The sequence below is a fragment of the Microcebus murinus genome, chromosome 11, assembly GCF_040939455.1.
Source record: "Microcebus murinus isolate Inina chromosome 11, M.murinus_Inina_mat1.0, whole genome shotgun sequence".
NCBI lineage: Eukaryota > Metazoa > Chordata > Mammalia > Primates > Cheirogaleidae > Microcebus > Microcebus murinus.
Genome location: NC_134114.1, coordinates 83,956,664 through 84,028,752, shown reverse-complemented (window position 1 = coordinate 84,028,752; position 72,089 = coordinate 83,956,664). Strand labels below are relative to the sequence as shown.

At 40.6% G+C, this 72,089-nt stretch overlaps 1 protein-coding gene across 2 annotated transcripts; it reads left to right on the top strand.

Annotated features, from left to right (window-relative positions):
• Positions 1 to 33,227: 33,227 nt before the first annotated feature.
• Positions 33,228 to 61,695, top strand: NREP (neuronal regeneration related protein). Of its 2 annotated transcripts, none has more exons than XM_076008267.1 (5): positions 33,228 to 33,424; positions 33,615 to 33,658; positions 34,966 to 35,026; positions 55,668 to 55,745; positions 60,502 to 61,695. In XM_076008267.1, exons 3-5 carry the CDS (start codon positions 35,024 to 35,026, stop codon positions 60,625 to 60,627), a joined length of 207 nt encoding a protein of 68 aa, XP_075864382.1. In that variant the 5' UTR covers positions 33,228 to 33,424; positions 33,615 to 33,658; positions 34,966 to 35,023; the 3' UTR covers positions 60,628 to 61,695. The 2 variants fall into 2 exon arrangements, with proteins under 2 accessions (XP_075864382.1, XP_012619221.1); XM_012763767.3 differs by having other exon boundaries at positions 33,228 to 33,482.
• The last annotated feature ends 10,394 nt before the right edge of the window (positions 61,696 to 72,089 follow it).

Sequence of the window (72,089 nt, the reverse complement as noted above, 5' to 3'; positions counted from 1 at the left end):
TAGGAATGAATTTAACAAACAGTCTAATATCTAAACACTGAAAACTGGAAGAACATCCAAGATGGCTGACTATAAGTAGCCTGCACTTGCTGCTCTCAAAGAGAAGATCAAAGGTTGCAGGTAGAGGTTCACCTGCGGATGGACCATCTCAGAGAGAGCATTGTGAATTATCAGAGAAGCACTGGCCATGGTTATACCACTTGCTTTTGTGGATAGGAACTTGTCTAGCCCCTGGCCCAAGCTTCCATCAGTGGCCTGGACACCAATCCACTGATCCAAATGAATATCCTGCAGCACCAGCTTGCACTGCAACAACCACAGGGGAACAGGATGATGCAAGACAACAGTTGCATTACAGGTTGTCAGCACATCTGCCCTTTTCCTGCTGGGTCAGTCCTCCAGAGCAGGCCACAAGAGCACTATCTAGGGACCTCTCCTCCTTCTCACTAAGTAGGAAAGTTCCCAGCAAAGGAGAACAGGTACACCACCAACCTATCAGCCCTGATTTGAGAGAAGAGGTTTCCAATGAGAAGAAACCATCAAAAGAATTCTGGCAACATGAGCGAACTAGTTTGACGGCCCTCAAAGGATCATAATAGAGCCACAGCAATGGACTCCAACCAAAAGGAAACTGTTGAAATGTCACGAATGAAATTCAGAATAGAGAAGGCAAACAAGATCAATAGGTTTGAAGAGAAAGTTGAAAACCAACACAAAGAAATAAAAAAAATTTAGAAAATGAATGAAAAACTCACTAAAGAAATAGACAACATAAGAAAGGATATAAAACTTAAAGAAATGAAAGGGTAATTTAGGGAATTACAAAATACAACAGAAAGCTGTTGGTCAAAGATGCAGAAAAAAAGACTAAAGAAAAAAAAACAGTCACTCAGAGAAATATGGAGCTATGTAAAACAAGCCAATATATTAATTATCAGTATCCCAAAAGAAGAAGAAGAAAAAGCAATAAGCATGGAAAACCTATTCAAGGGAATTATTGAGATGAAGTTCCCTGGTATCACTAGAACTTCATATATCAGGTATAAGATAGTCATCAAACACCAGGAACATTCATTGCAAATAGGACGTCTCTCAGACACATAGTCATCTACATGGTCAAAGTCAAAATTAAGGAGAAAATTCTACAAGCTACAAGATGAAAACAACAACTAACCTACAAAGGAAAACCCATCAGACTAACAACAGACTTCTCCTCAGCAGAGACCTTACAAGCCAGCAGGATTGGGACCCCATTTTTAGTCTTCTTAAACAGAACAACTGCCAGTGAAGAATTTTGTATCCTGCAAAACTAAGTTTCATAAGTAATGGAGAAATAAAAACTTTTACAGACAAGCAAACACTAAGGGAATTTGTCACTACTAGATCTGCCCTACATGAAATGCTCAAAAGTCCATTGTACGTTGAACAGCACGATAGATATCAACCAGTATAAAAACACCCAAAAGATAAAGCTCACAGCTTTTATGAAACAATACCACAAGAGGGAAAACAGAACAATAAGGTATCATCCAATATGATGACCAGAGCACACTAATGTTATTTATAAAATGTACATATAGATGTATGCCCTTTGTCTGATATATGTGTTGCAGACATTTCTCCCAGTCTTTTTCTTTTCGGTGGTTATTTATATTAATAGATAGGGGTAGAGGCGTGGAAGCCTTACAAAGTGTCACGGGAAACTTTTAAGGGTTGATAAAAATGTTTGTCATCTTGATTTTATGGGAACATACATATGTCAAAGCTGATCAAATTATATATTTTAAGTATGTTTAGTGTACTTCAATTGTTCCATAAGGGAGTTGAAAAATTTTTAAATATGAAAAAATTTGACTTGACAATTTTTCGCCTTTATTCTACTCCCTGACTTTCAAAATCAATTTGTTAGGTTCTGTGAAAAAAATCTGTTGGAATCTGTACACATTGAGACATCGCTTGGGCAAAATTGATTTCACCTTCAGCAGACATCTTAACTCCTTTATTTTGTTGCAATCCAGCTGGCTGATAAGTTAAGGATAACAAAAACAACTGGAGTGGAATATTGAGCCAAATAATCTAGTGTACGTTTCCCCCAATGTATAGAAAGTATAAGGTAATCTTGGGAAGTTTTTAATCCTTTAAGGAAATTAAAATTTCAAATTGCAAAACTTAATAAAGCAGGAATTTACACAGGGCACCTGGGTTGCCTCAGGGAGTTAGTACATCTTCTTTGCTCCATTTCTGATGGCTGGAGTCTACACAGAGATTTTTAGTAGAGGTACAGTGACCAACTATGTAGCTGAGTCTACTGAGAATGTCCCCTGTAGCGTGGAGGTTGTTTCTTGCTGATACCGTGGAACAATGAGACCTACTTACCATGAGTTCACCCGAAGCCTGAAAAAAGTCTGTTAAAAAACACCATGTGGTTCTTTGTTGTCCCATACCCACTTACTTGAATTTTCTACTTGTGTATTTTATGGGAAATTTCTGGGTTTTCTCTGTTTTACTCATGAAAATATTATTTTTAGAGTTAATTTAGAACTATCAGATGCCCAGAGAAGCTATTTTCAACTCTATTTTACAGAAGAGTCAAACGTTTCATACAGTTAAGTATAAATGAAATCAAATACTCAAAATGTAAGAGTCTAATTTGAAACACAGATTCTCCAAGTTAAGAATATATTCCAGGGTTTGGCAGAGTATAACGATCACATCTCTAAGGTTTGCCATTTATACTCCAACACATGCATAAATGCACCAGCATCTTTTTAGGTTGATAACTATTATAACAAATTGCTTTAGGTTAGGACATTTTGAGTGGGTTCAATTTTATGGTGGATTTACTAGTCATGTTGGTAAGCTGACAATCCCATATCCTACAGAACTTTCTGTCCTCTCCACGTGGAGATTCTAAGAACAGTAGCCATGGAAAGAGGAATGCAGAATTTAGTGATATGGATTAGCATGTTAGAGTAAATATTTGGAATATTACAATAATTACAGCTACCATTTATTTAAGCCATTACCTAGTATTAGGTACTATGCTAAGCACATTATGAATAACATTTATAGAATGCTTATTTTGTGCCAGACACAAAGCTAAAGATTTTACATGCATTTTCTCTGTTAAAACTTACAATTATAAGTATGATTAGCCTCATTTCACAAAGGAAGAAACTGAGGCGAAAAACAGTAAACTTCTAGTCACATGGCTAGTAATAGCTGAATCTAAAGGAATTAATTCTCTACTGTATCAAGTCACTTGTTTTCTCCTCGGCTAACCTTGAGGTCTGCCTTTTTATTCTTAAAAGATGAACCAACTCCTCTTCCATCCCTCCCTGGCCCTGACAGCCTTTGTCTTTTAGGCTACAGAAATCTTGAAGTGGAAAGAATACTTGAGATCTAAAAAGTGCTGTGAAAACAGTTATGACCCAATTCTTTAAGCTTCAGATAGAATTAGAACAAATTTTATCAAAACAAATCCTCTTGCTTTTTTCGGGGGATCCTGGGAGTGATGATGTATTATTTATCTATTGTAGCATACCAAATTATTCCAAAATTTGGTGGCTTAAAATCATAATTATTTCTTATTTCCCATGGTTTCTTGGAGTCAGGAATTCAGTTAGGACACAGTGGAGATGGCCTGGCTACGCTGCATGATGAGTGGTATTTAAGCTGGAAAACGCCAAGACTGGGAACTGGAATCACCAGAAGGCTGCTTGCCCGCATTTCTAGTGGCTAATGCTGGCCAGGGGCTTGGCTGGGGCCGTGGGTCGGAACATACACATGTGGCCTTTGAGTGTCGCATGGGCTTCCTCACATAACGGTAGCCTTGTTCCAGGGAAGGGATCCTGAAACAGGAGCCAGATGGAAGTCACACTGCCTTTTTCCACCTAGCCTCAGAAACCATGCAGGATCACTTCCGCCCAATTATATTGGTTGAAACACTCACAAAGATGCACCAGGTTCAAGAAGAAGGAAAACAGATTCCATTTCAGGATGGAAATCTGTCACTATCACATGGGAAAGGGAGCACGCGGGAGAAGCCTTAGACATTGGTGTGGCTTTTGCAATGTAAAGGTTGCTACAAGAGGCAACAGTGAGGAATTTAACAGTTTTCCAAGTTATCTTCGACTCTTAGATCTTGCTTTTGCTAAGTTCGTTTCATTAATGAATTCGCTAGCTGTTCTTCAAGTTATCTCCCTATTCACTACCGCACAAAACTGGATTTGAAATCCTCCAGCCTTCTTCCATGATTGACACACACAGTGAAATGCACCCTCCACCAAACAAATGCTCACAAATAAAAACACTCATTAAAGTCTTTTTCTGGGTAGCCGCCTTGACTGTGGTTTGCAGCAACAGATGGGATATATGTTGTAGCCGAACAAATAACTTAAAAGAAAATATTGGAAACCCCTAATTTGAAAACCTTTATGGACTCTTTCCTATGTTCCAGGGCTTTCCTCTCTCCCTTTTTTTTTTTTCTCTCTCCCTTTTTCTCTCTTTTCTTATCTGTCTCTTATCTCTCAGGAGCAAAAACTTTAAACTTTTATAGGGAAATTATTGTTTCCTTATAAGAAGTAATTCACTTTAGCTCTGCTGAATCTTCCTATGCCACACTTAGTACATCGACTCTTTTCACATTCAAAGTCCCACTAATGCATTCTGCTAAACCACAAGCCATTTAAATCTGAGCCTCACCCTCTTTCCCTACTCTATGTCTTTCTGCAAGGAAAAAGAGCAGTGATGAGATTTATTCCTTTAGTTACATGAATTATGTCCTGTTCCCACTCCTATCTTCTCCACGGAAAAAGCAGAAGTTGCTACGTCCAGTTGTGGTTTTTAAATGACGTTTCCCCCTTTTGCTAGCGTGCATTGGATGGCAGCCAGCACTATCCTCTTAAGTTTTCCATCCCTGATTTCCAAAACATTCAGGGAAAGCCTCAGCCTCAGACATTACAAATATGCCTAAGAACAGAACATCTGAGGCAGAAATCACCATTCAGTCAAGAGAGCCCTCAAGTACCCATTGACGTCTAAACCTAATGGGAAAGCCATCCTTCTGTGCTCTGTCCTGTTGTACAGTTCTGGGTCTGATTAGATTCTGTTTCCAAAGCCCATCCTTAAATACTATAAGCTTTTAGAAATAGATTAACCCAGGAGAGGCCTTCATGAAAACATCTAAATACAAAAGAAATGCTCTCTGAATAGTCCCTAAGTAGCTAGATTGACGTGGAAACTATAATACAAATTCCAGCTACATTCTCCACGGTCACGTCCTCACGACTGCTCTCAGCCTCTTCTTGGAGAGCCTGCCCTAAGCCTCCCCACCCGGTTTCCACAGCACCACTGGGTGGAAGCATGCCATGTGATGCCACATACTTGTGACAGCTCAAATTAATCCAGATTGCTTTGCTAGGACGATGAGATAGGACTAAAAGACAGTAACTAAAATCGTCTTAGCAAAGCAGAGCAAACCTCTTGGCAGAGACAGAAGCACAGAGTAGGTACGGCAAGATGTGGTAGGATGCAAAGTGGCCTCCGAAAGCTGGAGAAAGAAACACAGTTCCTAAAAGCTATCTAGGTGCTGCTTTCAGGCCCTTAGGAGGCCTGGGTACTCCTTTGCTTCTGGGCTTGCAGAGATAGCCCAGCCACAGAGCAATAAGTTTATTTTATTGCTTCAGCTAGTTTGCAACCAAATGAACAGAAATTATTCTATGCGAGACATGAGAAAGAAAATGGAAAGATACTTTATTTTCATTATAGTTAATTTATTTACTAGTTTTTTGGTATATATTGTAAGTAGTGAAGAATTACATATCAATGAGTTTCAAGAAAGTGTAATTGATGTTGTATGATATTCTAGGGCCATTAAAAGAATAAAGCATACTTTAGTGCTGAATGAAATGTCATGGTGAACTTCTTCTCCTACGTATCCAAAGAACTTTCTCAAGCAATCAAATACTGTCGAAGTGTTTCTGAAGATATTTTGCATGCGTAACCTCTGGATAGTGAACTTTGTTTGAGAGGGCTCCATAGCAGGGCTTTGCAAGATGTTAAAGAATATGCATGCTACTTGTCAATTTTCTGAAGAAATCTCTATCTGTTCTTTAGGCTATTACAGCAGAACAAACCAGCAAACAAACGAAAAAAAAAAAAAAAAGCCTGAAAAGCATTTCTAAAAAGTGCGTGCTGGTTTCAAGAAATGCAGTGAAATCCATTAGCAAATTAAGAAATGTGATGGATTGTTGGAAAACTCTAAATCACAATTAAATAAATCAGCAGTTTGATTCTGTGTAAAGCTGCATGTGTAATTCTTTCTGTAAGGAACTCATATCACTGACTGACCATGAGGTATGGAATGCAAAATAAAGACATGGTTTTCTTAGGTAAAAGGTAGTAGACTCTCCCACACTCACTAACTGTTAAGCAAGTTACTGGAACCCATTGAGCCTCTGTTTCCTCATTTGTAACACAGGGATAACACCGTTATTTATTTCAACAGGATGTTTTGAGGATTTAGCAGTATAATGTACATAAAACACATGCATTGATGTTTTCAATAAATCTTAAACTACTTACAGCAGTAGCTGTTGTTACCTTTATTATTACAAATGCATCTGCAAATTCCAGGGCAATTATTCCGGTATGTGCAAAATCCGGTGTACTGGCTGGAGAGTGGCAAGCCACTTGCCTCTACTCAACGAGACCACTTTCATTTCCGATGTGCGCACGCCTGTGGGCGTGCACGTTACACTGCTCTGTACTAAATCCTGTGGTTTCTGCCGTCAGGTGTCAGCTTATTCGGCTTTCTTTAGTTTGTTCCACTCAAAGATGCTGTTTTGTTATTTTGCTGTCTAATCTTTCAAATTACCAGCAAAACAATCAAATTCCCGGACCTCCTCTACCCTACTTATTCCAATCATCCACCTGTTTCATGTGAGCCCTTCCCACAGGTAGTCAGATGACAAGTGGACTAGTCAGGGAAAAGTGGCGGGACCTGCTAGTAGAATATCACTGGAAACTGGCCATAGTTTAACTATGCCCATGATACATTTCCCTTTTTTCTCCACACCTACAATTTCTGGACCTGTGCCAGTCCGAAACCGTGTACTTTGCTTTCATAATAAAAATTTTGCTTTTTCTTTCTTAGAGCACTCGAAGTTACATGAGCAGCATTTTGGACTTAAAAATTGAGCTCAAAACAGTCTTGTTGCTAAATACCACAAGCATACGTGTCATGGCTAGTGTAGGACTATACTGGAGCACTGTCGTATTTACTCCTAAGCTTCTCGTCTCTTACACTCCACCGTACCACTTAGAGAGACATTAGTGTGTGTTTACATGCAAACAGACAGAACTCAAATTCTACTATAGGTCATACAGTAAAAAGTGAGCTACCAACTTCCCTCTCCAGAGATGACTACTGATAGTTTCTTGTGGCAAATATAAACTTACAACACACACACACACACACACACACACACACACACAAATGCAACACACATTCTCAGGTAGGTTTCCTTGAGAGAATTAAGCTCTATGCCCTAAGGCATCCATCGTATGTAATAAATTAACTTTTCTCCTAGGCATCAGGAACGGCATTAATTATGTACTATCCATGGGAGAATTGAGGGAACTCTCGAATAACGTTCTGTGTGCTGTGGTTCAAATGAAGAACTCTGGTTGAGAAATACTTTCACCTAACAATCCAGCTCACAGCTTATGTACATGGGTACACATACAGCTGTTTTCTCCTCCTCTTCTTCCTGCTCCTCTCCCTCTTCCTTCTCCCCCCTTCCTCGTCTACCTACTCCTACTCCTCCTTTTTCCTTATTCTTCATTTTTACTTTCATCGAGATATAACATAAATTAGAAAGTGTATAAGGTGCATCAATCTTTAGTCCACCACATGATACGTTTTATATATTTATCTACCCCTGTAATCACCATTCAGATCATGATGTAGAACATTCCATCACTCCAGAAATTTCCCTCATGCCCCACAGGCAACCACTGGTTACTGTCGTCTATCATCACAATTAGTTTTGCCTGTTTGGGAACTTCATATAAATGAAACCATATTAGAATCTTCCTTCCCTCAACATGTCAGAGTGATTTTCCATGTTGGTGTGTAAACTGATGTTTCCATCAGTTTATTCTTTTTGTTGCTGAGTATTATTCCATTATATGAATAGACCACTATTTATTTATTTATTCATTCATTCTGCTGTTGATGGACATATGGAATGTTTCCAATTTAGGGCTATTTTGAATAAAGCTGCTATAAACAGAAATTGTGCATGTCTTTTGGTGGACAGATGCACTCATTTCTCTCGAATATGTACCTAGGAGCATCCTAGGTCATGAGGCAAGGATATGTTTAGCTTTAGTAAATGTTGCCGGACAGTTCTTCACAATAGTTGTTCCACTTTTGCTCATTCTTTTTAACAGCTGCACGGCATTATATGGATTTTTCCATGACTTATTTAAACTGGCCCACTGTTAATATAATAAAAAGGTAACTTGCTTCCAAACATTTGCTTGGAACAAAGTATGTTCCAAATATTAGCCTTTTACATAAATCATTTTGTACACATACAAGTTTATCTAGAGGAAAAAGTATAAGAAATGAATTTGCGCCAAAATAAAAAAAATAAAAATAAAAATAAAAAAAAAAAAGAAATGAATTTGCAGGACTCAAACATATGTGCATTAGTAAGTTTAGTAGATAGAACCAAATTGCTCTCCAAAGTGTCTCAACTAATGCATACTCCTTACTGGAAACATTTGAGGCTATTTTAGCTCATACTTACAGATGCAATAAATCATCAAATGTTTTGAACTTGCTCATCTGATAGGTATAAATTACGGTTTTTGTAGTTTTGATTTGAAAGTCTCTTATTATAAGTGATAGCATCTTTTCATAAGTTTAAAGGCATTCACAGTTCCTTTTTTGTGACCCTCTCTTTTAATGTCTTTTACCCATTATTCTATTAGTTTGTTGATCTTTTATTAATTGAGGGGAGCTTATTTTATGTTGAAGAAATTAGTTCATTATCTTTGATATGAGTCAGAAATATTTTCACCCAAGTTGTTGTTTGTCTTCTGCTTCTGTTAATAGTTGAGAGAATAAATTGGAATACTTCTTTTTACATCGGATTTCCAAAGCATGTTTTATGAAGCCCTTGTCTTCTTCCACCACCCACAAGATGTGTCTTAATTTTTATTAATGAATAAAAATAATTTATACTCCAACTATACTCTCTGAATTATTAAAAATAGTCTTGCTCTAATGCACACTCCAGAGAATTGAAAGGAAGCCTGCATCTATAAAAGCAACTGGCAGACACACAACATAAATATGGCTGCTATGTGGACAATTTTCTCAAGAAAGCAAAAGGCAGTTTGCATTCTTAGCAAGATTTTGTGTTAGGATCATGTGCTCAGCTTTGAAAAGCATTTATACGTGGTGATTGGTGTCTCCTACTACCCGAGGGCAAACCTCAAGTCACAGAGAGATTATCAGGCACTTAACACTGCTCCCCAAATATAACACTTGGTCAATTTGAAGTATTTCATAAAATGCCCTTAAAATGAGGATTGGTACAGAAAGGGACCTAAGGTATTATTCTAAATAGCGCTTATCTCTGATATGCTTAAAAGTATTAGTATTAATGCTGAGTGGGGTGGCATACACCTGTACTTCCAGCTACTTGGGAGGCTGACATGGGAGGATTGCTTGAGCCCAAGAGTTTGAGGCTGCAGTGAGCTATGATAGCACAACTGTACTCTAGCTTGGGCAACAGAGCCAGACCCTGTCCCCGGAAAAAAAAAAGCAAAATCAAGACCAAAAATCCCAAACTATTAGTGTTATTCTTCAGGAAGATTTCACCTCACATCATCATATCTTTTACTCACTTTCTCTCCCGTTAGAATCTTTGCAGCCATGGATATATTTATTATTTGTTTCAGCTTTGTATTGCTGTCATACCAAATTACCACAAATTTAGCAGTTAAAACAACACCCATATTTTTTCTTGTAGTTCTGCAGGTTAGAAGTTCAAGGCACTATGGCTCAGCTGGAGCTTCCATTTAGAGTCTTATGAGGCAGAAATAGGGTGTAAGCAGGGCTGCATTCCTTTCTGGAGGCTTTGGCAGTGAATCCACTTCCAAGCTCATTCAGGTTGTTGGCAGAATTCAGTTCCCTGCTGTCCCGGCCCCCGGGACCTTCTGTTACTCGTGGGGTCAAGGGGGACCGTGCCTGAAAGAGATGGGCAGGAGAAAGGAACGAGACCAAGCAAAGGGTTGTCAAGGTCTGCTTTACTTGGATTCTTTGTAGGTTTTATAAGCATACAGAAACAAGGAAGTAGAAACAGAAAAATAGAGTGGGGTGACGATGAGTCTTGGGTCTGGGCTAATCAGCCCCAATCAGCGTCTTATCAGTATCGAAGCTGTTTGTGACTGATTACTCAACCCCAACCTGGCAGGTGGTCGGGAACAATTGCAGTTAGCACACCCTGGAGCATTCCGTGGTCAACACGTCATGGAATGCATTCTTCTCGGAGCTATAGCTGGAATTTTCCAGGGCGAAACCCGTGCGTAGGACGAGTCATAGGGGAGTTGAGGGTCTTTAAGGGTCCTTGCCTCCAACATCTCCCCTTCTCTTTATTAATATGAGGGAGATTTATATAGGTTGGTGGAGAGCCTGTCTTAGGCTACGCGATGGGCTTCTGCGACCAACACCCCAAATATAAGATTGGGCAATTAACGTAAAGGTGAGGCCTCTGTCTTAGGCTATGTAGGTGGCATCCAGCTCCGGCACTTCTGATTATGAAGTGTGCCCCCGGGCATGGACCTACAATATTCCCGTCATGGAGTCACCTCACCGTCGGCGGGGGTGTGCATCTGGTACACGGCATCGCGATAATCCCGTCATGGGCGTCTCCACAGCCTTTGGAACCAACTGCGTTCCATGTCTGAGGCAAGGTCTGAGAAATTTAGACCATCAGTGGGTGTATTGGGAGACTCTCCATGGAGGTCTTCTCTGGAGCCTCTTTGTTCTAGCCGTTGGTAAAACACGGAGACCGATTTTTGTGTGGCTGTGTCTACCTGTGACTTGACAAAATCAGTTAGTTTTTTGAATGCCCAAGGCCCAAAGGTGAGGAGTAACAGAAAACCTGCAAACGGCCCTAAGACACTGGGAAGCAATGTGGATAGCCAGGGGGATGTGGAAAACCAATTTTGATACCACGCTTCACTCTGTTCTCTCCGTTTTTTTCTATCTTCTAGGCTTTGTCTAACCCTTTCAATCCTATCTTCTACCAGACCTGTTTTGTCTGCGTAAAAGCAACATTCTTCTTTAAGTGCTGCGCACAAACCTCCCTCTTGGAGGAACACTAAGTCTAGGCCTCTTCTATTTTGCAACACTACCTCAGAAAGTGAAGCGAGGGATTCTTTGAGATATTTTAGGCCCTGCTGTAGCTCTCAGAGATTGTTATCGATGGCAGCAGAGAGCTGCAGGTATTGCTGGTTGGAGGTGACTAGAGAGGCTATGCCTGTTCCAGCCCCTGTGGCACCAAGGCCTTGAACAACTGCGAGTGTTATGGCCGTGATGGGCTCTCTCTTTTCTCGGGGCATTGTGGTGCCGCGCTCCAAAAATTTGAGCAATTCGTGAGCAGGACGTATAGTGAGTCTGGGGAAGAGCATGACTAACACACAATATTCTCTATGCTCAAGAAACGTTGCAGTGACTACATACGGGGTAAGGCCAGAAGAGCAAGCAAAATAAGAGGTGTTAGATGCCTGAATATACTGAAAGGTGGAGTCGACAGTAATTGACTGATTGCATATTTTCTTTAAGGGCATGGGGGGAAGCATTCTTGGGCTAAAAAGGCAAAGGCCTAGGCCTGTGACTTGGCTGAGTGTCAGGCCATCATGAGTCTCTAGGCCCCATCTGAGTTCGCTGGTGTCTGATAGAGGAACTGAATTAGTTTATCAGGGGGGTAATGATTATCTAGTTTGCCCTGGAAAGACGTACAGTTAATTGCCCAGTCATCATCATTTTGTATTAGCCACCGAATTTGAGAAGCATTGTAAGGGAGTATTATGATATCTGGATCCTTTCCAAAGAGCTTAAGGGAGTTTTCTCTCCCCAAGCAAATAATTTTAGCTACTAAGTAAGGGTAGGTGGGAAGAACTTTAGGGGGGGAAGCCGACAGGTGAACCCAAAAAAGGGGCTTGCCCTGCCAGAAGAGTCCCGTGGGTGAAAAGGGGGTAGGGAGGACAATGAAGTACAAGGGGGAATCGGGGGAGAAGTAGCCAATGGCCTGGGCATTTATGGCCTGCTCGACCAAATTAAGCGCTTGCTGCCCTTCTTTAGTTAGGGAGCATGGAGAGGTTGGATTGGCATCTCCCTGCAGGATGTCAAATAGGGGTTTTAACTGTCCCGTGGTGAGTTTCAAATATGGGCGAAGCCAATTAATGTCGCCTAGAAGGCGCTGAAAATCATTAAGGCATTGAAGAGAGTCCTTTCTGATCTGTACCTTTTGAGAGAGGACTTTATTGGGGAACAATTCAAAGCCTAGGAACAGGTGAGGGGGGAAGACCTGAATTTTTTCAGGGGACAGGCAGAGGCCTCGAGCTTGTAAGGCCGAGACAACCTGCATGGTAACTTGATGTAAGGTTGCCTCGTTGGCCCCAGTGAGAAGAATGTCATCCATATAATGAATTATATATAGCTGAGGATGTTGAATTCTAAAAGAATCAATTGTCTGAGCCACATATTTTTGGCAAAGGGTAGGGCTGTTGGCCATGCCTTGAGGCAATACTCGCCATTGGAAGTACGGGGAGGGTCCTATACAGTTTACTACCGGGAGACTGAAAGGGAAGCGTTTGTAGTCATCTGGGTGCAATGGTATGGAGAAAAAGCAGTCTTTTAGGTCAATGACTATCTTATAGTAGCCTTTGGGGATAGCTACGGGCGAAGGCAAACCAGGCTGGAGTGCCCCCATGGGAACCATTGTTTGGTTAACAGCCCGTAAGTCTTGTAGCAGCCGCCACTTGCCAGTCTTTTTTTGAATGACGAAAATGGGGGTGTTCCATGGTGAAGTAGAGGGCTCTATGTGTCCTGCAGCTAATTGTTCCTGCACCAATGCTGTAGCTGCGGCTAGCTTGTTAGATGGGAGGGGCCACTGATCGATCCAGACAGGTGAGTCACTTTTCCAAGTGATTTTATCTGCCTGAAGTGCAGGGGGATCAATAGCCCTTATGAAAAATGGTCTTTGAACCCTAGTCCTGATCTGTCCTACTTAGGGAGGGTGGTTAAGGGTGCTGTTAGTCCCTGACCCTTTTTGCCTAAACCCTGTCCTGGGAGGAATCCCTGTTTAAGCATTTGGCTGGTTACAACTTCATTGGGGCTGCACATAATGACATTCATTTGTGCAAGGATATCACGCCCCCATAAGTTAACAGGTAGGCTCGGGACTACAAAGGGTGAGTGGTACCTCTGTTTCCCTCAGAGTCTTCCCATGTCAAAATTTTTGAGCTCTGGAGAGTCTCTTTAGACTGTCCTATACCTTGTAAGTGGGTAAGGGAGGGCTGCAGTGGCCATGAATTGGGCCAGGCGTCTTGGGCAATAACCATGGAATCGGCGCCTGAATCAAGAAGGCCTTCAAAAAGTTTACCATCTAATTTTAGCCACAGGGTGGGCCGTTCTTTGGTGATAGCTTGGACCCAATAGAGATCAGAAGAGCCAGGGCAAGAAGCACCTCGGTTAGAGGCGATGGCTGGGAAGGATGTATTAAGGGGCAAGGGTAATGCCTGAGCTAAGCACTGTCCCTTATAGACATACACAGGGCCTGCAAGCGTACTGGCTAAGATGTTAATTTCCTCGGTAAAGTCACTATCTACTATGGAGGGGTGGACTATGAGCCCCGCAAGAGTGGAGGAGGCTCGGCCCAGAATAAAAAAGAACATATTAGGGGGGGGGGATCCAAAGGAGCCAGTGGGCAAAATCTGAACACCATCCTCAGGTCTTAATATTGTGTCAGAGGAGGCACACAAGTCCACTCCTGCGCTCCCTGTGGTTGCTCGGAGGAGTCTAAAGTCTGAGGGCTCTCTTGTCGGCTGTTCCCTGAGGCCGACTGAAATTGAATAGGACGGGGGGGGCCCCGGGGCTGGCCCCTCAGGCCGTTTCCCGAAAGGGGGGGCAAGGGCTTTCCAAGGACATCGGTCTTGGAGCGGCATTGATTGGCCCAATGCTTTCCCCTCTTACAGCGAGGACAGAGGGAGGGGGGCTGGGCTGGCCTGCCTGGCGGCTCACTGAGGTTAGGGGCAGCAGAGGAGACGGCTAGGGGCACTGCCTCGCAAAGTGCCCTGGTTGACCGCATTTAAAGCAGTCCCTCTGTGCCGCGGTCCCTTGGATGGCGGCCCCAACCGCAAGCTGCACGGCCTGCGATACCTTATGGGTAAAGGGGTCAACATCATTACACATTCTAATCATGTCATTAAGGTCTTTATTTTTGAGTTTACCCCTGAGGATGGCCCTGCAAGTGCTGTTGGCATTTTCATAGGCCAATTGTTTAATAAGCCTATTATTCTCATCTTCGTGTCCGAGGGTTCGTTCAGCAGACTCTAAAAGCCTGCCCACAAATTCACTAAAACCCTCTTGAGCTCCCTGGGTGATTTTTGTCAGGGGAGTAAGAACAGATCCCGTAGAGGGAAGTGTTCGCCAGGCGCCGAAGGCGGCTGCGGCGGTCTGGGACAAAAGCCCAATTGGGAGTCTCCTTTGGCGCTGTTCAGTGGCAAATCTCCCCTGTCCGCTAAGCTTTTCAAGGGTCCAAGATGCAGAATTGGGGTTTTTTAAATTATTAGCAGCCGTGGTCTGACAGCGGTCGAGAAAGTCGGCCTTCCAAGAGAGGAACTGCCCGCGAGAAAGGACCGCCTGTACTAGTTTGATCCACTCTCCGGGGAGCAGGTAGCCACCCCCTGAGGCTGCCTCCAGGAGGGAATAGGTAAAGGGTGCATTGGGCCCATACGCCCTAACAGCAGAATTCAATTCTTTTAAGGTTTTAAACTTTAGTCTGTGAAATTCAGTGGGCTCTGCAGGGCACCCCGGGACTGTCTCCTCCGGGGGGTCATCACTTTCACTTTCCCTTTCTTTCTCTTCTGTATTCTCGTCATCTGAATCTTGGGGCGGGGACTGGCTAGAAGAAGGGGTGGCAAAGTCTCCTTGCCTATTAGACCAGGTAACTACCGGGAATGCTAGGGCTTTATGGGAGGACTTTAAGGATTTTTTATCTAAGGTGGCATGCAACTGGGCCGTCTCATGACGTGGGTGGCTAATGAAGACAGACTCTTTAAGCGTATCTTGGAGAGAGGAAAAGTCTTTGGAAAGCTGGGCAAACTCTTTTTGAAGTTGTAAGACATCCTTTAATTGCGTAACACTTTGACTTAAGTCTTCTTTGGCATGCAAAAGTAAGGGCATTGTAAGGGGAGGCATTAACGAAGGTGCGCAAATCTGGGGCCCGTAAGGAGGAGGTTTATGGGGTGCCACGGTAGGAGGCAGCCATTTGGGGTCATGATATCGGGCCGCCTCCTCCTCGAGGGTTGCCTCTTCTGCGGGGTCGAGGGACTCTCGGAGGAGTTGTTTCTTGAATACCGGGTAATTAAATGCATGAGGGGCTGTACCCTTGGGTAAGGGAGGGTAGAGGGTCTTGGTGTCTGGCCTACTAATAGGGGGCTCATCCCTAGATGTCTGGAGCTCAGCCGAGGGGGCCTGAGGGGGCATATTAATACAAACCGAGGGGCAAGGGGAAAGGCATGTTAGTCCCTCAGGATCATTAGGAGAAGCTGGCCCTTCGGCCGTCTTTAAAGACGTTCTCGAAGCGGACCGCGACACGGGTCGGAGGCAGAATTCTGCTACTGAGAGCAGCTGCTTTTTATTGGGGTCTGAATCTGCTCCCTCAACAATATCTCTGATTAGTCCCCAGTACGAGAAAACGGATACAGGGACGGCATCTGGGCCTTGATTCAGAAGTAAATTGTTTAAATCTCTGCCTACCTTTTGCCACTTGCGTGGGTGAATTTCAGGTCCACCAACAATAAACCAAGGACAAGCACGATCAATGAACACAAAAAACTTTACTAGGTCCTTTTTCTTAACTCTAATTCCTCTCTCTCTGAGCGAGGCCTTGAGATCCTTGATAAAAACGGCCTCTTTAGACAAAGAATGGCCCATCTCGATGGGATGACAATGTAAAAAATCTACTCACCAGACCGTCGATTCTGTGAGCGGCAGAAAGGAGGTCTCTTCAGGGATTCTCCGGAGAACTATCTGTAAACCGCATGCATCCGACAAAAGTCCGTACCTGGAGCCCCACGTTGGGCGCCACTTGTCCCGGCCCGCGGGACCTTCTGTTACTCGTGGGGTCAAGGGGGACCGTGCCTGAAAGAGATGGGCAGGAGAAAGGAACAAGACCAAGCAAAGGGTTGTCAAGGTCTGCTTTACTTGGATTCTTTGTAGGTTTTATAAGCATACAGAAACAAGGAAGTAGAAACAGAAAAATAGAGTGGGGTGACGATGAGGCTTGGGTCTGGGCTAATCAGCCCCAATCAGCGTCTTATCGGTATTGAAGCTGTTTGTGACTGATTACTCAACCCCAACCTGGCAGGTGGTCGGGAACAATTGCAGTTAGCACACCCTGGAGCATTCCATGGTCAGCACGTCATGGACTGCATTTTTCTCGGAGCTATAGCTGGAATTTTCCAGGGCGAAGCCCGTGCGTAGGACGAGTCATAGGGGAGTTGAGGGTCTTTGAAGGTCCTTGCCTCCAACACCCTGCGGTTATAAGGCCGAGGGCCCCCCATTTAATTGCTGGCTGTCAGCCAGGAGTCTCTCTGAGCTCCTTAAGGCCACCTGCATTGCTGGCCATATTGTTCCCTCCATCTTCAAACCCACGAGGAGGCATTGATTCGGTTCCACACTTTGAATCTCTCTGAATTCCCCTTTCTGTGGCATTTCTCTTCGCTGCAGCTGAAGGGAATTTCTCCGCTTTTAGGGCCTGTGTGTGATTAGGTAGGCACAACTGGGTAATCCAAGATAATCATTCTATTTTAAGGTCTGTAACCTTAATTATATTTGCAAAGTCCTTTTTACCATGTAAGGTAACATATTCAGAGCTTATAGAGGTAGAACAGGGACATCTTTGGGCAGCCATTATCCTGCCTACCATATTATTATTTTTCTTTTTCCTTCCCTCCCTCCCTCCCTTCCTTCCTTCCTCTCCCCCCCCCCCCACTTCTCTCTCTCATCTCTGTCTTTATCTATCTCTCTCTCTCTCTTGCCCACAGCACCTAGCACAATGCTGGACATGAAATGCAAGGAAAACTAAATAAATACTAATTAATTGAATGATGTTTTTAGAGTTTTTTTCTTGAGGCTTTGGTGTAAATTCTGGGAATACATACTGAATTAAGAATTTGTCAGGTGGTTTATAAATTCCCAGGAGATCAGAGTAGAATAATTCAAGGGTAAGCTTGCTCTGCGCCACCTCTTCCCTGCAGCCTGGGTTGAAGGGTCCGCCTGATCCAGGAGTTAGGTTCTGTGTCTCCTGGTCTAAGCTAAACCACTGGGGGTGCCCTAAGCACCTCAAGATTGCTGTGCAATGGAGGGATACAGAGACAGAACTCTGAGATAACACAGGACCCACCTTGAACTTGACAGTGTTTTTCAAAATAATGGGAAGGAAGGTACTCTATGGAAGGCATTATATTTTTGAACAGAGAACTATCCCATTGTGGTAAAGAAAGAACTCTAGATGGTTGCAAATCTTATTTTTGGTCCTAGGACCTTTTTTGTAGAGAGTAAAGAGACATCTTTGCATGAAAATTTTGATTACAATCTACCAAGAGGAAAATTCTTGTTGATCCTTGTTACACAACTGAAAATAACAGATTCCCAACCCTTCCCAACATATTTCATTAAAGATCCTCATTGTTAAATATTCTCATTGAAATAAACAGTCATCTCCAAATATATGGAGAAGAGATTTTGACCATTAATTTGGTTCCCATTTTTTTGGTTTAAGTGAAGCAAAAGCACTTTGTTACCACTATTTTCTTGGAGTGGTCAAGGACCAATTAGTAACCTCCAAATACTATTTATTATTGTTTATTTCAGTATTTATGAGAATTTTTATGTATGTTTATAATTCTGTCTGCCTCTTAGGCTGTATCTTCCTTGAGCAAAGGATTCATCTTTAATCCAAAAACATAGTATAGTGCTGGGCAGACAATAGCTTCTTAGGAAAAAAAACTAAAACTAAAAAATGCTCACAGACTTCAATGAAACTTACATGCACTGCAACTTGCACACTCTACTGCTTGTTGGGACCCATAACCAGAGACACATAGATGACACATGAACACACTTAACAATCGAAGAAAGTATGTTTACGTTATAGTAAAATTCTGAAATTATCAATACTACGTTGACTTTAGTTCAGTACAGATAAACACAGAACCTAAAATAGCCCATTTGAATATCATCATTTTGCTCTTTAAGAGAAACTAGGCATCAGTAACCATTAGTAACAAGATAACACTACCTAATCCAAAGCTGTCATGCTATGAAACACAGCATCAAATGATATTCAACTCCCATAATACGCAATAAAGAAAATTCATGAAAAGAAACATTTCAGGAAAATGACACCTTTCAGGTGTGGAGTCAAAAATGATCCCAGGTGTGTTCTTCACGAGAAACATACTGCTTGTCCTGGTGGAAGGCTATGATTATAGTTCCCATGAATGACCAGAGACATCCAGATTGGTGTGTTTGGGGAGGGGCTGGACCGGAGGACTTGATTCTGCAGCACTGAGCCCGTACACCCATTCCTCTCAGCAGGGCTAAACTGAGTATGCTTCTCAAGTGAATAAAGTTATTCCCCAAACCAAACTATGATCTTCCTACTGCAGCTGATCTTCCAGACTTTCAGAGACTGGAATATTTCTTGGATAAAAATGTAATTGCCTTTTTTTAAAACAAAAGGTTTATATATTAATGATGAAAATCTCAAAATAGTTTCTATGAATTTAGTAAAACAAAGATTGACAAAAATGACACAAAATAATTGTATTTCAAAACTATTGAAGAATGAGAAAAACAAAAACAAAAAACACAAAAACCTCCATTCTGTCACCTCTGCTTATTTATTAGGAGTGCAAAAGCGAGCCCTTGGCCAAATAAACTGTGATTGAGATAAGAATTTTGCAATCCACAGCTCAAGGGCAACTATAGAATTGCATTTAAGTTGTACAAGACCTCCCTTGTAAATTTTCACTTAGTAATTACATTTCAAGCTCTAGAATTATAAGATTTCACAGTGTTAGAAGTGGAGGGCTTTGGAAAACCTTCTAGTCTGGCCCCCTGTTTTACAGATTATTTCAATTTCATTTCTCCTAAAACTTCTCCTAATGAAAGAATTTCACAGTGGCATTCATAACAACTGGTCTGCTAAGTGACTTTAACAGATGTTTTAAAAAAATCATTCCGTAATCACAATTGGTTTGCTTTAATTCCTTAACTGAGGCTGAAGTCATAAAGAATGTTCTTAGGAACTTTACTAATAGTATAATTTTGGTTTGCATTAGGATAGGAAAATAATACATGTTTCTAATTAAACCATATGAGACACAAGGAAATGCTACATTTTGATGGCACAATAAAATCTTGCTTCTAAATATTGCATTGGTGTATATATTTATATATTTATTAAATTGTTTATGTATATATCTAAAAGACTATGAACCTCTGGTCAGACTGTCCAGCTTTCAAATCCTGTGTCATTTATTAACTGTGTGTGTTCTCATGCGGAGTATTTACTCAGCATAGCCAGATCTGTTAAAATGAGTTAAAGAATGCCTAATTCCAAAAAATTGTCAAGTTTAAGAGAGAGTACACAGGTGAATGTGCTTAATACAGTGCTTCTTAATACATCCCTGTTCAATAGCTGCTCTTTCCATTCTTCTCTTCCACCACTCATATATCTTTACCTACCATACGAAACATTCTGTATCATTTTATTACTTCCAAATGAAGTATCAATGTGATTCTCCTAACTACTATAAGAAAAAATTATAAAAGATATTAAAGTGGACGAGAAGAATGTAAGTTTGAACATTTCATCCTTCAGGTGAAAACAAAATTTCTATACTGAATGTTTGTTTCCTGGGAGAGAGAAAGTTTCTGTACATGAACTTTGGAAAACATTTTGAAAGAACTCATTCCAATCAAGCTAGAGCTTCTTCCTCTCTTGCTTGCTCTGGGAGGGGAAATTAGGAATGACTCATTATTTTTTCTTCCTGAAGTCTAGTCAAGTCAATATCAACTTAATTTCAACTTTGCTACTAAATCAAGCTTGAGTTTGGTGTGGTTAAGGATTAAGAAAACTAATTCTATCACCTCAAATAAATTCTAAAGTTAAGAAACTGCCTTTACAACCCAAAGAGAGAAATTATAGTTTCCTTTTGTAATTCTGCACAAATTCTGTGTATCTTTAAAATTGAATGTTGATTTAACTTATTAAATCAACAAAACTTCAATATCTTCAACAAATCTAGCCATTATAAACTTTTCTTAAAAAAGAAAGACATGAATTCTTTTGTGTTTATACAATAAAATATTAAGAAGATATTTTACCTACTTTGGGACAGATTTTGTGACAGACATTAGGGATATAAAAATCAAAAATATCCACAAAATGCTTTCCAGTGATAGGTAAGCCAGCACAAGCCTTAAAATAAAGATGATGTGTGCTAAAGTAGAAAAATCTCTGACTTTCTGATCTTACCTGTATTGCTCTATCCTCTTGCTCACTATACTTCAGTCACAGTCACGTTATCTCAATCACACTCTTCTTATCCCTTGAACATCCTCTGGGATTCATGCCTGAGTAACTAGGTACTTACTTTCTCCCTTTGATAGGAATACTCATTCCCTATATCTTTCAACTATTGGTTTCTCATTATTTAGGTCTTAGCTCAAGGGTTCACTCAAAGAGGCCTTCCCTGAATACCCTTCTCCCACCCTGTCCCCCCATCCCTCCGGTGATCTTTGCCACATTACTTACCTTTAAAAAATTTTTTTTCTTTATCTGAAAATGCCTTGCTTACTAATTTGTTCACTTGTGTCTTGCATTTGTGATTGTAATTGTGGAATTAAGTTCCAGGAGGACAGTACCTGGGTCTGTCTTGTCCTCTGCTCTAACTCCAGTGCCTAGAACTTTGTCTTGCACACGTTAAGCAGATGTTCAATTAGTATTTATTGACGATGAATGAATGGTGCCATAGGGAGTAACTAGGGCCATCAGGGAAACTATGTATAGGAGATAATGCTTGAAGTCAGGCTTAAAAAATCCCCAAGATACAGAATTAACACAAATTGGGGACCAGCGGAAGAGGGAGTTAAGGAAGGTTTCCACCTTGACTGCTGAGGACCTGGCGGTGGGATCATTTGCATAAACAGAGAACAGATTATAGTCCCAGCTATCCAAGAGAGACAACTTCAGATTTGGAGAATGTGGGTTTGTGATGCTTGTGGGTCCTTCAGGTAGGGATGGGCCATGAACACTTAGACAAAAGGAAAAGTGTCTGTGTTGGAGAGAGAGAGATGTCTGCTACTTTTCACCTTGTAAAGCCACTCATGAGAGTTGCCAGTGAACCAAACCTATGCATAGATTCTTTAGGAACTACTTCACAAGTAAGTTTTTTTTTGTAGGGGGAGGGTAATTTGCAGCATATTTTGTGAAAATTACCGAAAATGGACCGCAGATAGATTTTAAAAAATAAAGCTAGATTTTTAAAAAGCTGAAATCCAATTTATCTCATTACTTGTTTCATAAAAATCTTCTTTCGTCTATATTGCAGAAATACAGTTCTGCTAACCCCAGTTCAGGCTAACTCAAGTTGAAATCAAAATTCTTCACTGCTTGGATTCCTGCAGATGTGTTTATATGTCACCAGTTGAGGCCTTTCATATGTGTCTTTAAATCCCTAGGGTGGGAGGAATGTTAAAGTAAATCACAACTTATAGAAAGTGGACAAAAAGAATTCAGGCAGGACATTTAAAACCACAAAACTGTAAAAAGTAAATTTGTTGACAGAAGGAATGAAGACGTTTCTGAACTTAGCCACCAATGAAGAATGACCACTCATATGCTTTATGGCAAAAAATAAATTTGCTCTCCTTTCCAAGTCCTTCCAAGGAAAATTCACTTATCTACCCCTTTCCTGGGCCTTTGGCTCTTCCTCCCTAGCAGAACTGGAAGGAAGCCCAGCTTCATGGAGGAGAAACCAGTGGAATGACAATTTGAACCTGAGGTTGTAAGGATGAAGCAGCAGCACTCTAGGGGGATAAAAAGAGGAAGAAGGGAGAGACAAAGGGTTAAGAAGGCCTAGTAGAGGGAGGGAGACCCAAGAAAAAAGACTTTCAGATGTCCATTTGAAGTGGGCTCAGTGTGTGGAAAGCAGTTTATAGTGGATGATGAAGAATTACTTTGCACTACCCTCTACATTGGTGTTCTTGATTGTCTAACTGTAATCTCTTTCTCTCTCATGAGTAGCGAAGACTTTTTACCCTTTCAACTCTTCAGGGCATAGTTAAGAGATTATAGTTGGATGTTTTAAGGCACTGACATTTTGGTGCAAAATGAGGCAAATCTGTGCAAAAGAAAACTTGACAAATTTTCTTGGAACTGTCCTGCTATCAGCTTTTAATGCACCCAGTCTCAGAATTCTCTCGGATCTTCCCAATCACAGAGTCAAATTCTGACAGTTTTATTATGATGCCTTTGAGGATCAACAAAAGTAAAATTTTACAGTGTTTAAAAAAAAATGATTGGGACACATTTTGACTCCAGCAAGGTGTTTAATTTAGAATGAAAGGCTATATGTAGCACTACATTAAAGTGAGCTTGGCCGGGCGCGGTGGCTCACGCCTGTAATCCTAGCACTCTGGGAGGCCGAGGCGGGCGGATTGCTCGAGGTTGGGAGTTCGAAACCATCCTGAGCGAGACCCCGTCTCTACTAAAAATAGAAAGAAATTAATTGACCAACTAAAAATATATATACAAAAAACTAGCCGGGCATGGTGGCACATGCCTGTAGTCCCAGCTACTTGGGAGGCTGAGGCAGGAGGATCGTTTGAGCCCAGGAGTTTGAGGTTGCTGTGAGCTAGGCTGACGCCATGGCACTCACTCTAGCCTGGGCAACAAAAGTGAGACTCTGTCTCAAAAAAAAATAAAATAAAAAAAAATAAATAAATAAAGTGAGCTTGAAGTTATAAAACCTGTGTACTTTTAAAAGGAACTGCAATGATAGATCTGTGAGTATATATCTGTGTGCAGTGGGAGAAGAACCTGAGTTTTTTGGTTCTGTTTTCCAATAATGTTTTATTACCAGTATTTGGTGGAGTAACTGGCAAATGGTGTGGTTCAACGAGAATTGGGAATTGCAATATTATCTTATTTCTGCTAAAGATAAGACGATTTTCTTGCTTTGTGATGCTGCAATATCAACATTAAAGAAATTCAATGCTCATCAGCATTATAACACTCATAAGGACCACAAATATTTTAAATTAGAGGGAGAGATATGCAAGGTTGCATTTCAGAAATTAAAAGATGAAAAGCAAAAGCAGACAATTCTTTCAAGAAGCAACTTAAAAAGTAGCTTATATACTTGGGGAGAAAAGGGATGCCATTCAGTGATGTAGAAATTGTGACAGAATACATTGTCCAAGTTGTAGGTTGCTTAGACCCTTATAACATTTCAAAGTACAATTGCCTCTTTTAAGAAGAACCATAATTGATCAGCAGCATGAATTAGTCTTCAAGTTAACAGAACAATTTCATACAATACTTCAAAAGAAAATATATATTATTCAATCACTTTGGATGCATCAATTGATCCAATTGACTCAGTGCAGGTTTTGTGCTTCAGTTGGGTTGGAACAGAGGATTTTGTTTGCTACAAAGAGTAATTTCTTTGGGCACTCTTATGGAGAGAACACAGGGAATAGGTATCTTCAACAACTTTTAAGATAAATGTCATGAAGTTGGACTGATTTGGTAAATGTAGTGAGTGTATGTAGAGACAGTGCACCTTCCATGACAGGAAAACATGAAGGGTTTATTGCACAGAATAAAAGAAAGTATTAACAGATCCAGATGCTCTCATTTCTTTTTGTTGTTATCTTGCATCAGCAAAATCTCTGTGCTAAAGCTACTATTTTAAGTGACACTTTGCAATAAGTTATAAGTATTATTAACTGTATTTGCGTGAATGTAACATGGCATAGTCAGTTTTGTAACATGCTACAGTTGAACAATGAGAAATTCAGTGTGGATTTGCCATATCATTCTAAAGTGCATTGGCTATCACAGAGATAGGTGTTAGCCAAAATTTTATCTCTGTGAGAACAGATAGTTAAATTTTATGAAGAGCAGAATCAGCAAAGCGAATTATTAAAAGAAGATTTCTATGGGAATGCAGCATTTCTGCATGATATGTCAAATCAAAACGACTTGAGTATTTCTTTGTAAGGTTTAAGTCTATATATGATATGTGGCAAAAAAAAAATCCAAGCATTTCAAAAAAGCTGTCTTTTTCAAAACACTTCTTTAAAAGGAGATTTTGGATGAACATTTTCCCCAGTTAGCAAAAGTAATTGATGAACAGCACGATCTATACAAATCATCCTGCAGAATATGCAGCTGTTATAGACTTATTAATTGGAGAATACAATGAAAGTTTTACTGACTTGAAAATCATGACATCACACTCAAATTCACATTTCAGCCTCTCCTAGTTGATATCATCATGGCATCTAAAGAATTACAGATAGAATTGATTGAGTTCTCAGTAGAAAACATTTTAAAGTCATTGTTTGATGCTAAGAAAGATCCAACTGAAATATGATAAAATGTCATAGAATACCCACATCTTTGGCAATATGGCCTGAAAAATGCTTACTTGCCTTTCAACCATTTATTCCTGTGACTCTACATTCTCTTACCTAACCCAAATCAAGATGCCGTTAAGGTTACAAATGACTGATATCCATCTAGAGGATCAACTGAAACTGTGGGCCTCCATGCTGCAACCAAGTATTCAAATGCTTTCCAACAAAAAGCAAACACAACAAAGTCATTAAAAGGTTAGTTAACTTTAACAAATAGTTTTCATTTTGAAATTATTAATAAGTAATAGTAGAGTTTTACAAAATAATGTACATTTTTAAATATATCTAATTGAAGTTTCTTGAATGTGATCTTATTTGATTACAGCTAAATTAATGTGGCCTTCCAACATGAAAAGGTTCCCCATCCCTGATATAGTACTTGAACTAACAGAGATTGCATATGGAGGATGTTTGTTTTAAATGCAATTTTCTGGGAAATGAGGGCTTATGGTGAAAAATAATGCAGTCTAGTCATGATTTAGACAGTCCAATAAGCGTTTCTAACTAGAGTTGTGATCCTATGTGGCTCCCTTTATTTTTTCTACCTCTGTTCCCTCATCTATTAAATAGGGAATAAGAGAATCTGTTTCTCCTAGCTTATGAGATATATATTCAAAGATTTTCACAAGTTGAAAAAGAAAGTACAGCAAATATGTGATATTACTATTGTTAATACAAGCAGCTTCATTATCCTTTATATATATATTTCCATGAATTCCAGGGGCCCATCCTATCTAATGACTGAAGGTTCTGGCAGGGTTCTTGAATATGTTTATAAGGAGAGGAGGCAAATTACCCTAACATTTGAAAAAAAAAGAAACTAACTCTTTCTTTTCTTTTCTCTTCTTTTCCTTTTTTATTTTCTTTTCTCCTTCCTTCCTCCCTCCCTCTGTCTCTCTTTTCTTCCTTCTCCCTTCCTCCTTCCTTCTTCTTCCTTCCTTCCTTCCTTCCTTCCTTCCTTCCTTCCTTCCTTCCTGCCTGCCTGCCTGCCTGCCTGCCTGCCTTTCCCTCACTCCCTGCCTCTCTTTCTTTCCTTCCTTCTCCTTTCCTCCTTCATTCCTTTCTTCCTTCCTTCCTTTCTTTCCCTCCCTTCCTCCCTCCCTCTTTCTTTCCCTTCCTCCCTCCCTTCCTTCCTTTCATTCTTCCTTTCCTCCTTCCTTCCTTGCTTCCTTTCCTTTCTTTCAGAATCTTTTGCCTTCCAGACAGCTCTTTCTTTCTTTGGACAACCTTCTCCTTCCATTTCTAGCTGTCAACTGAAGCAATTCTATGTCTAGTATCAAGGTGAAGAGGGTGCCTTCTTAAGAGTGCCCTAAACCATAACTCTGTAAACCTCAGTCTCTGTTGCATCCTAGGGTCTGAGGCAAAGTCCACTGTAATAGGACAGAACTTTGCCTAGCTGTCAAGGTGCTTGAGTTAATTTCAAAATTAGATTTAGTATGTACATAATTTTGTTTAAACCATGGTGGCACCATGCCAGAGGATATTTAAATCTAGAGGCATTTTTTGTTAACCTACCTCTTGGTTGGTAAGACAAGCACTACCTTGCTATTACAAAATAGTATACATTTTATTGGTTTCTTAGAGTACATTTCTGCATTTCCCCAGTGTTATGGAAAATATCCAATTATTACTTTATTCAATTGCAAAATTCAGAATTTCCCAGGGGAATAAAAACATTCTTCTTTGTTAAAGCAATTTAGTTAATACACATGCACACACACACTGGGATTTTAAAATACATTCTTTTTACTTGTTTTGGAACAGCATTAACCACCAGTATTATTTTTAAAGTTTTACACCACCATACAGATCAATTTTAAGGCAAGCAGAAGGATAATTTTTAAATGTGCTTCATATGGTCTGTTTTACATGGTAGGATAATCAGGATAAAACTTCCTTTGAGATATTTCTTCCATTTATCTCTGTTTTTGCAAAAACCTCCTTGTTTTTAACCTCCTGGAGGACGAATTTGACTTTTCTAGGGATTCTCAATTTCTCAGATATTGGGTGAACTACAAGATTGAGAGCACCATGATTGTCAAAAAGTTCCTCACCTCTTACATTTGAACATTATCTTTTAAATGTTCTATTCCTCATCATATTTTACAGAGTGATGTAGTTATAAGGCATCACTTTTATATTCACTTTATCATTCATATTTCACATTTTGCTAAGTTTACACCTATTTTTCTCCTTTCATTGCCAATGTCTCCAATGTCGATGGCTCAGTTCTTGATATTTTGTGTTCCTTCCTGAGACATACTGAATTCTCTACTATGAAGGCACTTTTCTGAACATACTCTCAGTGTGGGTTTCTCAGTGGTGAAGTGGAGAATCTCTCATCTGTGCTGCCTTCAGCAGCTGTGTAAATACAGCTGGAAGCTTGCAAGTGGACAGGGTCATTGTAAATAGGTTTCCTCTCCTTTATGTGTTTTGGAATGCTGTTCTGAGAACAATGAACCATGAATTTTAGCTGAGCCCCCATGAATGCAACTTTCATACACATATTTAAGTGACCTGTTGGGTTTAGATAAAGCTTTGCCCTTTGTGGACATGTAATTTCTTCAGTTGTTGAAGAAATCCAGGCTCTTTCTTAGATTTTCTATCGTACAATATCCTAAATCTCATAACAAACACAAATATTACAAATCCTTTACATGTTGGGTTCCAGGGAAGTGTATTAGTTTGCTAGGGCTGCCATAACAGACTGGATGGTTTAAACAACAAACGTTTATTTCCTTACAGTTCTGGAAACTGAAAGCCTGAGATCAAGGTTTGGGATTGGTTTCTTCTGAGTCCTCTCTTCTTAGCTTATAGCTAGCTGTCTTCTCCATGTGTCTTCATGTGGCCTTCCCTCCATGTGTGTCTGTATCCTAACCTTGCTTCTTATAAGGACACCAGTCACTTCAGGTCAGGGCCCAATCATATGACCTCTTTTTACCTTAATTACCTTTTTAAAGACACTATCTCCAAATACAGTCTCAATTTGAGATGCTGAACTTCAGCATACAAATTTGGGGAGGGATACCATTCAGCCCGTAACAGGAAGGAAACATGAGGAAAAGAGGGATGGTGATAAGACAATTACTCAAGGGCAGCCATTGGAACAATGAATATGTGGGCTTTACACTCAACAGGTAAAAACCGAACTCATCATCACCTTCCAAATCCATTTTTCTTCCTGTATTTTCTGTTTCAGGAAAGACCATCATTATCATCCAAGCAGTCACGAAGCCAGAAACCTGGAATCATCTTAGATTCTTATCTCCGCACCTGATCTCCCATGCTCTATGAACCCATAATGAGCCATGCAATTCTACCTCTGTAGTTTAATTTGACTCCTTTCCTCTTTTTCTTTCCCATAGCATCTACCTTAAATTGGACCATTCATAATTACTCACCTGAATTACTTCCTTGATTCTGCTCCTTCTCCCTACTCAAATCCATCCTCCAATTTGCTCTCAGAATAATCTTTCTTGGAAAATAATCTTGTCCTGTCACTTTCAGATTAAAAGTCTTCAATCGTTCTGTACTGCTTTAAGAATAGCATTCCAATGTCTTAACTCAAGCATGCAATATAATTTTTTTTTCCTTCAGTCTGATTGGTTAAACTTAGGTCACACACTTATCCCTAGATCATTATCAGATCCAAGAAATTGAATAAACTGATTTGCTGAAATAATTAAGATCTACTCCTCAGGGTCATCTTCCCTGGATCTTGTGGGCTCTATGGAGAGGCATGGAAACCAGGACAAAATCAGGGTTTCATGAAAGAAGAGGAAAGTGACAATGGGTAACAATGGATGTTAGGTAGGCAAACAATAATGTCTACTACAGTCTGTTCCTTCACAGAATTTATAGTCTAGTGGTGAAGACAGAAAAATAAGGTCAAAGTTGGGGTGCAGAGTGATAAGGACAATAGTAGATTTCTGCACAGGGTGCATTCTGAACACAAAGACTCCTTTCCAAATTGTATCAGGGATTCAAAGAAAGTTTCTTAAAGGAGGTAATGCCTAAACTGAATTTTTGAAGGATATTCGAGAGTTAGTAAATTGAAGAAAGGGGAAAGGGGCATTCCAGCAGCAGCAATAGCAAGTGAAAAGGCTCATGAGTTGTGCAACAGTGTGACTCACTGGAGAGCTTCATTCAGTCTGACCAGAGAGGGACAAGAAATGAGGCCAGAAGGCTGCCATATGTAAAATGCTAATTTATATGCCATATACACTACACAATTTTACATAATAAAGTACTTTTGTACTATGGTATAAACACCAATTGAAAGATGACCAAGCTGAGACTAAAAGGTTAAATAATTTATCCAATGTCACCAAGAGCTGACTCTATCTACTTTTCTACATAGCCTTTCACCTGGAGCTCAAACTCATGGAACCTGTTACTCCAACCAATGACAAAACTGAGACTGAAGGTAAAGTTGCAGGAATGTATATTTAAGATACATTTGACTATATCAAGAAACATCTGAGAATGAAATATCTGAGGGAGAAGGAAATTCTGTATCTAAAGTATGTCTTCTCCTTTTCACCAAATATTCTTTGGTACACTTGCCGGAGGGGAGCACAAGCATCAGATTCTGACCCAGGGTTTTTATTTTCTTCTATCATCTGGATGTCACCAGTCATCAGTCAAATTTCTTAGCTCAGGGTCTGCCCCTGCCTTTGCTCAGGGGCATCTCCTTTCCTCCTTCTTCAGTTTGCTGACTCTTGCCCATACTTCCCAAATTCACTCAGGCATCACCTCTCTTAGGAAACTTCCTTTAAACCCCTGGTCTGATTTAGAAAGGAGTCTTTGTGCTCATGTTGCACCCTGTGCAGAAGTCTACAACTGTCCTTGTCACACTGCTCCTTAACTTTGGCTGCCTCTCCACCCCCTCACCCCAGACTGCAGAGTCCATGGAGATAAGGACATTGCCTACTTCCTTTTCCTCTTCCCTAAGAAAATCCCGATTTGGTTCAGGAGGTCTCTGGTCCTCCTCCATGAGTACACAGGACTCAAGTGGAGCTACCTCCTTCCACCTCAAGGATGGATCTGATGGTTTAAGCCAGTGGTTCTCAACCAGAGGTGAGTCTCTCCACCCGCACTTCCTCACCCCTGGAACATTTGGCAATGTCTGGACAACACATATCTGGCCGTGACACCCAATGTACGCTACTGGCGTCCAGTGGGTAGAGGCCACACGTGCTGTTAAATAAACACCCTACAATAAACAGGACAGATGCCCCTCCAGCCCCATTCCATTCAAGAATTATCCAGTTGCAAATATCAATATCACTGTGTCCCGGCCCGCGGGACTTTCTGTTACTCGTGGGGTCAAGGGGGACCGTGCCTGAAAGAGATGGGCGAGAGAAAGGAACGAGACCAAGCAAAGGGTTGTCAAGGTCTACTTTACTTGGATTCTTTGTAGGTTTTATAAGTATACAGAAACAAGGAAGTAGAAACAGAAAAATAGAGTGGGGTGAAGATGAGGCTTGGGTCTGGGTTAATCAGCCCCAATCAGCGTCTTATCGGTATCGAAGCTGTTTGTGACTGATTACTCAACCCCAACCTGGCAGGTGCTCGGGAAAAATTGCAGTTAGCACACCCTGGAGCATTCCGTGGTCAGCACATCATGGAATGCATTCTTCTCGGAGCTATAGCTGGAAGGTGGAGTGCTATTTTCGTTCTGCGAAGCCCATGCGTAGGACGAGTCATAGGGGAGTTGAGGGTCTTTGGGGGTCCTTGCCTCCAACAACACTGAAGGCTTGAGACATCTTGGTTTAAGTCAATCTTTGAGTGACTTTGCTTCCTGATTGTTAAAGGTCTAGGGATAAATATGGGCCCTAAGTAATCTATCAGACTGAAGTGAAGGACTGAGATTCCATGACTGGGAGAGAGAGAGAGAGAGAGAGAGAGAGAGAGAGAGAGAGAGAGAGAGAGCGAGCGATAAGGTTAGAAAGTTAGACTGTGGTCACATTGTGGCTAAGCATGGCCTTTATTCTGTAATGAAGCAGGGAATACCATGCTTCAAAAGGAGTTTTAGGAGAGTGGATCTACTACACAACCTTCAGGATGGACGGCAGTGGGGCAGAGCAAGGTAGTCAGGAGCACTCCAAGGCAGCTATTCCTACCTAGAAGGGACTCGAGAATGTTTATTGGATAGTTGGATTACAAGTGTTTTCTAGAACACGACAGCTGAATAGGCTGTGATTCTGATTGGGTGTTTTTATTTCTTAAAAATCTGTCACCTGAAGCTCTATGGTTACAGTAAAAAAATTAACATTTACTAAATCCCATGTTTCTCCGTGTTTTGAAAGGACATGTTGGGTAAGTTGTGCATAAACACTGAAGTCTGGGTGTCTGTATGCCTGTGTGTGTGTGTTTCTCTTGCAGGATCAACTTTTGAATGAATGTTCCAGGGATGGATTTTGGTAGCCCCTGATGGTGGTGCTCCCTACGGCTTCCTTTCCAGCCTGAATCTTAAAGTGAACACTGAAGATCTCACTGCTGATGTGCCCTTCCCCAGCTTGCCTGGGCACAGAAGTTGCCCCCAGTCCTCTCCCCTTTCCCACCACCCTGACTGCTCCTTACACCTTCCTTCCAGCACTCCCCTGGCAGGTGAACACCGCACTTGAAGGCATCAGGGAAGTTTGTTGAATTTTGTTTCTTCCTTTTGTTCTTAGCCATGGATCTCAAATAAGTTGCTTTTTTCTTCTTCTTTTTTTTTTTTTTTTTTGCAGGAAAATGACTATGATGTTTTAGATTAATTCAGGGACCCTCTTATGGGCTCCTTAGTGGGCTTCAACATCACACCCAGTGCAGCCTAAGAGGTATTTGTTGCTACAGTGGCTTTGGTAATGTGAAAGGCAATCCACAGTCCTGGCAACATGCTTACAGAAAACTTAAATGTATTCTTTTAGACTTGTGAGTGTAAAGTATTGCTTCTTAAGGTTTGCTATTTTTGTACCCGATATGTTTAAATCTCAAAAAATAAGACATTTTGTAAACATATGTTTAAGAATTGAGTCTTGTAAATTTGCCTAATTTTCTCTGACTGTTACAATGGAAAACACTGCTTTCAGTGAGCAGGGGTAAAATGTGCATAGCAAATTTAGAAGACATTATGATCCTTTATATCTTTTTTTTTTCTTGGCAAAGCAATTTAATTAGGAAATAATCTTCTCCAACATCTGACAGTTACCATAAAATGATATCCTGCTTTGTTGGCAACAAAACCAGCTTGTTTGAGTTTGTTGCAAAATTTTGAGCTATTACATTACTATGAAACGATAGATTTTAAATAAAAAAGATGAGGTTTGTTTTTTTAAAAAAAAGCAGACATGGCAAGGCACTTTATTTTTTAAAGCAATCCTCAATTGAAGAAAGTACAATGTCAGAGGGGCGGCAGCGGGGAACGTGTTGAATCTTCAGGGAAGCAGGAAGCACCAGGGGAGTATGTCTCGGGCGAGCACGCCAGGCCGCGGCTCCTGCTGCATGTGCGCGCGTGTGACCGTGTGCACGTGTGTGTGTGTGTGCACGCGCCGCCGAGGACCTCCGCGCCGGGACCGGGGTGCTCCCCGGCCGGGCTTCCCCGCGGGCGGGAGCGGGGCGCGCGTCCCCAGCCGGGCGGCGGGGCGGCCCGGGCCGTGCGCAGACGCGTGCCGCGCGGGCTCTTTGTGTGTCCGTGTGCCGCTCCGCGCCGCCGCGGGCACCATTTTCTGCTGCGCTCAGGACAGGCACATAAAAGGGAAGGCGGCTGCCGCCCGTCGCCGTCCTCTTTCCCTCAGATGCCCTCTGCCGCAGGTTTATTATTACAGTACGGGCCGCGCCGCCTCTCCCCGCGGCCCTGGCTGGCCGCCGGGCTGTGCAGCACCCTGGCCGCCTTCGCGCCTGGCGCGCCCCCAAACCGCCTCCTCCGCCTCCTTATTTGTCTGAAAAGCAGCCGCACGTCGAAGCGGAGAAGCTCGCCGGGGGCGGAGGAGGCAGGCCCGGGGTTTGTGCGCGCCGGGCTCCCGGGGCGGGGCCGGGGCCGGGGCCGGGGCGGCGCGCAGCCCCGCGGGTGCGCTTTGTCCGCGGCGCGGCGAGGCGCAGTGGGGGCGGCGGGGCGCCCGGGGCGTGGGTGCTGGTGCCGGGGCGCGCGCGCGCGGGTTGGCCTCTCGCCGACGGGGCCCCGCGCCGCCGATTCCTGCCGAGTAAGCAGTCTGGCTCCTAGGCGGCTGCACAGTGGCAGCAAGGCTGGGGCGCTGGCGCCGCGCCAGCTCCATCAGAATTAGCTCATTGTTCACTAGCACACCAGCGGGAGAGAGGGAGGAAGAGCGAGAGAGAGAGAGAGAGAGAGAGAGAGGAAGAGAGTGACTCTTAGAGAAAGAGACACACACACACACTCTTGGAGAGAGAGCGCGCGAGGCAGGGAGATCTTCCCCTCCTTCTTTTTCCAAGGCTGCACTTCTTGGAAGTGAAGCCGGTTTGGGTTTTGTTTCCCTTCCCCCCTCCTCCCTCCTCTTCCTCCACCCCTTTCCTCTCCCCCCTCCCTCCCCCCACTCCCCCAGCTGTCTTTCTAGCATGATGCCCTTTTTCATCCACATTTGTGTTTCAGGTGTAGAGAGGAGAGAGAGTGAACAGGGAGCGGGGCTTTTGTCTGTAAGTATATGCCATTCCTATCCCCGGCTGGGAGCGCTGCTTTCTCTTTTGTGTCGATTCCTTGCCGTTGCTCTTAGCTGGACCCTTCAACCCTGCAGAGTTCATGCTTCTTCCCTCTAAATTTTGAAGAGCTGAAGCGTGTACCTTGGGCATTTTGGTTATGCTGCATTAAGACTGGAATTTAACTTGGGCTTTTTCTAAAATGCACAAGTTAAGAGGCAGAAATGAATTCTTTTGGGAAGGGGTGGGGTTCTTTGCTTGTTGGTGTGGTTAATTTTGTTCTTGCTCCTAAAGCATTGTTACAAACTGTTTTGTTTCTTTGCATTAAATGCACTTTGGTGCATGCAAGGCCACCCCCCCACCCCTTTTATGAAATGAATTTGTGTCCCTCCATCCTTACACTCGATTACTCCTTTCAACGCTGCTGCTGCTGCCGCCGAGGGTCTTTTCAGGCATTCGATCTTGCAACACTTTTTTCTGCGTTTTCTTAAAAGCAGTTGAACTTTGGTGGGGGTGGGGGGAGCTTAAAACTAAATGACTGCTTTCTTCTTGGTGACTATAATAAACGGACTTGCATTTATATGTATCTATAATAACATTATAGGAAAACTCTGAGAGCTTATGATACCCTTTTAGAGAACTTTTAGTTTCTCCATTCATCTTAATTTTTGTCATAACTATGTTAACAAAAGAGCTGTGTTCTGTTGACATAGAGGCTGAGGGCAAATCACTGCAGCATGTACATTAATGTTTGTTTGGTTTAGGGAGAAGGGCATAATGGTGTATATTCCTGACTTCCCGCCCCCTCCCCCAGTAGGGTTTTTTTTTTTTTTTTTTTTTTTTAACACGGAAGGTTATGTAATGCAGTGCCATTTCCAAAAATATCCACTCTGAGGCATTACACTACACGGTGGAAGGCTGATTCCTATTCTGTCGTCTTGATTGCAAATATACTGCCAGTAGTATGTCTGGGAACAAAGAGCAGCCAGAAAACAATCTATTTTTATCACTTGGTTCTACTTTTAAGTTGCTAAACCTTTTGAACTTGTGCAATTTGAAGATGAACCAAACACCAAGAATAGCCCAGGACTCTGCAAAACCAAGTACCAGGGATTCCTTTGTCCCTTGTTGAAGCCTATAGACCACTTGGAAAGCTCCTTCAGCAACCCGCGTGGTTACAATAATTTGCATGTAACTTATCTTAAGCACAGAAAATGGTTATTTGTCTGTAGGCTCTAAAGACTCAGTTTTCGTTTGCTGACCTGTAGTGAGGTGATGTGTCTACTGTATTTAAACATATTTTGCAGGTTGGTCTCCCTGGACTGAAGAGAGGGAGAGTAGACGCCCAAGACTAAGATTCTCAAAATGGTAAGAATTGGTCATCAGAGGAAACTCTCCGTACTTATCAGTCTTTATTACATATAAATATCAACCACCCACCTTCATCCGCCTCAACCCTTCATTGTTCCTACCCCACCTGACCTTTAAAAGGTTCTATCTCCAGCATGTGGGAGCCTTGCAGTACAGCAATTTATGTGAATTGGATGTGGTGAATTAGATCTTTTGACTTGGAATGATTTTGAACAGAAAACTGAAATTCCTCCTTCAGAAATGAAGATTTAGTTCATTTGAACAACAGAAAGTACACTGTTCTTTAGGAATCGGGTGATATGTTGTGACATGCCTGGTCCTGGTGACAGCAGCGGGCCTCGGATGAAGCAGTGGGTCTTAGACATTAGCCAGAACTTGTCCCCAAATTAGGAGTCTGTCCAACTAATCAAACAGCTACTGTAGGTGCTATTCCTAAGAGCAATAGAGATGAAAAGTGTGAATTTTCATGTTAATGTACCCCATCTATTATATTCAAATATGGTTAGTGTTGTGTTTTCTTCATTTATAACTTATAAGAGACATCTACCCAGTTTTAGAAGTCAAGCATGTCAATCTCTAAATAAAAGCGTAGCTGTTTCTGACAAGGATTATGATCTGCAGAGAAGGCAGTTTAATGTTTGACTACCAATTAAATAAAGAAATAGAAGGAATAAACATTAAAAGCAGCTGAGTAAGTATAGTAATCTTCTATGAAAAATTTCCTCTTTGGAAATAAGGTTATACTGAAAAAAATAATAGAAATGTCATAAAACTTTTCAGTGAAGTACAGCATGTCCTATTGCAAATGTTTATACTCTTTAAAACACCTCTTTGCCACTTACAATGTGTGATTTCCAAATTTAGTTTTAGTTTCTTTCTTTTAAATGAGGGTGGAATTTAATAAATCAAAATTGAATTTGATATACTTGATGTTTTCTTTGAGAACAACCCAAGTATAAGCTTCCAAGGAGAAAAATGAATCAGAGGCAATTAAATGAATTCAGTTTGACTTTTGTTAACAAGTAAGCATTTTAATTTTTATATATGTCTCACCTGTCATTTCAACAAGTGGGTGTCAAGGCACCACATAAAGTAGGTCTTGCTTGGATCTAGTTTGATAATGATCAAATTAAGGAACTTGAGGTGGAAGACAAAAGAAGTGAACATAAAATTAAGCTAATCAATGGGTTTTATGCAGATGGTTCCTAACTTCATATTAAATTCCGATTAGCCCTTGTGCTAGAGTAATAGGTTGGTAATAAAATGGAATGGTACAAAGTATTTGTGTTTACTTTAATTATCTTTTGCTGTGACTGACCACATTGTCTTGCCTCCTAGCTTTTTATCCCAGCACTTTACCCACTCTCTGTCATATATATAGATCACAAAGGTTCACGTGTGTTGCAATATGTTGGGTAAAAAGTTTGGTTAAACATAAATATGGCCACTGCCCCTGCCCTATAGACCCTGCTCTTTCTAGCCTTATAGATCAAGCTTAAAGAGTAAGATATCATAGTTCAGTGGTAGTGAGCGGAATGAGCTTTGTAGAAGGCAAGTATAGGTGCCAAAGCTGAGAATGGAAGTTGGAACCATTTGAATGCAGAAAAGCAAATGCAAATTATTATTACATGTTAATTTCTTACAGTTGTCGTTTATGTATGGTGGCAGAGTGGAAAATCACAATTTGTTGCTCTTGGAAGGATTTTTACTCATGAAAAAATTCTCACAACTTTTTGGTGATCCTTTCATCAAGATGTCAGTCCCTTTTGGCACAGGCCCATTGCCTGAAATGAAACCACTGACAGTTATTGTCTGTGGGTGATTCCAAGTAACTTTCTAGCAATTCTCTTTTTCCAGAAAGTCTGGGCTATTAAAAGTCTTTGCACATATTAAGGTAAAAAAAAAGTTTAGTTGTATTTTTTTTTTTTTTAGGAACTGATAATGAAGGTGTCTTGCACCTCATCTTTCTCCTTTTTGGCGGAATGAAGTTAAATTTCTTTCCTTGATTAAAACTGGAATTACTTTGTGGATCTCTGTAACTGGTTTACTTAAAGACTTGGCCCACATACAGTAAAAACTACTAGGGAAGGAGTAGATTTAACTCCTGGCCATTTCTAGAAAATACATAAGTATGGCTTTTCTGTTGAACTTGTATTTCCATTTACATAATTTAAAACACTAAAGAGGATCTAGTTTCAGTGTACTTAGCATGTTTAGTAAAGGGCTCGTTCCAAATACAGATTTATAATCAGCTCACTTTAGTGTAAGAAATTAACCAGTAAACTCCAGAATTCAAAACAGAGCGATTTCAACATCTAGACTTCTTACATACCCTAAAATGATAATGTTTCACAACAATAATTTGGAGATATTGAACAATTCTAGAGCACCTTTTGCTTTATCAAAAATATACTAACAACTTGTGCAGCTGTAGGATGCACGAGTCACATTGTGTTCTGGGTATGAGTCTTTTTGAGTACAACTGCAGGGGACATGCATGGTGGCACAGTGTGCATGGTGACACTTGGGGTTGTGTAACTCACGCATTCTGTCAAAAGTGTTGATTCTGAGTATAGTTTGCTGTATCTTCATTGACCAGACTATTTTTTCCAGTAACTCATTCTCCACCTTTTTCAGTTGTCTAATAAATATGCCTCTCCACCCCCTGCCCCCCCTTTTTTTTTTTGCAGTCAGCAGGATATCGTGAATCTACAGAAATCTGCAGCATTTCTTTAATTTATATTTGGTTTTTTGTCAAGTTTAAATTTCTATGATTATATTTTATACGGGTCCTTGGTATTTATTTAGGCATTTTATTTTACAAGTGCTTGCTTCAGATATGTCAATGAAAAGAAAACATTTCACAATGAGTAGATGAACCTATTGAATAGTTTGAAAAAATAAATTATTTAATCCAATGTCAAGGTTAAATTCTGGTTTTCAATATGATTACCCCCCCAGGCAGTAAACTTGCCTCCGAGTATGTGTGTGCATGGACTCACAGTGGCATAAGCATGGGTTCATTATGCTTTAACAGAGACCTAGAAATTGGAACAATATAAGTTCTCTTTAAGGCTGATGCTGAGCTTTTGAAAAAGATGAGTTGACTCCATTGTACCGTTCATAGAGCTCTGCTTTCTGTACAGTCTGTGAAGTGGCATTCATGGGCTTATAAGAAGACTCTTTCAATAATCCCTCCATTAACATAAGGTTTCCTTGTTTAAAGAAAAAGACAAAGGCTGGGGAGGAATCAGGTCCTATTTGTAGCTTGTGCCATTGGAAGTTGCTCAGTGACTCTTACTGTGGAGTGACTCTTTATTAATGAGTACCTAGGGGGGTAATTTTATATGGTACTATCTTCTCTTTCACCAAGCCTTCCAGTGCACAGTGAAGGGGAGAATTGGGAATTGTTTGGGGAATTAGGACAGTGGAGATAGTCTATCTAGGTTTAACCCAGCCCAGCTTCCTCTTGAGCTATATAGATAATTTAGCTAGCAGAAGGTATTTGAGCAGCAATCTTAGAATAAACAGCTATTCAAAATACCGTTTCATTTTAATCTGATACAGTTCTTAAAAAGTTAGATGCAAATCAGAACGTCATAAATACACTGAAGGAATTTATTTTAAACTCTAAGATGAACGCTTTTAAAGTAGGAAAATATAGTTCTAAAATATGAATTCTCTGCTAAACCATATAAGTAATTCTCAGATTATGAATTATATACATTTATGTATTCATCTACCTGATCACTTAAAGACCCAAAGTGGCATTCAGATGCCCTGGGCTGATTATGGAGCTTTGGAGTGAAATGCTGTAACTTCTTTGGCCCTACATTTTTTTCTTAGTGCTGTTCCTGGATGGAAAGTCTTTTAAGGCCATATCCTCACAGCCAAAGTAAAATGGAGGATTGAAATAATAATCTGAATAATTCTGCTTTAAAAAAAAAAAACTTGATTTTTTTCTAATTCATCTTGGTAATTAAAAATGTTTCTGGAGGGGTGTAGTAGGAAAGATTTGCCTGAACCATCTGTATAGTGCCTATGTTATACCAGAAAAGACCAAGGATAAGGGAATCTTACCAGCAAATTCAATTTGAATATGCCAGAGGGGAATGTATCCAGTCTACTTGGACTATATCATCTTGGTTGATCAAGATGTATTACAAGATTCAGATTTTAAACTGCTCCTCTGCTTTGAACTGCATAACGGGTTAATCATAAATCCCATCCCACATCTGTGGAAATTATGGTTGCTAAAAGTATCATTTATTGGGTCTAAATTTATCTGAAATGGATATTTCTAGATGTATTTTGCACCTAGGGAAAGCGTCAAGAATATTTCATCTCGGTGGTTTAAAAAATAGCAATGATTCTGAAATTGATCTGCTACTGCATGACAAGTATTAGCAGCCCTAATGGTTTGGGATTGGGACTTACGTGTTAACATGGCTCTCAGCTAAATTCTAGATATCAGCTCAGTTATTAGTAGCAATGACATAGTATTAACCCGCTGGCATTATTTGTTAGTAAGATCATATGCATTTCTTTTCATTGCCCAACTAAATTATAGCCTCCCAGAGGATTTATAAACTCATACACAGTGCTTGGTAAAATATTAAATATATGGGAGAAACTCAATAAATATTTGGTCTATGCATGCTAATATCTATTAATTTGGACTTCTATAATTCATTCTTTTGTGAACTGGAAGTAGTTTTTATCCTTAACCTCTCTTTCTGAAGAGCTAGGAAGCTGAAATGAGTGTAATTTCACTTGTCCCAACAAATACTTTTTTATTACTTATAAAAAGGATTAAAAAAAAATTGTGGTGGAGCTGTGAGTACGACACTTGCCAGAAGAGTGTGGCTTGTGATTGTTCACCTTCACCAGCCTCCAGAGCCACAGTCTGAGCATGTGGTGAGATGGGATCTCTCTGGGTTTCATCCAGCCGTGGTACTCCAAGCTTAAAGCAGCTTTTCCTGGAGCCATAAAAACTCCCTCCTGGTTCCAGGAGGATCTTTGCTCCCAGTACTGGCACTAGAAGGACCTCACTTATTTCCAGTATTATCTGATTTTGTGATTCTGTGATACATGGCAAACTTAACAAACAATGTAAGACAATATAATCTAGTGCTAAATGCAAGATATAGATAAGAGTGATAATATTAAGGACTGAGGACTGGGGATAGTAGTGGGAAACTTTTATTAAGGAGGTGAAAATTAAGCTAGAGCCTGAGATGGCAAATACAGGGCACACATGCCACCGCTAACTCCTACACATTTGGCAGACATTGCCAATCAACCTTGACACCCATTATTGCTTTTCTGCCTGAGTATAATTTTGAAATCCTCAATATGGTGTTCTAGGATGCCACTAACAATTGATTGGAGTTGGCACAAAACTCGAAACCTAGAAGTGGGCTGTTTGCTCCTTGAGAGCAGGTACTATGCCTTATTAAGCTTTTCATTCCCAGGACTTAGCACCAGTCCCTAACAAATATTGAACGAATGAAGAATTAAGAATATTTGGGTAGATTTAGATGAGAGAGAAGAGTTATTCCAGATAAAAGAAATAACATTAGAAAGTTATGCTTGCAAGAGTGAGCATAATGCATTTTTAGTACTGTAGGGAAGATCCTTCTCCCTGTTTCGGGCCTCTGTGCTGTCAAGGACAGACTTCAAAAACCAGACCTAGAAGTCAAAGACTTGATGTGCTAAGCAATCGGAAGCCACTGAGCAGGCATCTTAGAGATGGGCTCTCACTCAGGTTACCGAGCTGTCTCAGGTTCTTTGCCTTTTGCCTATGCCTAACAGAAAAGAGCACACACACGCTCACACATACTTTCTGATTAAAAGCAACCTCTTCCTGTGTAGCAACCTCTCGCTCCCCTTGAGCTGGGGTGGAGTGGTGGAGAGAAGGAGGGTCTCTAGCTAGAAGGGACCGGGAAGGGGAAAAGGAGCATGCTTATCTTCTAGAAAGAGTGGCAGTACTTCCATTGGCAAATCCCAGCAGGTTCAGCGTTGCCCCTTGGCCAGGTAGGGTGTGGCTGCTCTGTGAGCTCCCTGAAAGAAGGCACCATGCTACCTTTCTGTGAGGCTAACTGGGTTGCAGGCATGTGCTAATGATTTGCAACCACATGTGCCCAGCTCTTCTCTTCCTCCATTTCTTCCTGATCCACCAGACATACTTATTTGAAATACAAGCCAATGCTTACATCATCATAATAAAATTGTTTATAATTTGAGGCCTACCAGCTGTTACTAATTTAGTCAATAATCTGGTGACCAACCAAAGGAAATCTCATCACATGGTACAAGAAAGTTGGGGAAAGCCAAGTCCAAGAGGGATTTTTTTTTTCTGGAATTTTTTTCTTACAAACACAGAGATTCTCACCTTAGAATGCATTATCTGCAAGATTTTCGACATAAAATTATATAACTAGCTCTTTTGACCCTTGCAGTTGAGTTTGGATTTATTTGTAAATTTCTCAGTAAAAATGACATAGGTAAGCATTGCTCCTTGCATTCTTTATGCCTTTATGCCTCTCCGCCTCATACCTTGAACTAATTTTTTTTTTCAACTGCTGTGCTTAGACCTTCGTAAGTTTAATTTCTGTGATTAGGCAGACATGCCAGGAACTATGTGAATGGATCCTTCACTTCTAGTCAATGATGGGAATATATTTCCTAGAGGGACCAGGACACTTGTTATTCCAAACATGCCCCAGAATTCCCTCCTTCTGTGCTTTTGCTTTTTCCATTCTAGAAAGAATATATCTCCTGGTAAGATAAAGCCATTTTTCAAGACTGAATTTAAAAGACAACTCAATGAAACCTGCCCTGTTACTAACAACAGGAATAATCTTATGCTACTCTGCACTCTTATCACACCTATAGCCATCTACTTGAAGCTGGCTTATTTCTGCATGTTTTTCTATCCTCCAAGATTATAAACTTGGGACAAGAACATTGACCCCTAGTAACTTAGCATTACCCCTCCCTTCTTGATGGCAGTGAGGCTGTGATGCCTTGTTTTTTTTTTTTTTTTTTCTTTTCCTCTATCAGCAGAAATGTCAATTCAGATGTGGAAATGTTTCATCACTGAGAGGGAACTCTAGAATAGCTAGAGTTTGGTGTTCTCTTTCTACAAAGTAGAAGGACACCCTAGCCTTCATCAACATGTTCTAATGGGACGTTGGAATAGATCGTACACCGTGAACCAGTCTGATCTCTGCTCTCATATCTAACCAGGATGCTCAGTGGTCAATAAATGCCCGTGGAAGAAACGAATGGGTTGGTCATGGATACGTAACAATCTGTTATTTCTAGGTAGGACCAGGTACCAGGTAGGTGGCCCACTTTGGGATTTACAGCCAGTAACAGCCAGGTACTTTGCACAATTGCGATAGCTCAGATTATGAATCTTGTGACCCAGGCAATGAGATGGACCATGCACTGATTATAAATTCACTGCTTTCAAAACCGTCTCAATGGTAGGGAGGCGGGAGGTAAGGCGAAGTGTTAAGTGAAATCTAAGCACACTACAAAAACAACTCCTAAATTCTGTGCTCCCTTCCTTTACACTCCTTAAGGTAAAAGAGGTTCTGAGGGGCTAGAAAGCTAGGCTGGTGTGGTCTGCTGGAAGGAGTGTCGTTTTGGGTCAAAGTCACACATCTCGTGCCTGGACACTCTGGCTGTTGGAGTGCCGTTATGTACGAAGTTGTTAATGTGGTTTTTCCTCTCAGTAGTCTGATGGAGGCAGTCATGACAGTAGAGCGAAACCTGCCCTGGTTTCCCAGGGTAATGAAATCTTTTTAAGTAAAGTTATTGCCTGTTATTACCTTAGAATGGTTTCTGATCGGTGCTTCTTGCCTTGAAAGCGTTACGATCATCTAGTTGGAGATATTTTCAAACCCTTGCTTTTAGACTGCTTGGTTCATTCAGTGTTCATCCTTGCTTTCATAGAGAAATACAAATATAATTCAGTCCGAGAAAAAGGAAAAGTACCTGAGAGTGTGGCCAATGAAAGGAAGGTCTGTTTGCCCCTTTTAAGCTGAAATTGGGAACCAGAGCCACTGATTGGAAAGGAAGAGGGAATAGCTGAATACTTGTTGGCCATAAAAATACTGAGCCAAAGACTCACCAATAGGTAATTAAAACAAGAGAGTGGCTCATGATGTGTACAGAAGTTTTGGTGTGGCTGCTTCCCACGGCGCCGCTACCTGCCTCATCAGAGAGAAGCCTTCAACTTTAGCTCTTCCCTCTCCTCCACTCCAGCTCTTACTCAAATCGCCATCACACACCATGTCCTTTGATTACTGGGGCAGGTAACAGCCTTTCTGGCTGAATTCAGTTTGATACAATTCCAGTCCGGAAAAGTACTACAGTCTGGTGGCTGAACAGTGAGAAATCTACAAAAGTTGTTTTGTTTAAAATGGGTCCAGGCATTTTGAGGACACTTTTACTGGATAAAGTTGGTGTCTGATACAGAACCTATTCTTGGACAGGAAAGAGTAGAAATTAGAAGACAGTGCTGCGTTGGCAGCCAACATTCAGAACTGTCAAGGAAAACATATCTTCGGTGGTTTAAATGGATGAAACTTAACTGACGAAGATACTTATAAAACATGACCCAAGTAGGGGTTTGATATCAAGTACTTCCTCCATGAAGTTTCATGCCTGTCACTAAATAGTTTAGTGGAAGTTACCCAAAAGGCCTACTGGGACCATGATCTGAAAGTCTAGTTTGTGTGCACATTTGCTAGGTAGTTGCTGAGTCCCAGTATATCAGTGTGCTGTGTGGCTTTGACAGCACACCGTTGCACACCTAACCTAGTGCCTGCTGCCTTGTAGGAACTCAGCTGATACTAGGTGAAAGAATGAATACTGTGCAGGGAATGGACCCACTGTTTGAAAGCATGAAATATCAGGGAATTCCAGTTGTTTGGTTAATAGAATTAGAATTTGAAATGATGACTTATATTAACTAGCCCACTGATGTACTGAATAGACTTCCTGGGATTTGGTGGCATAGTTTTAAAAAAGCTTTTTTTTGAAAATAAATGGATTTTCTTTGCTACTTTGGCATTTCCAGCCCAAACTAATGGGACATAACTCTTTGACAAGATGTTCATTGTATAGAAGTGAAAACTGCCAATCAAATATTCAATACCTCACAGAAAATACTTAGTAAATATTTCTTGATTAATTGATTGGGTAACTGAGATTATATATCTAGCCAATTTAGGATCAAATATGCTGCCCACATCTTCCTAGAGCCCTTCTCGTCTTCGTAATTTTAGTCCTTAATGACTTGGATTTGACTTTTCTGAAGCCTGGATGCTATGGACCAGAACCGAGTCTCCATTTCTTGCTGCCCTGTGGAGTCTTGGGTCTAATTATACATCATAAAATACCCTGGCCTTGCATATTTTTCTCACTTCTTGATAGTAGAATCTTAAATTGTTCTGATCTAGTTATCAAGGTCTGGGAGCCAAGTCTCCACATCTTTTCATTTGATCTTTATTAGCCTATTCTTTTTTCTTCTTTTTTTTTTTCTTTAATAAGGACTGCTTTTTAAACTTTAATTCTATTATATGAAGCTTGACTGTCTACACTGTCATAATCAATTCAATCAGAAATTCAATTAAATTTGTTCTTTGGCATCATAGAAACAATTTATCTGATAGTTAATATGAATTTTTACTAAATGGGTCAGCTGTTCTTATGTTGTTTAGACAAAGCCAGAGGGATGTCATGTCTTTGTGATTGAAAACAGTACTCTGTCACCTGAGGATCAAATGTGGCACACCTTATTACTTGCTATTTGGTGCCTAAATGGTTCTAATAACTAATAATTCGCTTGTTATCCCATCTCCATCCTTACATTTGTCTGTCTTTAGAACTGTCTGGATTTCTAATACATTAATTAAAAGTTTCCAAATGGAGTCAGGTTAAATTTTTTTTTTTCCTGAATTTGCCATTCTTAGTAGTTTGTTCACTGACTCTCTGGTCTCGTGTTTATTTCTTCTTCTTTAATTAGGATCACTTATATTTTTAGGCAGTGTATGGTTTATGTATCTGTAGATCATTGATAAAAATACGATTTTAATCTTCTTTTAACTAAGCAGTAACTAAGTTTGTTTTTAAGTTGACTAACATTTTGAAAAGCAGAGTTACAGTGAACAGGATTTCGAATGCATTTGGTGAACAAGAAAGTTATACTGAATTAGATTGCCCATTGGTAGGCCATCTGAGAAGGAGCTGCTTAGGAGTTCATTTGGGGGTCATATTAAAACAATTTGGTTTCTCAGTAAATGCATTTTGTAATTAGCTGCAGTGATTGCTAGATATTTGTATTGTGCTGAACATTTCCTTCCAGGGAAAACTGAAAAAAGACTAAACTGTGATTACCAGTATTGCTTGGGTTTAATTAGATTGAAAGTCTTCATGTAACCAAGCCATAGTTGCTGTGCTAAATCTAGTCTTTCCTGAACAAGGGTAGTAACACATAACCACTGGAGAGCAAACCCTTGTGTCCTCAAACATTGCTTTTTCCTTTTTAAGGTTATTTATTTTTGAAGGTTGGCTATTTATAAGAAACATAGGCAGCAGAGCAACAAATATTTTTGAGAAAATTACCCTTGACAGCTAGTGTCAGAAATCCATCCAAATTTCATCACAAGGGCACTAAGAAGAGATGTGCAAAACCTACATGGGGGACCGAAAACAGGCCCTGGCTTTCAGGGGGCCTCATGGTGACACTGCAGGTGGCTCTGGGGAAACAGCAGAGCAGAACTATATTGACACACTGTTCTGCAAGAAAAGCAGCTGGGTTGGCATCCTCCCTTCTCCATTTCTTGGCTGTGTGACCTTGTGCAGGTTCCGTGAGTACTGTCCCTTATTCTCATCTGTAAAATGGTGGTGATGGGGATAATCATAGCTAACACAGATCCTCTTACGTGCCTGACCCTGCTGACAGCACTTTACAGATGTTGGTTTATTTCATCCTTGCAGTAACACTGTGAGGATTACATGAGTGCACCTGGAAAACATGCCCAAAGTTAACAAAGCAAAACATTATGATGGACTCTAATGATGCATTTCTACAGAAAACTGTAGGTCCCCAAATTTCCATACTCTGCTATATATGGTTCTAACTACCCAGTGTATTGCTCTTAGTTCTCTTCTTTTGGAGAAGTATAGTTTTGATGTTTGGTTTACAGTGGAAGAAAGACTGAGGGGTGAAAAATATGTGGTTGAGTTCTCATTGGAGAATGCCGTCAGATTTAGAATGAAGGTCTGAGTTAACAATACTGTCTTTTTCATATTAATTAAAATACTGGTGATTCCTTTTCTAGGGAACTTAAGCCTCCAGTTTGGCATTCCTTTTGCAGTGATTTTTTCACAACTCTTGAAGCATGTGTTTCTTTGGTGACTTCTAGCCCTGAAACACTTTATCTTTTGGGTTGGAGACCCCTCCCTTGGGTCTTCTCTGCGTCCCAAGGTACTGCCTGACTGAAGCCCTCATCAGAGAGAAGCCTTCTACTCGATTAGCCCTTGCTCCTTCCGTAGGAGGTGAAAACCCAGGTGGTGTACATGGGCACATCCATTCAAACCTTATTCTATTCCTCTTGTGCTTTTAGTTTTTTGCCGGTTTTCTTAGAGGATGGGTTATTGAAAGCAGGAGTAGCCTCTATTTGATTTGAGCATTTATAGCATGTTCATAGAGATCTGGATATATATATATATATATATATATATATATATATATATGTCAGACTTCTTATCAGATAAACTAGCCTCTGATTTAAACCAATTTTAATTATATTCCCCCACAACAAAAACCACTTTCTGTCCAAACTTAGTGGCCTGTTATGTTTGCTGTTGAAGCAATACCAGTCTTTAAATGACCAGGACAGTGCAAGACAAGCATTGAACTGTGAAATGACTTTTGCTAAATGCTGAGGGGTTTGCAACTGCCAGCAGAAGAGGGTGCATTGCTGGAAAGAGTGAATAGTTTCTTTAGGAATGAGCACTTAAGGAGAAAATGCAGACTTTCTGGAAACGTCTTACACATGTCAATGAGAGGAATGCTTTGAAATGTCTTCAGACTCTTCAAAAGCAATCGGTTATCTAATCATCCACCCAGACCAAGAAAAATCCAAAATCCTATGTCTAGATAAATAAATATAATACTTATCTCACTAGCCCTCGAGATTTACCAGAATAAATAGGACTTAACAAAATAAATAAGATTTTTGAACAATTATTCTTCCATGTTGTTGGTGAAAATTTTCATAAAATAATGCATAGCACAATAATTTTTGAACAGAAGGGAAGAAAAAACAGCATTCTTGGTGACTAGAAATTAGACTTACAATTATTTGAAGGTAGAACCCATCATAGCATACCTAAAATTATTCAAACCAGCTAATAAAAGCAAGTCTAGATGTTTCCTATTAAGCTTGGAATGTGCTTGGAAAAAGTCCTCCTACTCCAGATGTCTAGTATTAGAAAGCACGTCAACAGCATTACTCTCATTTGTGGTGGAGAATACCATTCTGAAATTCACAAGTGCAGTTTGGTGTGCTGGAGCATAATATAGAATCAGTATTCCAAATTTTCTTTCTTTTCTTTCCTTTTTTTTTTTTAAGTACCTTTAGGAGAAGCATCACAAGATGTAGTGTTTCTAATTTCTTGGTCACAAATGAAAATCAATTTATGTAATGGAATAAGGTGGTCCAGACTTAGAACTCAGATGTGTTAAGTAAATATTTACTCTGGTTCCACTCCAGGGAGGTAAAAGATTTTATTAACATATTTGCTGAGGTCATGGGGGCAAGGAATAGCTTATGCTGTGCCTAAATGCCTGAGGGGCCTTTTTGCTGCAAGTTAACAAAGGCTAATTTTTTTTTTTCTTCATCCGAAAAGAGCAAATATGTTGTGGCCTTTGCTTTTTAATTGTTCATTCACAACTGCATAATCTCAAACTAGAGTTTTAAAAGGCTGCTTTATTTTTTTTTGCCCCCTTTGTTTGGAAACTCTCTTCTCAGATACTACGAGATTTGTTTCCAAGCATCATTCTCGTACTTTTTCGCCTGGTTTACTTTGGGCTGCTATCGGCTGTTTGCACTTTGTTTTGTCTTCATTGCTGAAAAGGAAAAACCACCCATTAAAAGTCGAGATTTGAAGTGTTGAACTTAATTCCTTGAGTCCAGTCCACAGTTTGGCTCCGATTACTGTACCAGGCTGACCTCCAGTCCAGGGGAGGGTGCCTTGGCAGAAATCTGAAAATTCCTCGATCAGTAACTCCCTTTTTTGGATTTATGGAGTCTTTAGGTGGATTGCTTTGTGCTAAGCATGTTCCTGTTGGAGAGGAGTGAGGCTGGGGTGAGAGGACGAGTTTGCGCAACGTGAGTGTTTGCAGCTGCCCTCGGGTGTCCACCGTGCTCAAACTAGCCAGCCGCTCCTGGGCACATTCAAAGCCCCGCAAGCTCACGCAATGAATGGTTTTAAGTAGTGGTGAAAAAGAAAAGTCGGGCAATGTTGTTAACCTTTTGTGGCTTGCCCCTGACTTGATGTTTTTTGTCCCCCTCCCGACCCCTCCTTCGAAAGTCTTTGCTGTTATTCTTAGAAATCAAATTTTAAAAGAGCTCGGCGGCCAAACAAGGAGAATATTATATTGTGGAACAGAATGACTGTGAAAGCTCTTTGTGCTGACGATTAATTTCACATGTAAACACTTTCATTTTGTTGCCAGCGAGGAGATTTCCTTTTCCTTTCTCTGCCCGGTTGAAGTCTAGAAATAAAATCCCACAGCTGTCAGTTTCCCACATACTCCTCAGCGGCCTCTCAAGATGGTTCCACAACGAGCAGCGTGCATTCAGAGGATTCCACTATTAGAGTCCTCACAGCTTGTTTCAGACATCCCCAACTCAAAGCAAAGAATCATAAATCTTTTGCCTGCCTGACGTGTAACGTTGGACGGTGACGTAATCTGCTACGTAATATTGGCAAATGTGAACATTTTCTGTGCCTGTCATGGGAATACGCACGTGAAGTGAAGCGAATGCCAGTGAGTTCAACCAAACTGTGAGCTGTCCTTGTTTGTCTTCCTTATTGAAACACAGTTGTCTTCCCCAACCCCTACTTCCACATAGTAAGGGCTGGTGGGGCCATAGAAACTCTGGAGTATCAATCAGCAGGTATTCTGATACAGCAGAGCCGCAAACGCCACCCTTTTCTTTCTAGCAGGATGGCATTTATGGCTATGGAGCACAGTAGTCAAGTGTTCATGTTCATAATGCTTTGTCTGTAATTACTCATTGTTACTACCGCCAGCTCCTGTGCGTGTGTGTATGTTTAAATTAGGTCAATGGTGCATGTTTCATTTAGTTCCCAAGCCAGGGTGGTTGCCAACCTAGGTCCTAACACTTAGCTTCCATTTTCCAAAATGCCCAGAGATTGTATATATCATCTGAATGCAGTGTTCTGCATGCTTATCTTTTTGTCTTCCAGTGACAATGCATTTCCCCCACTGTGTGCTTCCTCTCCAAGCAGCACGCACAGGGTTAGGCAGATCTCTAAGACTAGGTCTCTGGAGAGAGAGAGCGCAGTGCATCATCTTTTGGCAACGTTTAAACTTTGATGTAATGGTGTTCGCAGAGAAAATGATCCTTGTAGCTCATTTATGGTTTCAGTTTACATTCTTGCCTCTCACATGACCAGTAACACCTGGGAGCAGAGTGGCTTTTGAGGGAGCTGCTTAATAGCGCTACTTCAAAGGGCATTTGCAGAAATGAAGTGCATGATATGCACATAAATTCTCTTTGAACTACAGTACTAGGTTTCACAACCTTCTGGCCAATTAGGCGGAGTAGAACATGTACGCGTACAGACACACGCTATTTAATTTGCAGAGAGATTATGAAATATATGCCTTTGCTGCACAAGAATTAATTATGCAGGTTGGACACCTGCTGCCCTAGTCTGCTTTCCTAATTGCAGGGAGTGGGCACTCCTCCTTGTTAAGTCATAAAAGGACCATGTGCCCATTCTTTAAATGCATAGGACCACGACAAGGATAAAGAATAATATTACAATGGTGATCATTAACAACCAAGCCATGCAACATGTCTTTATGGTAGATTTCTGAAAAGGTATGTTAACGAATTAAGTAACATTTATGTATGTGGTGTATTCAGGCTCTGAATAAAGATATGACCCTTCCTTTAAGGATCATACCCCAAAGAAATATTGATAAAGACAATAAATGAACAAAGGAAAATACAAATTTAAAGTTAAAAAATAGATATAATTCAAATTTTACACGTAATATGGTAGAAGTGATAGGGAACATCTCAAAGAACTTTTACATTGATTCTGTGTGTGGGCCACACTATTGGAAAATAAATAGCAAGTTTGGAAATGAAAAGCTTAAAAGAGGTTAAAAAAGGAATTTAACCAATAATCTAGTTTGCATATTTTTTAGGACCTCAAAGGACTGGTTTCTGATTTTTACTACATTTTATTTTTCTAATTGGGAGCACTAGTTGTCAGTGATATATAATAGTTTATACCAAGTAATAATTACTGGCAAGCTAATTGTCTTACAGACTTTAAAAAATGAAGTTATTTTTCATGATACACTGTGTATAGAGTAAAACAAGTCTAGAAAGAAAGAAAGGAGGACAAAAAGAAAGAAAGGCAAACACCTGAGTATTTATTCTAAATTTGTAGACTGTGACAGACTATTGAAATTTAAGTACCCAGCTAGCAAATACCTTTAAAACAATCAGTAAGAAATACTACATATTCACCATATTTAAATATGTAGTGTGTTTAAATACATTAACTATACTCGAAAGCATAGAGTTGGTTTTACATAAGAGTTGCTCATGGATAGCTAAATGCATACCGGTCGTGATTACTATATTTAAGCCAACGTGATTCCTTATATCATTTCATTGTATTTAAACTTAATCATCAGTGAGATAAATGTAGGATTGTAGAAAAAGATTTATTAATTCAGTGACAAGTATAAATACTCAAACTTTCCCAGAATTCAAGCAGAACTTTCGCATATTCTCCAAATTAAAATAATTAAAATTTTCCTTGCCCACTACATTTCCACCAATATTCATATTTTCTTAATTGTTCAGAATTTAGCTTGCTTCTCTTATTTCCTACATGACTTCTGGAAAAATAGTATTCTGGAGGGTTTTAAGGATTCTGTTTGTTCAAGAACAAACAATTGTTTATTTTATACATGGAGGAAGACATATTAATACCTTAAAAGAAGACATACTCCTCTTATGAAGATTATTGCAAACTCTGGCTTTACTTGTTTAATAACAACAGTTTTGAGGTGTTCCATGTGTATTACCCAGAACACTTAGATTTTCAAGATACAAACCATCACCACCAACAACAAAAGAGAACTCAGTAAATTGTAAAAAAGAATGACAGTTAATTTAATTGGTCTTCCTGAGAAACACAAACTTGGATTCAGAAGAATGAATGAATGGCATAGAGTATGTCACATGTCCATCTTTGAAGCATCAGCTGACTCATACCAAGAAGAACGAGCAGCTTTACAGCCCAGCAAGCGCAGACGGACTCCAGAAAGAGAGATCAACTTACCAGTTTTCTGACCCTCCTATTATCAGCACTGAAAAGCCTCAATCACAGGGTCACCATCAGCTCCTGTTATTCTGAGCTAGTTAGAAAACTGAAGGCACAGAAACCTGTGGGGGCACATTGGTCTTGATATTGTTGTGGCTGCTGAGAGCTGCAGGAGACCTGGCCACGGGGGGCACTTGCCCACGTGGAGCTCATAATGCCCTTGTCCCTCACCCTTTTATCACCCTTGGCTTATATCTGACAGCCATCAGATGCCCTCCCAGATCTGCTCACTGACCTCCCATTTCCTCTGTTGCCAGCACTACTGATATTATGCTAAATGTTGGTCTTATTTGTTGTTTAGTCTGTTGGTACACGTACCATCAGCGATTACATTTGACATAACCGATATGTTTCTTTCTTTTTTTGTTGTTGCACTTTAAGCACTCTCTGTGAGCTTGCTAGGGCTGCCATGAGAAAGTGCCACAGACTGGGTGGCTTCAGCAACAGAAACTATTTTCTCACAATCTGGAGGCTACAAGACTGAGATGAAGATAGCAGCAGGGTTGGTGTCTTCTGAGGTCTCTCTCCTTGGCTTATGGACAGCTGTCTTCTCCTTGTGTCTCCACGTGGTCTCCTCTCTCTGTGTCCTGATCTCTTCTTAGAAGGATACCAATCACTTTGGATTAGGGCTCACCCTGATGTCCTCCTTTTAACGTAATTACCTCTATAAAGACCCTGTCTCCAAATACAGTCATGTTCTGAGGCACTGGGGTGTTAGGACTTCAGCATATGAATTCTGAGGGACACAAGTCAGCCCCTCACACATTTTTAAAATTATCTTTTTGTGGGTTAATCACCTCTACTATACTCACACCGCCATCCCCGCCCCCAGACTTGAGCTTCTAGAAGGCAGGAGCTCTTTCTCTTGCAATTCCCTAGAACCTAACACAGCATCCAGCACATGCAGCTCTTTCATGAACTCTTGGTGAACAAAGGCATAGACATCAGTTAGAAATTTGAAGTTGAAAAGTAACACTGTGGCCCTGACTGCCAGCAATAGAACCTGGGTAGTAGACTAGAAGATGTTCAGCTGAGAAGACTGGCGCGGAGAAAATGCAGTACATTCAAACTGAGACCGTTTTGACTGAAAGGCTAATGACTGTTGCTTGTGACTACTCATTCTCCATGTCCAGCATTGGGACGAAGTAAGGGTTGGGGACCTTGCGGAATACCGAAGTTCAGGTTCAAGTCATTTCAGAGCAAGAATAATGATTATCTATAGATATTTTCTCTTAAGCCCTTCATTTTAGAGTCTCAAAAAACCACAGGTATAGGCAAGAATAAGGCTGTAATGTAGAGAGACAGTATTTATTTCCTATAATCTGCCTCCATTTCTGAAAACCAACTATGCTTAAAAGAAAAATATCCCCTTCAGATACTATGTCCATGCATATGCTGAGTTCTTAGATACCAACCAAGCAGGTTTTCAGAATGTAACTGAGACTCCTTCTCTTTCCCTGCCGTTTTTTGGCTTAAGATTCTGACTTTGAAGGAGATTTGAAAAATTTACCACAAGGCCAAAGCAACGTTCATTTTTCTTAAAGTACACAATGATTAGTTTATGATTCATACACTGAAACATGCCTAATTGGAAATGCCCTTGACCAATTTAACAAATACAAAAGTAAGGGAGAAAGTTTCCTTAATCATGGGTTTTGCTATCAGATACTCATGTTCCCAAGTTCTTTGGCAAAAATCACTGACTGTTTTTCTAAACAAAGGGAGAGCTCTTGGAAAAACAAATTGTTAGAAAAAGAGTAATAATTCTGAGAGGCAAGCTATTTTCTCCTACTAATTACTTGGGGGGAGGGAGGTTAATATTAATCCCTTGAACCTAGAAGTTAAAAGCTAAAGCAGTGTCATTAAAATAGAATATCCCAGAAAAGCACAGGAACACAGAAATGACAACATTTTGCTTTTAATTGCTTCCTATGCCTACTAAGGTTTTACATGCACTTTTATCAACGTTTTCGGTTTCCAACAGAACTTGATTTCTTACTAGTATTTGTAATATTTTAATCTGTACTTAAAACATGCTTTTTAAAGTGTCCATATAGGAAGGTAATCATTTTATATCTACTTATTTATATTAAGTGAACTTACACTTGATCCCAAGTTGGAGTCTGCTAAAGTTAAGCCCAAACTGGGGTTTTTTGTGCTGTGACTTTGTTTTAAGCCTTGAAAAGAGCTTGTATATTTTAGATTGTAGCTTTGTTTTCTTCACCCATTCCTGGCTACAGGGAATGTCAGGGAATGTCTGCTTGTCCCAAGCAAGGCAGATGGTGGAATACTCCCAAAAGGAGCTGAGCAGAGGACGGGAAATCTGGGGAAGAGAAAGGTGGCTGGGGTTGGGGTAACTGCGTGGCTCAGAGAGCAGCCCCTGTCCAAAGTGAGATGATGGTTCCAGTTCTTGCAGGATGAGCTCTCAAATATTTAAGACCCAAATGTGGGTGGTGGTTGTGGACTGCTGTAATTTTGAGGGAGAGGTGGTAGGCGATTTTCATTCTTGGATAATGCGAGGGCAGGCAGTGGAAAGAACTGAAGTTTAGAATCTGGAAACCTAGTTTGAGTTCCAGTCCTACCATACACTGACTGTGTAACTTTGGGAAAGGTAGTTGATCTTTCCGAATTTCAGTTGCCTCATGTGTGTAATGGTTAATAAGACCTACGCATAGGGTTATTGCCTGGATAAAGTAGGTGGTGTATGCAAAATGGCTTTGTAAGCTGGGATGGACTATAAATATGACTGGTGTAGAGCAAAAATGGTTACTGTTCGATTATCCCAAAGAATAAACACAGCCATCTGCAGTTCCTACCTCAACCCCCCTGACCAAATGGATTGAAGGGGGCATACAAGACATTGCAGTTGACTCAAGGGTGAGGCTACCTCATCCAGTGCCTCCAAAAACGAAAGTGGCATCTAAGTCTGTTTGCTGATCTATTGAGATGTGACTCTTAATTATTGTTTATTAAATGTGAGGCTTAACATGCAGAAATTAGAGAACCAGAACTGGAGGGAATCTTACCTAAAATTCATCTTCTTCCTCTGAGTGAGACTATATCAAATGTGAATTAGCCCTGACAGATGGTTGTTGGGTTCTGTCTCTAAAATTTTTTTTTTTTTTAATGAAGACTTCACAGTTTTTCTGTCTAAATTCTTTTAGTAATTTAACAATTCTTATGCTGAGTTTTTCCTTATAGCTGACCTAAATCTGTAGTTGTAATTTTTAAGTCCTTTACCCCACTCCCTGTCTTACTGGAGATGGAGAACAGCTGGTCAGCAGCCTTATGCTAATCTCCCTTTGTGTATTTAAAGAAGGGTTACTCATTTCCACTCCCTCGCTCCACCTCCTCCCACCCCCGAACTCATGAGCTAGTATTCTCCAAGTCATTCATGGTGGTGCTGCCCATCTCCCACCCCGCCCTCGCAGCCTTGGCTGTTCAGGCAGCTGGGCAGAGTGTGTTGTCAGTGGCCACATGGGCGTGGTGGAGAGAATCTGGGCTGCTTCTTCCTTTCCTCCTTTCTTTTGTGTGTAATCTTTAGCTTTCTAATAAATGATCAGGATAACCCCAGTTTGATGGATTCAAGACACAACATAAGAGTTTTGCAGGGACATTTGTGATAGGTTCCTTTGACAGTTAGGCCTCCCTGGTGACTTGGTGCACTCAGCAGACATGCCATCAGGCTGCTACATTATATGCTGAAGATAACATTGATTGATATCTCTTTTCTGTTGGACTTAGTCTTAGAAGACATTGACCCCAAACTCTCCTGAATGCAGTGTGTATTCAGAAGCACACCAGCGATTTGCAAGAGTTAATGGGTTCCGCAGTGCTCTAAGTTGCAATTGGGAAATAAGTGACTATTGAGAATTGAGTTCATTAAGCTTATCCCATGTGGTTTTATAGTCTTGTTTTTAATCTGAATATGTATGCTTTCATGTCTCTGTAGGTTTATTACCCAGGACTCTGTGTCTGGGTCAGTCAAGAACCATTTCCAAACAAGGAAATGGAGGGAAGGCTTCCTCAGGTAAGATGCTAGCTGCCATTCTCTTAGCACTGTTTTCAATTTAGAAGCAATTAAAAAAAAATCAGAGTTATTTTTTTTCATTTTAATATCCATTATAAGCTGCTACAATAAATCATTAATCTGATACTCTGATGACCTTGGAAATAACATATATTAAAAAAACATATCCTATAATCCTATGACTCTTAAAGTTCACATTATCTTCCTTTCTTGAGAAATAAGTCAAAAGCAAATTTTCACTTAAAAATCATGGAATCAATATATCAAATGTACACTTTACAGATTTTAAATTTGTTCCATTCCTGGTTAGACAAACTCAAATATGATGGGCAAGCTAAAGGATCTCTTATAAGTATAAGATGATGACATATTTGTCTGTTAATAATGCCTGAATGTCTGATAAGATTACCCATGAAACAAAATGGGAAGAACGTAACAAGACTGTTATATGTCTTTTTTTTTTTTTTTTTTTTTTTTTTTTTTTTTTTTTTTTTTGAGACAGAGTCTCACTTTGTTGCCCAGGCTAGAGTGAGTGCCGTGGCGTCAGCCTGGCTCACAGCAACCTCAATCTCCGGGGCTCAGCGATCCTACTGCCTCAGCCTCCCAAGTAGCTGGGACTACAGGCATGCGCCACCATGCCCGGCTAATTTTTTGTATATATATATTTTTAGTTGGTCAATTAATTTATTTCTATTTTTGGTAGAGACGGGGTCTCACTCAGGCTGGTTTCGAACTCCGGACCTTGAGCAATCCGCCCGCCTCGGCCTCCCAAAGTGCTAGGATTACAGGCGTGAGCCACCGCGCCCGGCCTTGTTATATGTCTTTCTCCTAAGTTTTAGGCCTAAAAAGAAAATTTATATAATCATGGTGTCTTTTGTTCTGGCCTGTTAGGTGTGACAATTCTCTGCCTTAAATAAATTTGTATATTTTATATATTAGGTTTTAGCACCATTTCTGAAACAAAAAAAAAGAAAAAAAACATGTATCAGTTTTTACTATAGATACTTTGGATGTTGCCTATTAGGGTAAATTTCCATTTGACTTCAAACAGGAGGATCGTACTTTTTACCAATGACCTGCTGATTTTGCAGTTCATAAAGAAAAATAAAGTCCATTGAAAATAAAATTTCTATTTGAAAGTTTCCTAAGTGTAATTGACCGATGGCAAGGCCATCCTCAGCCATCACTAGCATTTCAATGTGTAAGAAAGTCTTATTTACACTAAATGGGTTCAACAATTCCCTATCTCATACTGACAGGCAGAAGTTGAAGAGGTTGTGTCAACTGGCAGTTTGCACTGAAAGAAAACAATTCTAAATCACTTTTAATCTTTCAGAGAAATTTCTGAAGGTCAAGATTGAAATCATTGGCAGGAAAGTAGGTGAACAAAATGGTTTGGCCCTGCCCGAGCTAGACTTGCACGGATCTTGTAGAGAGAGTTGGAGTAGAAGAGAGCACACCCACACCCCACCACCTCCCCACTACCAGCCAGCGGCAGCAGCAGTATAACCTTAGACATCTTTACTGTGCCAGATCGGGGCACGATTCCCCTGAGGCAGGTGAGGGTGAGATGGGAAACAAAGTACAATATAGCCTTTTTGTTGGTTCTTGCCTCATTCAGGCATCCAAAGGTCCTCTCTTTGATACTGGCGACATCAACCAGAAGGGCAAGACTAAGTGAAACTCCTCAATGAGATCAACGGTGCCTCCCTTCACTCTTGCAAAGCCAGTCCAGGTGCTAGGTCTTGCCCACCCTGAGGCACGCTCCAAGGGGTGGGCACAGAACATTGTGGGATTCAGGTCTTCTGCTATTTTAAGTTCTGTCTTTTCTAAATAATGGAGTAGTATTTTAAGCATGGTACATTTGTCCTTTTCCCATCAATTTCCTTCTGGAAAAACATATCTTTGCATAATTGTAAGAAAAATAATCTTGATGTACTTGGTCCAAGGCACATTGTTGAATAACGGGGGATTAATCTCCTAGCAGTCATCAGCAGGGAGGGCCATCCACCCGGAGGCAAGGCCACTGGAGTGACCTCCAGGAGAGCCAGTCGTGGGAGCCACTGGACATATCTCACACACACACACACACACACACACACACACACACACACACACACACACGCCTGCCAAGCCTTCTAGATGACTCAAGTCCCTCTGTCCTGTAAAGATCACTGTGTTCTGGATGGTGGAAGCACATGGATGGAGTGCTTTTGCCTGAATTCTTATAAGGTCTGGAGAAATAAGATGCCATGGTGTCCTTTCTTCAAAATATATCCTCCCCTTGTTGCAGAAGCCTAAAATTCCTTTAGTAGGAGGCAGAAAAACTACTCTTTAATAAAAGTAGGGAGGCACTCAGAGGGGAGGGGGACTGAAATCCCTAGTAAATCCAGGGCGCCAACGGAGGATGGACAGAACTTTGTCATCTCAGGGCCTCTTCCGTGTCGGGTTCTGGGCACTCGGGTGACTTCAGCAGCACCTCCCTGCGTGACTTGGCACCGTTGCTTGCCAGGTCCGGTCACCTGGGTGTCTCCTGTACAGTAAGTTAACGAAGGACAGAATGGGCAGGGACTGTTTCTGTTTCTGTTTTAATCTCTGTAGGCTTAAAATCGAATTGAGTGCTCAAGCTATGGTAGGCACTCAGAACACGAATAATGAATGAAGAAATTCATGAGTCTTTGGGGACATCAAAAGAGAGAAAAAATAGTAAAAATGGTAAATTCAGATCTCAAGTGATCTCCTTCACTTTTTTTTCCTGGAAGTACCTCTTCCCAAATCTCCAGCTCTTTGTTACCTTTTGTTGTATGTTTTTCATGGAGGTAAAAGATTAGCAAAACAGACTTAAGAGACACAGACAAATGTGCTCTATATTCACTTCTGAGTAGACTAAGTCTGAACTGAAGAAGCAGTTTTAAGTCCAGCTATGTAAAGAGTGTAATTGTTGAGTGAGACAATGTTTGTGAACTTTTGATTTTCCTTCCCTCCTGGTCTGTGACAATTAACAGCTATTGAGCTCTTCATTTGTCCAAAACCTAAGTTTGTTATATCCTGAACCATGCTAATTGGTTGATTGGGGTCAACAAAAAAACATTTACCAGTTTTTACTGTAGATACCTTAGACGTTGCCTATTAGGGTATGTCTAATAGGCAACGTCTAAGGTGGGTGGTGGCAGGATTATAGTAAAGACATCAGGATTACAGTGGATTTCTTTTTTCTTTTTTTAATTTTGGGGATTGTGTACCAAAATTTCAAGATTGAAATTATTTTCACAACTTCAATGAACTACTCAATATTATGCTTTTGGAAATTTTATCTAGATACTTAAAGTGTCTGAAGGATGAATTGTATTTTCATTTAATTTTCTGTTTTGATCACATTAGTATTTAATGATACCAAAACAACCTCTAAAACCACAACCTAAGACTGGATTTTATATACATCCTAAAAATGTTGTATGCTCTCAAGTTTGAGATTTTTAAATGCAAAATTTAGGCACATCAGATGTTTAATATGAAAAATCTAGATAGTAAAGTGAGACTTCTTAAAGTTGACTTATCTGTTACGTTTAATTCACCCTTGAGCTGCTGAAAATATTTCTTCAGTTTCAAGTTGTTTGGAAGTTTCTGGCCTCTGAATTCTTCCTGAAAAGAAATTCAAATGTGGTAATTTACAGATCACAAGTTAAGATTGTCACTTTAATCCAAGTACTCACATCCAGTCAAATTGGCGTATTAAAACTGTCCTGTTAGAACATAAGATCTGAGCAAAAAACCAAACCAAACAAAAAAACCAGATCCTTTAAAACCATAAAGAATAATTTTTTCCCCAGATAACTGCAGTAATCAATGGTTTAGCTAAAAGGGAGACTGTTGAAAAATCTTCACTGTGTTCCTATCTGAACAGTACATTAAATGTGTTTGTGGTAGATTAAGACCTTATTTGTATCACTGCAGCAAGTGTGCTTCATTGCCCTGTGCTTTTGCTGTCTGGAGCAGTCCTCACCCTACCATGGTGGCTGACCAGTTGTCACCCTGAGGTAGAATTATTTTAGTGAGAAACACACAAAACTCACTCATCAGGATTGTGAGGAAAGACTTGGAACAGCCACAGTCATTCCAGACCACAAGAATCCCACCTTCTTCTGGCCTTGGTTGCCCATGGCAACCACTGCCCGGCCCCTCACCTTGACACTCCATCTTTGGTGCCCACGTCTGGTTCTGACGTTAGGGCCCATGTGGGATGTGCCACCTGCTTACAGAATAAACCATAGGTGGATAAGATGTAGGACAGTTGTGATGTGTTTTTTAAAATATTTTTATTACATATTAGAAGAAAGACTATTAATCCTCTCCATCACACCCACTGAATTCTTTATTTAAAAAAAAAAATCTATTAACCCTCTTATAAGCACCTCTCTGATGTTGGGCCATATCTGATGATACTAGAAACTATCCCCAGGTACGTGGGTCTGGGAAACGCTGCCTCTCACATGGCAGCATTAGAGAAACACTTGATTTTACTGAAGCAAAGACAGCCCGTTTCATGACTCCAGGCCCCCACAGACCTAATATTTACATTCAGGTGAGCTGTGTTTAATATGTAAACTCTGTTTGCAAAACAGCGGGAGTTCAAGGGTAGAATGTGGGCAGAAGAAGCAAAATTAAAAAAAAAAAAAAAAGAATGGTTTCAGAAGCATGACTGAATTTGTGTTTTTGTGTGTCTGTCTGTCTGTGTGTGGGCCCACCTGCCCTGCAGGGAAGACTTCCGGTCCCAAAGGAAGTGAACCGCAAGAAGAAGGATGTGACGGCTGCTGCCTCCCTGACCCCACCGGGTGGCAATGAACTCCGCTCCGCGAGCATCAGTTACCTCCACTTTTTTTAATCCTAACACCTCCATTTGTATTACATATGGTGTATGGGTATTGATGAGGTCATGGTATCATATATGGGATTTTTTTCTGTGTAAATCATCAAGTATAAGAAGAAACTATGGGACTCTGAGCCTTGCTTTAGAGAATTTACAGTGGACAAATAGCTATCATCAAACCAGTTTTTAATCATTCTGACTCAAGTGAAAACGCTCAGAATTTCACACTGTGAATCCACGTTTACAACCCTTACAGGTGGGCCTTCAGGCCTGGTTCGCTACGACAATGTCTTCCACAACTCAAACTCCCACCGTGCTCGCACAACTGGTCCACTCCTGCCTTTCACTCACACAGCTCCCGACTGCTTCTTGCAGAGGCTAAGAGTCCCCATTTTTTTTTTTTCATTTAGATGTAACGAGCCTAGTAGTTTATGTTCATCAATTGTCTGTATATCTCTATATTTTATCCATGTACTCTTTTGATGTATAGAAGTAGTTTGAAACTCATTGTTTCCTTGTGGTAAGTGACCGAGATGCTGCCACAGGACCTGAGACACTGATGAATGGTGCTATTTTGGACTTTCAACATGCTCCTTGGCGAGGTAGCTCTGATGGAGTTATTTTTTATTTCCATGTTCTAAGAAGGTGTTGGTACTCTGTTTCCCTGAATGTTGTTCTCTAGACTGGACTGACTTGTTTTCCTTGTGTCTTCAGTGTGGCTTTCTTCCTCAGTGTTGTAGGTTGAGTGAATGCTACCAGAGAGTGTGACAGGCTGTCGTCCCATTGGCTGGCACTCACAGACATGCAGTCACGGGAGCAATCACAAAACTGTAATCGACTTACCAAATCTATTCCTTTACGTAGCCTCGCCTGCCTGACTTAGAGAAAGAAAAGCAATAATTTCACAGGCGTTTTGAGGTGTCTCTTTGAGTTCTTTTTGTTTGAAAAGATGTTTGGGGGAAAAGGGCAAAAACTCTTTTTTTTTTTTTAACATGCCCCCTGGGGAAAAAAAAAATCCCAAACAGTGGCATCTGAGTAGGAATATGAAAAGTATACCTTTTCCAAAAATGAAGTTGGGAAAAATGTCTTTACAAAATAATATAATTTTAAAAAAAAATAGGCAAGAGTGCTCTTCTTTGGCGGTTTTGATAAGCAAGGTGTAGATTTTACATTTTTGTCCTTGCTCCCAACGAAGTGGATAAACAAAATAAAATACCATCTACTCATGGAATGTTGTTGTGTTAGCCAGTCTGAAAGCCCACCTTAATTTTTATATAACTGTCTTTTAGCTCTTCCTTTGACAGGGCAGGCCTTGTTCTGAACTGTTCGCTTCTGACTGTTTAACACTGACGACGCATGCGCTGCACTTCTTCGTTCTCTTCTCGCTCTCCCATTGGCCTGAGTTTCTTGTGCGTCCCACCCCCCTACCCCCTTTGTTAGAATAGGTATATCAGCTGTGTAAATAGAGCAAGAAACAGTATTCTGCATCTGTGGCATTTATGTAGAGTTGCAGTTGTGTACTGCTGAAAACGCAGGCTTTTGTAACAATGTGGTCTTTACTGATGCACTCATGACAAGTACCCAATGTATTTTAGCTATTTTAGTAGTATTTGTTCAATAAATATGCAAGCTGTAAGGTAACTGACTGATTTGGCTGATCATTGAAGAGGTCTGCTTTTGAACGCCTTCCCTGCTCCATATTAATTCATGTGTTCCCAGAGCCCCAAAAGTCAGGCCGGGAAACCCAAGGGCAAATATCAAAACAGATAGAATCAGCTCTGCCTTTCATGCATTTTCCCTTTTGAGGGTTTTATGAGATTAGGGGCTAGGCAGTAGCTCATTAAGATGGTATTTGCAGAGCTGCCTCTGGACACAAAGAAGAATTAGATCAAGATTTTTTATTTATGCACTTCCCCCCCCCTTTCAAGGCATTCCCACACACGTCAAAACATTCTTTCTCACTCCTTGCCATTAAGACCCACTCCATCATATTGTCTGTCCATACCAAAAGAGACCTGACCTCACGTCTTTATGGAATATTTGCACTTTTACACAGACAGAAAGCTTAAACTTGTAAGAGGATGAAAACTGGAGATTGAATGTTAAGTCATTAAAACTTAATTCGTATGTACCCGACCACCTGCCACCTATCAGATGATAAGATGATGGTCGCCAGAGCCTTCTGGAGGTCTTGTGTGACCCTAAAACCTGACAGTCCAGGGGATCCATGCTCTCCCTGTGCGGAGAAATACCTGCTGCTTTCCCCTCATCCTTTATGGGAGTGAAACTTTAATCTGGCTTATACTCAACTTGCTGATTTGGTTGGTTGGGTTCAGATATCGGGGTTTCGCCTCAACAGAGACTGAGAAACATGCCTCTGAGATGAAAGCCAGGAAGAGAAGGAAGAGGAGATAAATAAAGGTAGCATCGCCCGGACACTGGGAGCCCGCCCTCTGATGAATGGGCATCGGATGCTCTCAGACATCTTTGGTCTTGATACGTGGGTATGTGCGTGCCAGGAGGGACTTTTACATTTGGGGGTTACTGAGTTGTATTTGAAATTAATGCACATCTCAGATTTTGGTTAAGTTTCCTATTCACCCTCAACTTCTAATCTTATTAAGAGAAAAGAGCCTTAGGACAGGACTAAATTCCAGCTGCCTGCCACATAATCAGAATTTGTTCAACCTGAAGGAAAACTTTTAAGAAGGAAATACCACCTCCTCTTTGGTTAATGCCATCTAGAGGCCAACACCTCTGGAAGAAAGGGAAGTCCTCCTTAAATTTAATTACCTTTCGACGTATAAACAATCTCCATTTATCTCTCCCAACAGGCTCCCATTACCTGTAGGGTTGTCGTAGCTATGAAGGGATATGCCCTACCTTCTTGCCACTGCTAAACTCAGAACAGAAGAAGATAATGAGGCCAGGTCATGGGGTGGTGTGGCCTGGGTTGCTTTGCCCATGTGTATTAGTTATCTAGTGCCACATAGCAAATTACAACCGTGCTTTGCATCTTGAAAAGACTTCTTTGGTCTTTTTCTTATCTCACAGATTCTGTTGGTCAGGAATTCAGGAGCAATTCAATTGGTGTTTATGGCTCAGGATCTTTCTTGAGGTTATAGTCAAGATGTAAGCAGAGGCTGCAGTCATCTGAAAGCTTGCCTGGGGCTGAGAGTGCTCCCAGTGTGGCTTCCTCCCGTGGCTGTGGGCTCATCCTCTACTGATGAGCTTCTTCGTTGTGCTGAGTCCTCATAACTTCTGGCTTCCCCAAGAGTAAGTAGTTCAAGAGAGAGCTTGGAGCAAGCCAAGATGCCTATGAGCTATTCTCAGAAGTTGCCATTGTCTCTCCTATTCTATTAGAAGCAAGTCAGTAAGCATAGCTCACACTCGAGGAGGTAGGGAATGAAGCTCTGCCTTCCAAAGGGAGGAATACCAAAGAATTTGTGGACATGTTTTAAAGCCAGCACACCATCTGAAGCTTAGGGTAATTACAGCTCAGGGTAATTGTAGGCCAGGGGCTGGAAGTAAGAAGGGTTGAAACTAGCATCATAGCTACTTCTTTCAATGAAAAGAGTTTTTACAGTCCTTGGAGCTCCAGAGATTGAAGGTGTATGAAAAGAGCACTCAGGAGCTATAATATTGGGGTTGCCCAGCCTCCATTTCCTAATCCAAGCACTAGTAGTCCCCAAAGGAATATTTAGAGGATGTTACCAGAAGCTGTAAAAACAGAAAAGCTGGAATAAATGATGTTTAAAGTTTCATCCAACTCTATGGACCGTGGAGTTTGCTGATGACAATTCCTTCAGCCTCTATAAATTTGAAAAACTAGATTATTGACCCTGAACCTCACTTTAAATTTGCAGGATGCATATGTGAGGATCATCTATGGTCTTGTAAAGGGTTCACAACTACTGAGGCAGAGCTAAGAACTGGGGAGCTACCTGGAACCAGAGTAGGAGACCCAAACTTTAAAGCCCATTATATCCTCTCAACAGAGGCAAAAATATCATCATGTTGCCTTTGGGTGGAGATTGCTAACCAACAACCGTGGACCAGACATAACCTGTAGACTTGTTTGATTCTCCTACAATGTGCTTTATTAAAATGTTGATTTAACTGCTTACATTTACAAATTGGAAGATCTTACTTGAAAATCCAGGTAGAAAAGTGGAAGATCTAGCAATAGTGGAGTTGGAGATGAATAGCCACCTGCACCTGTGGATGAGGCATGCCCTCTCTTTGTTCCAGTCCTCACTGCTTCTTTACTTCTGCCCTGTCTGCTTCATTTACATCACCTGCCTGCCTCAGTTGGCATGGCAGGTGCAATGCTAATTCTCTGGTATTGGGGGGATGGTGTCACACTTATTTTTACCAACAAAGGGCCAGGTGACCATCTATACTCTTTCCCAAAATTGATTTGCTGAGAATGAGTCTTTGTTCATAATAGACTTTTCCCCTACATCACTAAAAAAAAAAAAAAGATGTGGGACTCGCCCATCCCAAATCTATGACACATTGCTCTTATAATGTCACCAAAACTTTAGATGTAGAAAATAGCAAGAAAGGTTCCTTTAATAATTAATCATAAATCCATAGAGCTTTGGACTTTCTTTTCTAGTACACATGTTATAGGGGATCATGATGTTAAATAAGATAGCAATGAGGTGTTTGGACTCTTAAATGGATTTTCAGAATTCAGATATATGATAAAAGTAAAGTGGAGTGACGGAAATAATAACAAATTTTATTTAACACTTTTTCTGTTCCTCCTCCTGACTTTTGTCAAAGAATGCCTTGCTCTTGAGAGAGAGAGTCCTGAGAGAGTGAAACAAAGAGAAAATCAGTACGAGACACGGAACACCAAAAATGGTTTCTTCATGTAATTGTGAGCAATTGTTTTCCACTTTCTCAACATCCTTCCCTAGGATGTTTCTTGACTGGGAAGAAAAGTGACTTGGAACAGCTATAAGCAGTATAGATTTGCAATGCTGATTATTTTGTATGTAACTAGAATGTCTTTTGGGAATACCAAATTTTTACAAGATACAATGGATAAACCCCACATATAAAACCTTTCATGTGGGTTCTTTCAGATTTGATGTGCATTAGTTATTAAAACCCATTGTATCGAACCATAGCATAAAATATTTATTCAGTTATGGTCAATTCTTGTCTTATTTAATTTTCTGTTGCTATAACAGAATACCAGCCTGGGTAATTTATAAAAAAAAAATGTTTATTTGGCTCATGGTTCTAGAGCCTAGGAAATCCAAGAACATGGCACTGGACTCTGCTTGACGTCTGCTAGGGGCCTTCTTCCAGCATCAAAACATGGCAGAAGGATGGAAGGAAAAGAGAGTGCATGTCAGGTCAGGTCTCTCTTATAAAGCCATGAGTCCCATCATGGAGGTCCCACTCTGATGACCTTATCTAATTCTAATCATCTCCCAAAGGTCCCACCTTCAACCAACATATGAATTTGGGGGTTAAGTTTCCAACACATGAAATTTGGGGGATGCATTCAAGCCATAGCAATTCTCATCATAATTTATCTTCTAAGATTTTAATATCTTTTTCATGATAATCACAAGAAAATGTGCTGCCATAATAATTAGCAGCCTAGAACTTTTTCATTCTTAGTGACATTTCTGATTTTTACACTAGTTCTCATTTAATTATTCTTCCAAGCCAGTCAACAGTATTCAATAGCCACACACAATTTTACTAAAGATATACCATACTTTCAATAATTTTTCTTGTTTCATATAAGAAAGTAGATGGAAGATCTTGTTTTTTAACTTAAATATGGGGCAATTAATTATATTAAATATGTACCATTTTAATTTTTATTTGTTTTAGTGATCAGTTTCACATGATATAGTTTTAGTTCTCATTGATTTGTATAATATTCCTCAAAATAGCTATCTGAATTGAAAAATGTAGTCAAACTTTTTTTGACAGAAAGTGTGTCTGATTTGGCTGACTGGTTTGATGGTGAAGATTGGTTCTGCCAATGAAGTTTTTGACAAACATTTTCCATAAATGAACTAAATCTTCAGCTTCAAAGTAATGATAATAATATATTTAAAACAGAAATAAAATGCATACATTTTATCAAGGAGTATTGTTTTGGCAAAAGAGTAATACAATTTAAAAATCTGTTTCTCTGCCATTGTTGATGATACGGGTTTTAAAAGGTGAATCAAAGTGAAAGTGTTACAATATAATTAACAATAATTTGATAAATCTTAGTAAAGCTCTCTTGGTATCTTTCCCAGAAATTGAGAAAGTTAATTATTCAAATGACTGAAGAAGAAATCTCTTTGTTAGTCAGGTGCTTTCCAATTCATTGTGTTAAAAAAAATGAAATATCAAGTTGTCAGGGGACAGAAGATTAAAAATATTTTTGATAATAGACCAATACATGAATTATGGCACATAACACAGAAGGAATCCAAAGAATTGAACCATATTGCTATAATAAGACCCTTTTAATTCGTACAGTGTACATCTATAAAAACAAAATAAAATAAAAATAGAATTGATGCTGACCCCTATTTTATTCCACCAATAAGTAATATTTATCAATAGAGACATACATCAACTAACTGAAAAAAGTTTATTGCCTCATTAAGAGATGCATTTGCAATATAACTTTACTTTTTGTGTTTAATAATTAATATAAGATATTTATGTTGTTCAATCAGTAGCATATTGCTAATAATGATAATTCAATCACATAGTTTTTTTAATGCTTAGAGCTTTATGGTCACAGAACATAAAAGCAAAAACTTTAGTTACATTTCAATTGCAGATAAATGTGATAGAGTGATCAACAACGTACTTTTAAGTAAAAATCATATTATATTAAGATAAACGACTTTGGGGAAAGTGGAATAAACTTTATGTTCAACTAGAAAAAGAAAAAAGTAAAATTTCCAAAAGTTAAAGAAGTATTTGTTTTTTAAAAATGTAATAATGAGGAGTTATTCATTGCTGTGGTATTTAGATTGGACTGTATACATTCATGAAATATTCAACTTCCATTTAATAATGGAACCTTTATAATATGCCCCCAATTATATTGTTTGAAAGTATTTAAATTTATGATGAAACTTTTTTAGTATCCGCCTAAAAATTACATGATGGTACATACTTTATTAAGACTCTTTTTAGGGGGTATACAAGCAAAAGAGTTTGAAAACCTATGAGCTAGGCAACAACCAAGGTGCTGTGTTTTGAGGAAGTCGCTCTTGGCCAGGAATGCTTCCCACCCACTCACAAAGACCAAATTTTCCCTGTTATTTTTTAATCGAAGCCTTGATGGTCACTGGCCATTAACTTACCATCTACAGGGAATAAGACCCTGAGGAAATGCAGAACCAGTGAATTTTGATGGGCAAGAGAAGGAAAGGTCCAGACTATCTGTCAGTGCAGGGGAATCCACTGGGGCACTGACCACACAGATGGAGTGGTGAAAGCAGGTCCCAGAGGTGATCAGCCTTCCTGTGCTGCAAATTCAATGAGTCTATAAAAGATTGACAACTTTTCTTAGAGCCTTTACTTCATTCTTCCTTGATAGGGAGAATCTCTTTAGACCTAATATTTTTTTTTTCTCCAGACTCTTCATCATATCTCTACCAAGCATATCCAAAAGAGGGGGGTCAATGGTCACTCTTACGAGAGAAGAGACCCCAGTCAATGAGAGAAGTGGGATTACACATCAAGACAACCCTGTAGTCCTGGCGGCCCCAACACCCCTAGGAAAAAGCCCATAGAGCAGCAATCAGCTCATGGCTCGGGGCAGAAAAAGAGGGTCATCTTTTCTTTCACTGCATGTGCCCATTAGGCTTGTCTCCAAAAGTAGCTACATAGAAAGAATATGAAATTAATCTGCTCCCTCACACAATACACAGAGTGCCATTAGTGCACAGCTTAGCCATTTCACTAAGAAACACGTGTAGCTATGTGAAAAACCTCATGGAAAGAGAATTTTAAGAATGCATTAATTTGCTGATTTCTTCAAGTTGAGCAGCTTTAATTATTAGTTGGAACCTTTCTGAGCCCAGCGCTCCTATTAATTTCCACCAACAAGTTGGTCCTAGCTGAGCTCGCAGAGGCTGCACGGAGCAAGCTGGCTCTTTCTTCTATGCGGCAACTTTTCACGTCCTTCTCCCTTTGTCTTTTTCTCCTCCAGGCGGACAACCTCAGCTCCTTTAGCCAGTTTTCCTGTGACCTGTTTGCAGGATGTTTCACCACCATTTGTTGCCCCATTGCACAAAGCCTAGTTTGTGACTGATCTAGCCTCTTTCTAAAAATGATGGCTGAGGTCTGGAAGGGATCAATGGCAGAGGCTTCCACTGGAGGCACACGCTGCATGGTGCTCTGGTTGTGAGGGCGTTCTAACACACAGCCAAGTGGAAGGGAGTTACAAGTCCCAGTTGACATCCACACAGTTGCTATAGAGCCCCATGGGCTTGGCTCCACCTGCCACTGTGAGCAGCCCCAATCCCGAACCAAGTCTCCGCCATGTTCCTCACTGCAGTTCTGCTCCATGGCACCCTGTGAAGAGGGGAGACAGTCACTTTTTTCTTGGGGGCCCTAGAGTGACTCCTATTTTCTCCTTCCCCTGGGCTTTGTGGCAAAGTTGCTGGGCATCCAGGAGAGGGGTGCAGGCAAGGACCCTCACCAGCCCTCCCTGGGGGCCGTCTCCCATTCCTCAAGATCCCAAGGCTAGTTTCTGAGAAGCCAATGTTCCCTGCAGAGCCAAGGGGCATTGCTTTCTAGGAGAATGGGGTAACTAGAACACTCTAATTTGTCATTAACAGCTGGGATCTGCTTTGTCAGATGTGATAACGAGGGAGTATTTGATGTGAGTTCTTGTGGAGGAGGACAATTAGCTCAGAGGGACATTAAAAAAAAGTGTGGTAGCAGCCCCCAGTAAGAGTGCGAAAAATAGCAGCTTGCTCATTGTATGTGTAGGACACTTCTGGAGTTGTCACGTATATCATTTCACATATGGCCCTTCCACAGCACTGTGAGGTCCCCAACAGTTGAGGGGTAGTTAGTTGCTCACAGTAAAATGTCTTATCTAAGATGGCAGGGCCAACCTTTCCTTTACCTTGGTATTGCTTTGGAAGCCTAACCTTGCTACTTCCAACTTCCCCTTTCCTCTTTCTTACTTCCTGTGTTAGTCAGGAAGAAATATTAGAAACTAAGATAATTGGTCTCCAGAGAAACTGAACCAGTAGGCTATACACACACACATACACACACACATATTATAAAGTATTGGCTCACACAATTATAGAAACTAAGAAGTCCCGTGATCTGCCATCTTTAACCTGGAGACTGGGAAAGCCAGTGGTGTATGTAGTTCAAAAGCCTGAGAGCTGATGGTGAAAGTTCCAGCCCAGCTCTGAATCCCTGAGGACCAGGAGCACCAAGGACAGAAGATTGATTTCCCAGCTTCAGGCAGAGGGAAGCTGCCCCCAAACTTCCTCTGCTTTTCTGTTCTACTCAGACCCTCAGTGGATGAGATGGTGCCTGTTCACACTGGGGAGGCCCATTTGCTTTACTTAGTCCACCAGTTCAAATGCTGATTCCTTCCAGAAACATCCTCACAGACACGCCCAGAGATATAATGTTTAGTCAGATATCTGGGCATCCCGTGGCCCAGTCAAGTTGGCACATAAAATTAACCGCCACACTTCCCCCATGTATAAACTTGCTCTCAAAAAGGATCTATAGTCTTTTCAACCTGAGAACTGAATGGCTAAATAGTTGTCTTGGTTTTCAGCTGTGTACTTGTATGTTAACCCTTTGCACTAGGATGTCGAGTGTGACTCGACACGGTTAGCAAAAATTACAGAGATTAAAATTACTCTTTGAATGTATCAATAATTTGAAATATTAAAAAATCCAAATAAATAAGTTTGTATGAAAAGAAACTCCAGTTTTTTATTCTACTGCCAAGCTTTGTAAAATCTGAAGTATTTAAAAAATTAAATCCCCAGTAGAATAAAGGAATTGAGAAAAAAGCAAAGCGAGTAAAAAGGGTTAATATAACAAAAATCCTAAACCAAAGAATGGGGTGCTAATGGTGAGACTACAGGCATCAAAGATGGGAGTTGAGGGACATAGGGCAGTATTTTCACTGCTGCATGGCAGAGGCCTTTCTGGTCTGCTCCGAGCCTGACGTTTAGCAGGCTGATGTCGGCCATTTGTTCTTAGGCAGGAAGCCTCATGGCAGAAATGCTTTCTCCCCTAGATTCCACATTCTAGGGTGCATTTATCAAGCAGATGTGTGCACCATTTGGTTGGGACATCTGTCACTGTGCTGACCTGCAGGGCTGATTCAGTTGGTCTAGCTGGTTGGGTGGCTGTCCCCCTTCTCACATTCTACTCCACATAAATCCCTTCCTAAGCTGTGGCAATCAGAGAAAGAAGACGGCCACTCCCCTGTGAAGAGTACCTATCAGCTACACACAGAGCAACTGCTCTGGCTTGGTTTATCTGTCAAAAAACTAATTGTGGACTAAACAAAAATGACCTTTTACTTTTTGGAGGAAGAAGTGGAAGTGACAGCTTTTTGTTCTTCCATGTCCCATGCTATGCTTTCTTAAAAGAGAGGTGGCCTTTGTCCCCAGACTTTAGGCATGACAAAAGCAGCTGTTCTCAGAGGTCACTCCTGACTCCATCTCTGATAATTTGTTATCCAGGGCTCCAGCCTCCCTAGTCAGCCTGCACCCTCCTCGTCCTGGCAATGACATCGGGGGAGGGACTCTGTCCTGCTGGGTGACTTAAGGATTTCTCCTGAGGCAGACATCAATACTACACCTCCCACCTTGGTCATCTTCACAATTTCAGGCTGATAGGTATTTCTGTCACTTGTCTTTTTTCCTAGTGAAGAGTCAAGAACAGAAAGGGTTTTATAGCCTTGCCAGTTCAGAGTGCTCGAGAAAGAGTCAAGAGCTTAAGAAATGTGAGGGTGAGTTAGACCATGAGAATGATTTCAGTCCAGTGGTTTTCCACCTTGGCTGCACATTAGAGTTGCCTGGAGAAACTTTAAAGTCATATCCATGGCTGACTTCACACTTAGAGGAATAGAGTAGCTCCTCTACTCCCTCCTGCTCAGGACTGAGCCTGGGCATTTGTACCCTAAATCATGTCCATGAGATTCTGAGAACTACCAGTCCTTTCTCCAATCATGCTCATTTATGTTGAGAAACTTCCTGATGGTAACTCTGGCCAGCCAATGAAGTTCAAGGAGAAGTTATCTGATTAGAGCATAAGTCACTTTATTTTTCTGGAGCAAAAAAATAAAGAGCAGTGCGGGAGGAGGGGTTTTCCCTTTCTGCAGGCCCTATGGCTCATCTAGAAGTCAGATGATGTCCTGCTTTCAGGCCTTGGCCTTGATTTTCACAAGCTGCTTTCTTATCTTGACATGGCTTAGTTTTCTCATTCATTGTTTG

What these genes read in the sequence shown, in the direction of transcription:
- NREP (XM_076008267.1), top strand. An exon ending in TGGAGGGAAGGCTTCCTCAG is followed by an intron (nt 55,746 to 60,501) that starts GTAAGATGCTAG and finishes CCTGCCCTGCAG; the next exon opens with GGAAGACTTCCGGTCCCAAA.